This window comes from Pleuronectes platessa, chromosome 1 (genome assembly GCF_947347685.1).
Source record: "Pleuronectes platessa chromosome 1, fPlePla1.1, whole genome shotgun sequence".
Taxonomy (NCBI): domain Eukaryota; kingdom Metazoa; phylum Chordata; class Actinopteri; order Pleuronectiformes; family Pleuronectidae; genus Pleuronectes; species Pleuronectes platessa.
The window spans coordinates 13363562-13434919 of record NC_070626.1 but is presented as its reverse complement, the minus strand read 5'-3'; the positions used below and the strand labels follow the sequence as shown (position 1 = coordinate 13434919).

Genomic DNA, 71358 nt, shown 5'->3' with positions numbered 1-71358 from the left:
TCACCACAAAATTTGGTGGAAGGATGCAGTATAATTCAGGGAAGAACTCATTAAGTTTTGGTGCCGGTCCAGATCAGGGGGAGGATCGAGTATTTTAACTCCTTTTCCACTTTCTCTTAACATTGCAAGATAAGGAGTTTGTTTGACATTTTCGCTGATTTCTCAAATAATAATCAATGGATCTTGATGAATACGATTAAACGAATTTAGGGAACTGATATCTCTGAGTGTGTGAGATGTGGTAGGGCTTGATTGAATTTAAGGGGGCTCTAGGGCCTTGGCCAATGGGCTCTGCCGAGTGTCACTTTTTCATTATCTTCGGGCTCAGGAAGGAGACCTCTTCAGCTGGACGCAAACCAAGGACGGTGTCATTAATCTCTGACACCTTAACCTCTTGGCCCCAGTGTTCATGTTGGATTTCGGTCCAGACTGAATTAATTAGATCATTGTATTTATACCATCACTCTTGAACCGAAGTTTGAATCTTGAATAAAGAGCCTTGTAACAAATCGGGTGGATTCTCAGAATTTGTCATTATTATTATTAGTCTGAGAAAATGAAATGTCTCTATCACCTTGACCATTTCATTATATTGTAATGTCTGAGATACGAGGGAAACAAAGTGCTTGTCTGTTCATACTATCAGGATACTGTACACTGAATGCACTGTATTTGACCGTCATTGCCAGGTACTGGTAAGTGATTGATCTGAAACCATATTTTAACTTTCTCTTTGCTGTGACAGACAGACACAGAGACACGCTTGACACTCTTGAATGAGTGAAGACCTAAGGGTCACAAGGGAGGGGCGAGGGGCCACAGATCAGGGGTCCCGTTCCTTCGCGAGCCTTTTCAATTAAGCACCGGCACACTGGAAACAATTTATGAACATGACCTTCCAACTCTCCAGCTCCCACACTCAGCCCTGGGAGCTACCCTCTCCCACCCCCCAACTACATCAAACCAGCCTCCAGCACCCCTCTGACCCCCTGACCCACAACAAATACCCCATCTTGACAAGACAAAACTAATGTTGCTCATGCAAAAGCGAATGTGTATTAGGTGTGTGTGTCGCCTCCTCATACGGGCACAAATGCAAAAACACACTCGCGCATGAGATCAGGCCCCCTGCGATCACATTGAGGGGTCAGCGGTTATTCTTCAGCACAGGCTCAAAGGTGAGTAATAAAAAAATCCAATACAGCAAATGCACAGGGTCACCAGCATATCAATATATAATACAGAAAGGGGACAAATGACAAGCTATACGCAGATGGAAAGCGATTGAATTCTCTGTTTCTCCCTATCTTGCCGTCTCTGGATGCATCAATCTGCGGCTGTTGATAATTGAATTAAGAGGAAGACATGATTAACAAGTTCTTCAAAAAGGACGGAACTGCCTGCAATCTGACGCCCGGAGCGCCTGATGGGTGTCTTCGGGAGCAAAAACTATTTGTGACATCTCCACAGTTCAGCCGGCTGTCTTCATTTTAATTAAAAATCTTTCACGGCCGCAAGAGTTATGGAAGGTGCAGCGAGGGCTCCTGGCAGCAGCCCGGATGAAATGCCACATAACAAATTGTGCGTGTGGATACAGTAAGCAACAGCTACATCGATCGGATGTGACAGAAGATGCGATTTCCCAAAAAGGGGGCACACCGAGGCGGCCAGCGCACAGTGATTCTGGACAACTTTATTGAAACCGGTGAAACTTTCTACAATATTATGAGCCCTGCTGTTATTAACCTGACCTCATTGCATTACCGATAACTTTACTGCAGAGTTGTTTGACTTTGGAGAGACTATTATAGACGTGCGTTTCATATCCTGACTTTTATTCAACCTGAAACATGAGGTCAAACATCTAATAGCAACAACTAGAAAGTTTTGTTGCTGCCGCTAAAAGCTTGTGAAATGGTTTAATATACAATATACAATTTAAATTAATGATGTGTATTAATGTTACTCATATAAGTACATGTACTTTAAGGTTGTGGCTGCAAAGAGAGTCTGCAGAGAGTATGGCATTTCACTGATGTCATCCATTACTGGACAGGTAGAATCACTATAATTCCTGTGGTTAAGATTGATCCTTGAATCTGTTAGTCGATTCCGCAGAACAAACAGGCGGCAATCTTTTTATTGTCGAACGGTATGAGCTGCCACTGGAGACGATATGGGATTTCAAAAGTCTGCATGGAAACACTGAACATAAACGGTTGTACAAAAAATGAGATCACATATAATAATTTAGATGTTGACTTCCAAATATGCATAACTTAAATATTGCTAGATCTTTGTGATGTTAATTAACAGTTTTTGTACTAGGATATCACTCGGTAAAGTACCTCCGCCAACAGTCCCCTTAAATTCACGCACTCTGCATCAACCTGCACACACTGAAATTAGTCCCCTAAATATATATATTTTTTTTTTAATCCACAAAGCATCCTTCCACAAAGATTTGTTATAATCCGACCAGTAGTTTTTGTGAATTCTTGCTTACAAACCAACCATCAAACAAAGGAACATCCTCCTATAAGGTTTCCAAAGGATTTCTCCGCTTCTTTTAAAGACTTAAGGATTCGTTAAGAACCCTTTTTTATTAAACTAAGCCTTTATGGTTCTCATTAGCTCTTTTATTCTTAAGAGTTCAGGAGTGATCAAAAAATAACCTCCTTGGAGCTTATCAATCAATCAAACGTATATAAATCTAAGTTTAATATACATAAAGAAATATATAATTATTCAATCCAGTCTTCTGGCTGAAAGCATTGGGTTATAGTTCAAATAGCGGATCCCAGAATTTATTTGAATTAGCTCTTGCTGAAGGCGTAATCATATGAATAGAATTAGCACCACAGACACAGTGAGCACAAGACCCATGAGTCCATTTATCACAAAATTAATTGTCAAATTAGTTCTGATCTCATTGGCTATTGTGTCATGTCTGAGCGCAGACATGAATATAAAAAAGACAATATGCTGTATCTACAATATACGGGCCGCCGCAGTAATCTGAGACACCTGCATGCGTTTAATGACTATGTATGTGCAGGGGCCGTATTTGCAAATCATTTTAAATACCAATGAAGGAGACACAACTGACCCCACTATAAGTCTGCTGACAATTACACCTTATCTTCCCTCAGATAACAGCACTTACTTCAACAAGTAAGAGACAGGGTCTGAAAATAAGGCTGTTCCACATGCGAGGATACGCAGATGGAGGTCAGGTTTTTTTATGGCTGGTTATTACCAGCTTTTTATTATGCAAAACAAATTTGACTTTCCACAAGTGAACAGTCCGTCATCTTTATTCAAGTTCACTCTCCCAAGACCTCCATCACACTCCACACTGCTCCTTAATAGAGTGAGGTGCTCTCAGTGACACCATAACTCACACACACGTCTGCACCCAGGCTATTGTTCTGTTTCACCGAATCATGGCACTGAGACTGTTCTGCCGCCTTGACCACTGGGGTTTTAATTACAAGTTTTTAATTTGCCGTCGGTTCGACTCCGTGTCGGCCCAAGCTTCCAGCACTTACGGCAATTTCTCATCACTTCTCTCATGCGAGCAACAAGACATCAGAGGGATGCACAAAAGATCAAACGCATGCAGGCCTCGGTCACAGAGGGGTCCAGTGCAGTGTGTGTTGCTGATGTGACCCCGGCAGGGCAGCCGAGAGGGAAGCAATGAATTAGAGTGGAGCTTGGAAGGCATTAGAGATTAGGCGGCAGCGGGGGCTCCACTGAGGAGCGCCTGCGAGGTCAGGGGTTAGGCATATACCTCCAACAGTTGTCAGACAACCTCAGCATGTTTATTAAGGGCAGATCTGCTTATTATGGGATGAGACAGAATAAAGACTAAAGTTTTCTTTTCTCTGTCCCGACACTAATCTACTTTTTCTCAAAAGATGCCAGAGAAATTATGCAAATATGCTGCGGTACGTTGCCAACTCTGTGGCAGTTTTGGGATGAGTCCTGCCGCCAGACTGGCTGAACACAAAAAAGAAGGATCATCATTTTTCTAAATATCAAAAAGCTAATGTCAAATTGCAGGGGACCATGTTGAGAAAAATGACCAAGGAATCATAAAAGCAGAGTAAGAGTTTTGGGCAGTTTTATCATAGAAGATAGTACTGTACAGTACTGCAGGGGAATAAAATGGTGAATGTGGCAAATAGATAACAATTAAAAAAATGTTTGGTCATAGCGCAAAGTAAAATCTAGTCAAGATTTTATGTAGAATAGGTGTAATAACAAATTTTGTTGCTGGTACATTTGGATCAACCCAACCTTCTGCTTCAGGTAAGTTTGTAGTAGCTGCAGTGGGGAAATCCAGCTGTAACTCTTCCTTTGAAACTAAATAAATGCAAGATTGATTGCTTTGTGGATCTGATCCTTCCCCTCTTGAATGTAAAGAAGCACTCTGCCGATCCTGACGAGGAATAAATTGTCCACTTCTCCATGAGAAAGGCCTTATTCCCCCCCCTCTCTGCCTGCCTGCCCCCATAGGTGCGATAAGTAAAGCATCTCCTATAAATCTGCCGTCATCACAGAAGTTCTGCTTCCAGGCATCGTGACCACAGACTCTGATCTGTGCGACTCCGGGTCAGGAGCACAGAGCGTCTTGACTCACACAAACACCGGCGATAACAAACTTTGTTCCCTGACTGCTCAGCCTCTCGCTGCCGGCTCTTCTGACACACCATGTTGTTATTGTTACAGTGAAACATTGCACAGAGCAAAGAGGCGTCTGACAAAGTCATAAATGACGAGCAGTCCCAGACGTGGGAAACTAAGTAACCTTCAGGGGTCAGTCAGATTTGTTGTGATGTCATTTCCTTCTGCAGTGACGATAACTGATGGCACATGTTTACTGTTAATCATCATATATCTCCTTTTCTGTCAGTTGTTTAGCATTTTTCTTTTAAAGATCACTGCAGTCACACGGTGTATCATCATACCCGGTGACTCTCCATTCATCACTGTTTTTCTGTCAATACACAATCAAGACATTAAAGGGATATTTCGACCGGAAAATAAAAATCCCCTCATTATCTATTCACCACTATGCCGATGAAGAGGTGGCTTAAGTATTTTAGTGGCTGCTGTATTTTGTAGTTTTATTTTGATACCCTTACAATAAGGGTATTTGTTTTTTTATTTTAAAATACATTTGGATGCATCTCTTTCCATCCCTGACAACACAACACTTAAGCTGTAAGTTTCCTCAGAGGCATTTGAAGATTACACTTGTACTATAGACTATAGATAGATATTAACCACAAAATGCCTCCCAAAAGTGAAGCCACTTCATCTTGATCGCCCTCTCGTGGCTGACTGCAGTTTAGGTTATACACCCCTCCTCCTCTATGTTTTTTGGATGGGACAGGGACCAAACTAAAAAGTCCACATTAAATACAATGTTGGAATAATGGTGTCGGTCTTTCTAGCCAGTTCTTATCACAATGATGCAGGTTTAAGTGCTCGTCATTAAATTTGGTAATGCTTTGATAAACGGGTTGAAACGTCACAAATCGACAGCTGAGACTGACTCGCGATTGAGAGGATGTCAATATCGTGGCTCAAATCAACTGTGCTGACTCTGGTTGACATCTAGCCAGATATTGTTTCTTCATCTTTATCCAATGGGAGGAAGTGGAGATACATTGTTTTTACGAAATGAGGCTTCATGTTCAAAATTCAGAGGCAATGTGAGCACAGCCTAAGATCATTAAAGTTAATTTGTACTCCTGTACTCATGATCAGATTTTGCAGGACATTTATTTTCAGAACAATGCTATATTTTGGAAATACATGGTCAGAAATTTTGGCCTGAATCCCTGTGACACCAGCATGAACAGAGCGACTCCTCTCTGAGGCCCCGGCTGTGGAGTCATGGCTAATGTCAATTAAACAGAGTGGCTTAGTGACTGTGACCTAAAGATGATCGCTGGTGTCAGCTGCTGGCCAAGGTCACGCCACAGTGTTAACTAGATTTGATCCTCTGAGCTCTGCGTTGCACTTTCCTCACTCCTCTCTGTTTATCCTTTCTGTGTGTCCCATCTCTCATAACGATATTTCACTGTCAGGTTTTTTGTGGCTGTTGTTTTTTTACTACACACCCTCGCTCTCTCTCCTCCGTCCACTTAATGTCTCCCCGTGTCTCCCCCTCTCCCTCCTCTGTCCGCAGAATCGTTTTAATCAACAAGATGCCAGGTGACATTCATTGTCTCGCCCTTTTCATTTTGTTCCATTGCAGATAAATGTTGTGCATGTTTTGATTTATAACGCCGGAGCATAAACATAAAAACACATTTATCACCCCGGCCACTTCATGTTCAATGAATGTGGTTAAATGCTCATTTAAATATGTTCTCTGGTCTAACAAGAGTACAGGGACCAGCCCCCTTGTCTGTGTAAGTGTCAGGAAACATGTAAATGTAATAACACACAGTGTACGTTTGATAGTGGGTAAGAGCCAAGCCAATGGTTCAAGAAACAAAGGAATGTGACTAAATATGCTGTCTTTGTCTAAACATTTCTGTTGAGAGGAATCAAAAATCATTGAATGCACAACAATTGAAATGCAGCTTTATCCATTTCAGCATAATGACTCTTACCATCTTTGAATTAGAGAGAGAATCTAAATCTATCACAGATAATGATTTTGCGTCTTCTCGCTGACCCTTCGAGCGAACACATGGGCACATTTAAAGGAGGTAGTATAAAAAATGACAAAAATGACAACAACAAAAAAGAGTCAATTCATTTTGATTTATTTATTTCAGGGATTGACTTTGGACTCACCATCATAGGAAAAACATTGATTTTACTATCAGCATATTTACTGAAACATGATGACAAAACAAGATAATTGAATGATAAAAAAAAATGCCTATTGATGTTTCTTGTCCCTAAACAATGAATAAGATCAATTCTTATGATGTCCTCAATATATATCTCTTCATTTCTATGACTATTGACTAATTAACACATTCTAAGTTGACTTCTTCTTTCAGGTTTAAGGATGGGTATTGTCAAGGAAACCATAAAAAGTTAAGCTTGCCATGGTTTGAAAAACACCATCAAACCCATCTCTACACGAACACATAACATAGCAGGAAAAGCACAGGTATCATAATGAATATTAAAGAGCCCCCCACACACCACTGTATGCTAGCTAATTAACAAGGCACACTGATCTACCTGAAATGGAACAGAGCCATTGTTGTCAGTATTAATTACAGCTTTGGCTTCTAGTGTATCACACGATCAAAATACAGAGACAAACGACCATTCACACTCCCATTCACACCCATGGTCATATATAGAGTTTGGACTGTGGCAGGAAGCCAGGGTACTGGGAGAAAACACATCCAAACATGGGGAGAACATACAAACTCAGCACAGAGAGGCCCCAGCTTCATCCCGACAAAGACTGTGCAAACCACTGCATCTGATGTTATCACAGAGTTGAAAGAAAGAAAAAAAAAAATGAATTCAGTTTTCAAAGGAACTTCTCAAGACTTATCTTCCCATAATCTAGGTCTTCTGGCTCAATGATGACTCAGGCTGTGAGCGGTCAACCTTCACAACACTCTCAGCAACGCTCTTTTTTTTCCACTGGCTCACAATAGATAGTACCTGCAGTAACTGATCCACCACCAGGAAACCCATTGATTTTCATCAGACACACACACACAGCTATATATGTCCATCTGTGGTAAGTGATGCTTAGATCATCACTCTGGTTCAGTAAAATGATTACTCAGCTCAGTACAGACATTTTATTATAACAGACCAGAAACACATTTCATTATAAAGCAGTGATCTTTCAAACAGACAGAACTACACATATGGAACCACTAATGCCCACAAACACACAGATGTAGACTTTCATTACAAATACAAACATTCATTGTTACAGCACTTAGTAACATACTACATGTGGTGCATACTCCTACACACACGCTTGGCATTTAACAAACCAGTATTATAATCAGAAATGGGTTTATTGCTAAGTAAGTTTTCACATAAATGGAATTTGCATTCCATTTACATGAGGAAAATATATATATATAAATACATATAAATAAAATATGACAAATAGGGGGGGAAATGAAATAGAAATAGAAAATAGAAAACATTATAGCCTATGGTACAAAAGCACTTCACCAGACAAATATAAATAGCAGTGAAACATATAGTGACTTCACACACACGCACACACACACACACACACACAAACACACACACAGAGTCTTAGGTGGGTCAGAATGGGAAGAAGCATCTGTATTATCGTCGACATCAGCAGTAGCAGTGATGCCTGTGCAGGTCTCTTTCAGATGATGTGATTATCTGCTCCACTGGTCACTGTCTTCTGGCTGGTTGGCTGGAACACATTAGCAACCAAGATGTATCTGCCTGGCAGAGCCGCCACCCCGAGCCTGTGTGTGTGTGTGTGTGTGTGTGTGTGTGTGTGTGTGTGTGTGTGTGTGTGTGTGTGTGTGTGTGTGTGTGTGTGTGTGTGTGTGTGTGTGTGTGTGTGTGTGTGTCTGTCTATAAATGGTTGCACTGGCTGGCTGGAACACATTAACAGTCTGGATATTTCTGCCTGCAGGGCCAGCGCACCACACCGTTCCATTTCTGTTCTGCAAAGAGTTAAATATATATATTCAGAATATCTGTATGCTTTGTTTTTTTAATCTCTGGCTCAACCCATTCAATTAACTTAAAGAGCAAAGTTTTAACCTTAAGATCAGGCGTGTCCTGGTGGATTATTTTATAGTAGTCAAGGTCCTTAAAAGTCCTTTCAGATCCATGCAACAAACACATATGTTTGTTTGCATGCATGCATGCCTGGCCTTATATGAGAAGGCCCCTGTGGACAAAGCAACCACACCAATATTCTCTTAGTTAGTGAGGCAGTGAGATGTGACTGAGATCAATGAGACGTAATGGGCTGAGACCTGCCGGAGCTCCCTGCTGACCCACAAGAACACAAGACACAGCAGCACTGTAACAGCCTTTAAAACACCTGCATGCTTCACTGAAGCCACCACAAGTGTGAATATCTCAGCTCAGACATGAATATTCTACTTAAAATATAATGAAGGCTGCTGTGATGCAACCATCAACGTTGAAATAGGTCTGGTCCTTTTTACTGATGGTTTACTGGTAAAACTATGGAATAACTTTGGTTTCTACATCGTAAAAATGTTTTAGAAATGGCAAAGATTAGCAGTTACAAATAATAACAGTGTTGCTTTTGTTTTCATGCAAGGTTTACTTTGGTAACAAACTCCTCTGATAATGTTTAGTGCTCCTGACTGTTATTGTCAGATTTGTGAACTCATCATGTTTTCAGCTAGATTCATTGCTTATCCTGCTGTCATATCCACTTCAATAAACTGTAACTTAACTTGAAAAATTACCCTGTACTCTGGCAGCAAAAGCTGGGTATTGTTTGCACAATGCCGTGTACGTCTGTGTGTGTGTGTGTGTGTGTGCGTACAAAATACCTAAACAACCCCATGGACAGATTTTTACGAAAACCTGGCGGTAATGTTATTTGGAGCTAATGGGTCAAAGGTCAATGTCAAGGTCAAACGTATGGTCTGAAAAATACATTTTCCAAAATATCTCTGCAAATAATAGAGGGACAGTCTATTGATCAGAAAATGATTCCCCACCTTTGTTTTATTATTATAGGACATCTCTGCACCATAAAGGACTATAGACCTTTATAGGACCTAATGCTTATAAAGATTGAAAGTCTAATTTAGCAGGATCTGAAGTATATTTTAAAAACCAAATGTTTTTCAAAAGTTACAGGACAGCGCTCTTTGTTTTGCTATACCTTATACCTTATACCACACAAACCCAATGACTGTCTGTCACAGTCAAACGGACCATCAGCAGCACAGAGAGAAATCCTACCCCTGTGGGTGGCCATGAAAGCATCCATAAAGATGTTAGGATCCTCAGCAGGCAGGGAGACAGGATTCAGAATCAGCTCGATAGATACTGCTTTCACTACGTGTTCATGCAACGAGCATATAGTAAACTATTCACATACTGGGTATAAATGTTTGTCAATATGAAATCAATGTATCACAATATAAATAAGTTAGTATTACCTGATTTAGGTATATGTGCGTGTATGGTTATGCAACGCCCCCCCCATTACTTTTCATTTTCTCTGATAGTTTTTGCTTTTCTGTGTCACAGTAAAGGACTACTAATCTCCCATGCAAATATTTTACTACCACTAGGACATGCCTGTTTTACTTCCTTCTTTTGGAAAATAAGGGCTCCTGTGATGTTTATCATTTTTAAGACACAACAGTTTAGCACGAGTCATTCGAAGCCTTCTGGCTCCTTTGGCAGGAAGTTTTTTTCCTCAAGGTGTGATTTTATGACAACACTGTCCCTTGTGAATGTGAAACCCTTCAGAGTCTGAGATTTAATGCTGTCATACACAAGAACACTGTAACTTTATTGACTCCTGCATATGGGAAAGGAGCAGGGGAGGGACAGCGAGAAAGAGACGGAGTGAGGGAGAGAGACAAAACAGGGAAAGGAAGAAAGCAGAAGGAAGAAAGGATGACGGACAAGGTGTAATAAAATCAGACGTGTGTCCTCGCCCAGCCGCCACATTATCCAGCTCGCTGTGAATGAGCGCACTGTTCGCCTCTGCAGCCAATTTTCCGCCAGTCAATGGGTTCTGGATGGCCTTCACTTCACCGTTTCCCTGCCTCTTATTGAGGCTGTTGCTCAGCTGCTGCTGCCGATGCAAACACAGTCATCACCCTTCTCTTTCCTCTCATCGACTGCTTCCACTCTATAGACCCCTCCACTGTTACATTCATGGCATGGTCTCTGTCTGAGGTCTCTGCTGCCACAGGTCTGTCAGCAGTTTGCAAAGAAACACACCATGTTTTGTCGATTTAGGTTCCTTCACACCGCTCCTTGGCTTTAGTAAATCGCCTCCAGCCGAAGGTTTGTATCTACATAACCACATGTAAGAGCATGACTGCAGAACCGCATGTAAGAGCATCAGGCAGCATACACAGACGAGCACACACGCTACAATAAAACCCTCTATTCCTATCCTTCCAGTGCCCTTTCTTCAGATACCACATCGCCCTGTGCTCTTCGATCCAGGACATGTTTGACAGCAGATGGTATGAATTATTTGCTCGCATCTCATCCAAGGCTTCTTGACATCTTGTTTTTTTTTTAGGTAAAATATTTATGGGGCCAGTGCTTGCCTGCGCAGACGTGCACCTCGCTGTGCTGCCGTTGTGTGTTTGTGAGGAAATGAAGGCAGACCGCAAACACGAGGGAGCGGATCTCTCTGCCAGATGGGTCCTGACTGCTCTCTCATGTGCCATCAGCGCTGATGTGTCGGCTGCGGTTAAAGTAGACGTCAGATAGGTTCGGATCGGGCCATGACGAGAAGCCCCGCATGCACACAAACAGTAAGAGAGAAGTCGTCTCACTGCCCTGCAGCCTGCCAAGACTCATATCATCTCTGCTGCTGGGTTAAACCTCATATCTCGAAGAAGGAGGTTTCTATTACGAATCTAGTCTTTCTCACAAATTGCTTTGAATTTTAGCAACAAAAAATGTATAAATCTCTAAATTAGCTCTGTAGAAAAAAATGCTGAAAATGGAGGGGTCAATGTCTATTTAATACAGTATATGTTTTTTTTTGGTCTTGTAGTTAGCAAGATAACACAAAAACAACTAAACTAAATTAAGGAGGTAGTACATTTTTTTTTTTCAATTTCAGGCACATTTTGGGAACTGATATCTATGAGTGAATGAAATTTAGTGCACCTTTATTGAATTTACTGACCATTTGGCCTTCGCAGAGGTACGGGCTCCACTGAGTGTCATTCTAGTTCCATGTATTTATCAGTGTCCGGTATCAAGAGGTTTCATGTAACATATAGTTAAAACAATACCATCATGTTACAATACATGTTTTATTAAAGGAATACATTTGACCATGTTTGTGATATATATATATATCTTCATCCAAACCCCCTGAGCTCACTCCTCCACTCAGACACTTGTCTTTCTGGCTGTGGCCACATCAGCCTTCCACTCAGACAATGCACTGCATTTCACCTCAAATTAAAGATGCAGTTAAGAACAATAAATTAGTTTAAAGACTTAACCTCTAAATAACTTGGTTGTTGAAACTTCCTATTTGTTTTTTTATAGTAAAAAACCCTCAGTGCAGACAGGTAAAGCTAGCTGCTGTATTAAGAACAAGCCAATGTTAATCATTTAAAGCCATTTTTTTCCCCCACGTCACACCAAAGACCTTTAAATAACATTTTAAGACAAGAATATTACTGCATGTTAAAGGTGATATGGAGGCTAGTTGTCTGAGCCGCTTGGTTTAGTTTTGAAACACTTATCCTCCTGTTGACAGACGAGACTCGAGTTTTTCCATGACAACCCCAGACTCTGGACACCTAACAATAGTTCCTCCAGTCTCATGTCTGCTAACGGGCAACAACAGGACTTAATGAGGACAAGGAGAGACAGGGCTCATTCAGCACGGCCACGTTGCCAGTATAAACAGAAAATCGATGGAAACTTTTGTTGTTTTTCATGTAGGTCCCTCACAGAACCGGCTTGTATTCTGTAGAATTTTAGTAGAATTACATTTAAATACAAAGGATATATGATATAAATGTGTAATTACTAATTCTGTAACTTTTTTGAAACAGCAAGTGCTGACAAAAGTTTTTTTTCATATGTGTGGACTGATTGATTTCCACCATTAAAAATCTACCCGTACCTTTCAATTCATTTTTTTACTCAAGAAACTCTAAGGGGAGAAATGCAGTCAACACATGTTTCTTTGATAGAATAATTTCCCTACAGGTTAGAATGGGGTGCAATCAGTTGAGCTTATTTCTATCAAAATAACCAGGATATTAACATTGTTAAAACGTTTTCTGTGTTTTCCTGTAAGTCTTCCCGACATCATCTGAAATCACCTCACTAATGAACAAATGAACGGTCAGTAGAAGCGACTTGAGGGAATCAGTTCTGCTGTTTTGATTTACTTGGAGACTCTGACCCACAAGCAGTGCTGTGGCCAACAGAGGAGAAGCTACAGGGTTAAAATAAAACAAGTAACACTTGCGCTGCGTATGACAGGCTGCCATTTGTATTGAGACAAATGGCTTTTTAATGGTCTTCAGGGATTGATCCTAATCTAAGGAGGCTGGTCTGGCTGTTTCTCCCAGTGTGGGCTGAGACTCCAGATTGGGTGGTAACAGGGGACAGGCAGCCCACCACTGTTGGGCCTCAACATGCCACCCTGACAGAGACCACTTACAGCTGGTGCAATGATATCCAGAACAAAGAACGTTTACACACTTCTTTTTTATAGAGTTGTAAAATCATAAAGTGAGTTTCAGCAAGTTTTAAACCAAACTTCACTCACAATAGGAAGATAACTTTAAATAGGGATTTGGTTTTATCTGTATTTCTCTTTATGTCTTTGTAAACAATAATGATATGTATGCTACAAAAACTCATTAATGGTATTTTTACATATTTATAATGATTGTCTCCAGTAAAAATTATTGGTTGTTAAATAAGGTTCGTAAAGAAGTCCTAAACCAAAAAGGGGAATTTCCGATGCTGAGCAACAAAATCTCATCAAAACAAAACTGTGTTATAGATGTTAGACCTTAATACCGGATGTTAAAATCATTTCTGATTGTAAAAATGGCTCATACCCGTGGACAGAAAACACAGCTGTGTGTCATTTCAGAAGACTCAGACAAAATATGTATTTGTCAGACCTCAAGCTTACATGAATGCTATCGACAAGCCCATAATATTGATATTTTAAATGCTTTTCAATTGAGGTTTTTCTAAATTGCTCATTGAGACAGAGTAGGTGACCTCAGTGTCCTGCTGTGGCTGTTCAAGAGGACCTCATTTCACACTGGACTGTGCTGCTGTGAACGAGAGGCTGCACTTTACCTGAGTGAAAAACCCTAAAAGAGGTGGTGCGTCTGTTAATGTGACAAAGAGATAACAATAGCTTGAGTGGCCTTTGTTGTGACTGAGACCAGAAAGAGTGAGAGACAGATGGGGAAAATGACAGATAACAACAGCATGTGAAAAAAAAAAGAGAAAAAAGGATGGAGGCAAAGGGAGGGTGAGAGTGAGAGTTGGAAGGAGCAGGCAGGTTGGAGTGTGCTGGCCGGGCCCCAGCGGAGCCATCGATTCAGGCTGGCCTTACATCAGAGACAGGAAACCTGAGCTGTGTGCTTCATCACCTTCCCCACGGAGTCCTCCCTCTCTCTTCTCCTCTCCTCTAAATCGTTCCCCACCACCATCTTCTGTACTCAGCGCTGTCGTACTGTGTGCTAGTGTCTTCTCCATTTTTTACCGCCTCTCCTCCTCCTCTCCCTTTTCCTCTCCTCTCACACGGCCTGTCAGCTTCTGCTACAAGCTGCTGTCAATTCATCATCTATGGCCAAGGCTGGCTACACCCGGCGCTAAGTGCATACAGCCATCCATTCACAACCACTCATTCATTACACTCCCTGTGCATGTGTGTGTGTGTGTGTGTGCACTTGTGGCTTTCAGTGTGTGAACATGCGTGCACATCAGTGTGTATATTATGCACAACCTGTCTTGCCTGTCTGCTTAAAGCTATTGTTTTGAATGGAGGTGGGGGTGTTATGGAGGCCAGTGCCATGCGACTCGGGGGTAACAAGGTTAGGTTATCGAATTTGTTTAGGCGTCACCGTCTCCTGTGGGAGTCTCCTCAACCCCCCCACACTCCACTCCCTCAGTCCTCATCTCTCACCCTGCCCGGGCTAAAATATCTCCGTTGTGAGGCGTCTGTTGTGCAGCAGCTGGGGTATTTGCTTATACATGTTTCATCACACTGTACGAATGCATTCATTGTATGTTTTAAGAGATGTTATCACTAACACTCTGCAGTTTGCCTGCCTGTGAAGAACTAAAGCAGCATCATTAAAGAGTGTCTTGGGTTTCACTGCTGGGAATGGAAATAGTGACCGTTGAGAAGCCAGTTAAACCATTCAGGTTAAGAAAACTTACATTTAACCTCATGGAAACAAATATGTTTATTTCCTGTGGCATTTGTCCTACAATAAATGTTATCAAGAAAAATGTTAATACTATATTTACAATTGATGCAGAGCCACATAGGAGTAGTTGACTGTTATACCATGATTGTGTTTCTGTATGACACAGTGATTGTATGAAAAGTACAACTATTATGATAAGTTAGGTCAAGGCCAATTAAAATAAATATACCACTCAGTCTCCTCATTAAAACCAGTTATCGTGGTTTAAATAGAAGAGCTGTGCTGACTATTGTGTTTGATAACATTTTTGAAAAGAGTAGTCTTATAGTTTTAATGGAGAAAAACAAAGTACCTCACAACCTGCCTTGTTTTGTCCGGACCCTCTCACTTTTCAGTTTAGTCCTAACAAAAAGGGTTTGAAAGGTGGATAAGGTGCCTCGGACCAAACTTAAGTCCGACCAAAAAATGTAAGTGAATATAATATATAATACATCTTGCCGAGATGCACACATGTCGTCATTTGAGGTCAAGATTCACAAGTAAAAATACACAATTTGTTTTGAGAGTTGCATATTTCATCAAAAAATCTGACTGCAACTCATTGAATCCATTTTCATGAAATTAGGTTTGTTATATTCATGTATTTGTACATATGAGTAGGTACTGAATCACAGCTCTCAAAAAGCAGCATGAAGTGTCAGTTATACAGAATTTCAACCTATGAGAGTCTCCCTTGGTTTGGACCATGGTCAGCACTTTCAATAACTTCAGCACTGATTTAAAAGTTCTGCATTAATCTACAATGGAGCTAAAGATAACTTCTACTGTTAAATGTCCTGGGAAACCCCCCATCAAGATGTGTTCTAAGTCCAGCATCTCTCAGACCACACAATCTGCTCAACACACACTGTGTGATACTCTCAACTTACACATGGAGACATGAGCCTTATTATCAACCCAAACAGACTTTTTCTCCTTTCTCATACTGTATTGATCTTCTGTTGACATCATAGCACCCCCCCCCCCCCCAACCCTCCCTCTCTTTCCCTCTCTCACAAACACACGTTTGTACATCATCTTAGTGAGGACACTCATTGGCATATTGCATTCCCTAGCCCCTTACCCTTATCATCAAAACTAAATGCCTAACCCTAACCCTGATTCTAACCATCACCTTAAAACCAAGTCTTAACCCTGAAACAGCCCATTAAAAGTGAGGACCGGACAGCCCATTTAAAGTGAGGACCGGACAGAATGTCCTCACTCTGTAGGTTGTGGGCTCAAAACCGACCACACAAACATATCTGTACACACACATTTAAATAATTTATTTGAATCCACCAATAATATTCATACAAAAAGGATTCAAACATTTCTCAGAGCTTGAATACAGCTTAGTGACTCATGGGTACAAGAAACATCTCCTACGCCAAACAGCAAGACTACCTATAGCAGCTGATACAGAGCAGAACTTTGCTATTTGTTTAGATCGTGTCTTACTAAGTCCTGCCAGTCGTAGTCCACTGACCGAAAGCTTATGGACATGCCCCAGACTTCCAAATATCAATACTACCAGCTTACATGTATAGCCTAGGTCTCTTATTTTAGCAACAATGGGCTGGTATTTGGTCAACTTGTCAAGGAAGGCTATGTCCATATAGAGGTCATAGACACAGGCTACCTCAAGGACTACTACCTCCCTTTTAACCTTGTCCAAGAAAACAACATCAGGGGTGTTAGGGATGTTACAGAACACATCATCAGAACTGTTAAACCAATCTGGCATTATACAGGAGTGTTTGTACATTGACACATTTGGGGGGAATACTCCCTTAACAGTGCTTGAAATGAGGTCGACAATGCGGTCATGGCGTGCAATATAGAGTCCTTTGTACTTATTACAGCCATTAACAATATGAGCAATGGATTCTAAATGTTGGTTGGGATTAGAATGCATTATACAGTGTAGGTGATGATTATTAGGGTACCACAATGCAAGATTGTATTTAGTTGGCAACACCTGTAGTCTGGCTTTAACAGTAAAGCAGAGGATGTCCTCTCCTACAGAGGCGCTCCTTTACATTGTATGAGAGACAGAGTGGTCAGCAAAGTCAAGGCATGCCACCTTTCCCTGCAGTCTCAGTCCAGTCCAGTGTTGTTTTGTCTCTGCCTGTTAAATGTTCAAACACACACACACACACACACACACACACACACACACACACACACACACACACAACACACACACACAAACAAACACAGAAGCACTCACTCACTCACTCCTATGTCATGTCTTTCCTCACACATCACTCTCCATTGAGTCTACACATTTGAAAGTTAACAGTATTAAATTGAATTCCATTCTTAAACTCTGTGCCTCCTTCTTCATAGTGTTATCCTGTACATCCTGTCTGTCCCGGCATGTACAGATCAATGCTGATGGAATTCCCTGGTGGAAGAAAATAAATATTTCTATATACATTTTCACATGAATAATACATTGACTAATAACTGCAGAATGACATCAGTGCATGTGACTGTGTGTGTAAGTCTTGAGGAAGAGCTGATATACAAAAAAAAATGTAATGGGATTATAACTTGATTATGTGTTGTTTTTCTCTCGGCCTCTATCTCTTGGTCTTATCGCTCTAATTCCCAGAGATGAAGATGCTCAGTGACCATCTTAGGTGCAGTCTAACCAAAATAAGCACCAGCTTGTTGCATTGTTCTATGTTCTTCTTCCTCCTGAAGCAGTGGCAGTATAGGCTACAGAGCCAGATTTAGATAGATTCAGGCAGATGTGCGAGGGCAGTCAAGAGGAGAGCCCTGAATGAAACATAACCCCAAAAAGCCAGTTCGGCTGTTATCGTGGTTAACTGGGCTATTCTGAAAGGGCATTAGCTACTCTTTTTTTACATGCATGACTGGTTGGTGCATTTGGCCCCTCCAATGAATTTTTCAAGATCACAGGTAGTTTCAGGAGCCTTATAAAGGAAAAGAAATGCAGACACTAATGGCAGCTGAAAGCCGGGGCTTTAGTGTCTGGGCAAAGAGATTTCTGGGATGTGAATAATGTAAAAACCAGAAGAGGGGCGATGCAGAAAAGAAGAGGATTTGGCTACATCTCCTTCTCATGGCAAGTGGTAAAAAGTATGTGCTGCCCTGTTATCTCAACATCATAATGTAGAGAATGGTGTAAATACCTATCATTTTCAACAACAAACACTAATGCCTTTGTTACATTGTTTACATTTGATATGGGTAATTTTGGTTTCACTTTGTAATTCACGGACCAAACTATAGGCCTTTGTATGACAAACTATAATCATTAGTTTGGTTGGCTGTGTATACTTGACACCCTAACCCTGGTTTGTAGACGGAATATGGCTAAACTGATAACTCGAAGAAAATCACATCACAGTCGGTCTACAGTACAGAAGACTGCTAGGCCAGCTCTAGTCAATTGTAGGATCTTCTTCGTAGCTCTTCTCTTTGCCCTCCGTCGCAGCGATCATGATCAATATCTATTTCCTGCAGTGTCAGGTTTCAGAATAATGTCCATATTGGGCCAGTGTTTCGGCCGACTCCCCCCACAGTTTTTTTTCTCGCAACCATCCACCGTTTCCGCTACTGAAGGAGAGAAAATCCCTACAAATCAGATTAAACAAATGATTTTCAGACAAACCATTGATCATCCATCTTTCCTCCAAGGGCCTAACTGGCAGATCCTAACAGTGCAGACTGGGCATCTGAGAGGGGAAGGTGCCACTAATCTGGTTTGCAATTCCTGTTTATCCTGCACAGATCAGCTTAACTTAATAGGTGGAATCTCTTGATCTCTCGGAGAAAACCAACCTAAAGCAAAATCCACGTGTTATACAGGGGGAGAGAAAGTTTGGATTTCAGAAACTGTAACCTGTGATCTCAGTAAAACCGACTTTCCTCCCTGACACTTCTGTGGTCACAGATTTTGTCAAATTTACTGTAGTTCAGGTCACATTTTCTGTTTTCCTATAAACCATAAATCCAGTAGGGGCTATATGATAACATTTTTGACGGTGCTGAACAGAGTCAAGATCGTGACTGACACCCCAGTATCATAGAAACAAAAAAATAATATACATATATATACACATACTTAAATTTAAAGCTTATTTTCCTTTTGAATTACAGAGTAGAATTAGCTTTCATCAGTAGAAAGCTTTCCCGAAGCAGCACCAGTTAATGTGATGGTCTCCCTATTGACAATCTGTGTAATCCTACAAACCAGCTCATGTAAAATACATTTTAAATCAGTAAACCAGGTTAAATCCCATATGGGAAACAAAAAGGCAGAACCAATGCAGAGCACTAGTAAAACAATCAATGTAGAGTCTGTGCTAAAAGCTCGATTTGGGGGAGGGGCTGCCTACACTTAAAAGCCTGCACTTTTGTGTCTTAATCAATTTATGAGTGTACTGGTCATTTTGTTTAAGCCAATAAACTGGTGGATTACTATGAAATACTGCTCAGCCCATTGACCAGCCACGTTTATGATGCAAGTTACACAGGTGTGTGTGTTTGTGTGTGTGTGTGTGTGTATGCGTGTGTGTTTGTGTATTTGTGTACTTTTCTGTTAAACTTTAGTAGCCTTACCTGGTCAGACAAAATGTTGACTCATGAGAGAATTGACATGTTTGCAGATGAAGAGTTTAGGGAAGATTTATACCTTGCTGCAGTAACTCTTGGCCAAAGCCTGACATAGGCATTTTGATCGTGCTCAGCATTCCAACTGCACTATGAGAGGAAAATAAATACGTATCCAGTACTTAGGGCGCTTTCACAACTGAACGTCCAGAAACTTGTCCGAAAACAAGGTTCACGTGTTTGTAACATTGTTTACCTTTGATCTGGTTAGTTTTAGTTTCACATTGCAATTCAGAGAGAGATTATTTTATGACAAATGTATGTCCTGGTTTTGTCGACCTATAATCGACATTGATTGGTTTGTAGACAAGCTTCTGTCTGACGTTGATGTATCCACTAACGTTTTTGAATAAAGTACTCTTTATTTGATCAGAATTAACCAATTTAATTCATTCATTTTGTTGCCGCTGTATTATCATGACAGCATTACTACAAGCAAATTGTGCCTCGTTGTTTAGACATTGTGTCAGTGTAGGCAAAGAATACAAAGAATTCTGTAAACTGCTTCCGCTTACTTTTTAATGCTGTCCCAACTTTCTGAAATTGGTCTAAAAGTTAACTCACACACACATGCGCAGTATGCAAATGACAACGTCAGGACATACACATATTTGTCAGATATCTCTCTCTCTCCCCCATTCAGGTTAATTATTCTTTTCTCACACTGTCCCTCTGCCTCCCAGTCCTGCTCTTCTCTCTTTCGCTCCCTGGCAAACAGGAAGTGTCAGGTCAGACCAGGTTATTTCAGGCCTAATTGGGAGATTGATGTTCCTGCAGAAACCTGGCACCGTGACATGCTTTCATCCTCCCTCGTGCACTTCCTCCCAAACGGCAAGAGCCAGACATGTTGACGGCTCGCTGAAAATCAGACAGCTGTCCTTTCTGAGAACTTTTCTCCGCTATTCAAAGACAGGAGTGATGAACAGCATCATCGGGAAGGAAACCACCAGCGGGCCGAAGGTCTCCCAAGAAACAACTGCTTGTTCTGACCAGCTTTATCTCCCGTGATTCCATCACACTGGTATTACCTATTACTTACGCTGAAAGGTATCCTTGAATGGGCTGGAAGAACAGGGGCATCGCTCCCGGCTAATGGGGCTATTTGTGGGGAATGTCTGGGGGGGATAGTGGGGGCAGTAGCTCTATTGTGTCCCCTCTTACCAGGCCACGACGGTGCGGGACGTAACCTGAACCTCACGTCCACCACTTCTACAACACAGACAACGAGCAGCCAGGGCAGACGAGGGCCAGTGGAGCATGTCCTGCCCAGTGCTGTCTGTTTAAATAAGATATGACTCGGAGGGATCCAGAACATTTTAAAAGGGTTAGTTCACCCAATTTACGAAAAACATATTTTCTCACTTAAGGGGTCAGTGGGTTTTAACTGAAGATCCTGTTAAATGATCAAACAGCCTCTGACCATATACACCTCGCCTGAGATTTCTGCTGCCACCACACTTCAATGGAGGTGGGTAAAATATGGTTTGTTTAGCAGAAGCACTGAAGAGTGATATTTCAAGAATTAAGCTTGACTTTGCGGATGCGGTGTTTCTCGTTACCCTTATAATTCACATACATAATGTAACTAGTTTGAACACTTAGCTGTTGTATTGTCCCACCAATATGTCAATAGAACATAAAATCATTAAATCAATTTCTTTCCCCGTAGACATTCGTTTGAAGTAGTCATAGTCCATGATCAGGGTATGAAATCTTAAGTTATGGCCAAAAAAGGTGTTTTATAAGGTTGCAATGACACTTCACCCCTGGAATTTCAATGCTTGATTACCCAACCAATCAGCGATGAAAATACTGCAAGCCCCACCCCAAAGATTGTTGTACTTTCGAAAAGGCACTGCCCCCCTGATCAGGCCACAAATGTTGCTGAGGCATATAAATAGTTTTTCAACAGACCGTTATCCTATTTACACGACACCTTCGCCATCCTCCACTTGCTAAAGCAAAGTCTCTCACTCCAAATGCACAAGAAGGTAACATTCATATCTGGGATATTTGGGATTCTTCTAGATACGAAACACATTCTAACACCAGGTGTAAATGGAGTCTGCTTTAAACGTATATACGAATTCATATTTACTTTATTTTTGTAAAATTTCTAATAATCCGACCGCTATATGGAAAGTCAAAAACAAAACAAAAATAAACAAGTTTGCTTTGGCTTGAAAGGACTGAAGTCATGGTTCACTGGAGTCTTCAGTGATTTCAGTAACACTGTAACTACAGTCGACTATATTTGGGCCCGGCTACAGAAAACAAAAGTCCACCTGAGTGTCCCCCACCTCGAACACCACCACCCCTGGCCACAGCTAGATGCCCATCCATGACTAGATGGGCAGCTGAAATTACCAATTAGTTTACCAATTGGCTGCAGCGGATTCGATTGGTTTGTAATTAATTCTAGTTACTGGCCCGTGGAGCAGGACGGATGGCGCCATGTCTTTGTCCTACTGACACACTATCCCACAGAGCTGGGCCTCAGGGGGGAGGCAGAGGACATCAATACAGGGCCCTTCAGCTACTGAGCCCTCCACCTTCTCCCCAACACACACACACCAAAAAAAAAAACACAGAGACAGCCTGCTCACCCTGCGCACACTTAGACACACAATACCTTACACATACTCACTCTCTGATACGCAAACACACACAGACGTACCTCCTTTGCAGCGCTCGGCTGATTCCGGATAAGGCGAAACCCCAACCGCCTGAGAAGGTGCTGACGACAAACAAAGACGACAGAAATCTTGTGTTTCGAGACCCTGGCCCCCTTCGCCTGTGTGTGTGTGTGGGGTTGTGTTTTCACGTGAAAAGAAGAGAAGAGATTCTCCTCTGTGTGTGCGCCAATTGCGATCCGGACAGTGCGGACTGCTGGTTGAAGAGGGAACTTTACATCTAAATTCCTCTACTTTCATGGACATTTTTGTTATCACTGTTATCCATGACACACTGTCAATGACTTTTGGCATTTGTAAGCAGGTGTATGTGTGTGTGTGTGTGTGTGAGTGTGAGAGAGTGGTGTAGCGGCAGTGGCCCAGAGCGGAGGTCACATGGCTCACTGATACCTCCCACACTGAAGGTCAAGGCTTCTACACCCAGGAGCAGAGGAGGGAAGGTTGAAACAGATCGATGATCCAGATAAAAATACACTGCACCTCAGCGAGGCTCCTTTATATAACGCGCACACACACACACACACACACACACACAACAAATGACTTAAATGCCACTACAAATGATCCTGGCCTGCTTTTAATGAAAGTGATATGAAAGCGAGAGTCCACAGCAGCGACTGCTGGCTTTTAGGATAACGATGCAGTAATGGAAGACCATTAAAATATCATAACAGCTTAAACGATGAGGTCTCTATTGTTGCTCTGGCCTAAACCTCCTGCAATCAACCCACTGCTTGCACTCGATATAAAGGAGGACAGGTTGCGAGGTAAAGTTACTCCTCATAATGGCACGACAGCAGCATCCAGAGAGTGCGCTGGTGACAGAAGTCCCCTGTGGAGCAGAGAAAGAGAGCGTGTGAGTGGGTGAGCGGGCGAGCAGGCAGCGAGCTGGAGAGAGAAAGAGAGAGAGAGAGAGAGAGAGAGAGAGAGAGAGGGGAAATCGTGAGCTCGTGAAAGACGACAATGTGTGATTTATGTGAGCAGCGAGGGGAGTGGTAATTGGGAGTAAAGCTCCACAATGCTTTTAGTTAATGACTAGTCAACTAGTGAAAGATGTCCGTGCCAACACAGCTCCTTATTATGGTACTGGTTAACAGTGGGAAGGGGGCCGTGCCGGTGAGCATTCATCAGGAAATGAATGAGGGGCCCCGCTGATAGGATGGGGGCCGTAACAACTACAGAGGAGGAGACAGGATATGTGTTATATTTTATATAATCTGCCTCTTTAGTGGTCACCTTGCCAGTAAACAATAGTAAAATAATGTTGACAAGTAAACAGGTTTTGAAACATAACAGAGAACACTTGAATGTGTATCTATGATAGTAGCTGTTCTGATGTTTATCAGTTCAAGTTGTTTTTTAGCTCCATATGTTTTCACCTGGGAAAATAATTTACATTGTTATAACAAGGTCCTGTAGAACTAATACAGAGTGACGGAGAGCTATCACGTCCGCTGAGTAAAATAAATAGCTGCTTCGTCCGAGAAAATGAATGAGTAACACATCTGATCTCACCGCACTCATCATCGGCCATCAACAGCAGAGACAGATGAGTGAGGTCACCACAGGAGAACTAAAATCAATTCTCTTACTATGTAGCCTTTTCAGACATGAACTAGATCGATTGGATCCGGATGTTATCTGAAGTTTGCCTTTTCGCATATGGAGAACGCAGCAGGAGATTCTCTGGTCGGATATGTCATAAATATATTCACAATAATCAACTTCATCAATGCAGGTCGCAGTGAAACTCAGGGCTAGTCTCTACCTGTATTCTCACAGGGATCATTCTGACATTATCTAAAGTTTTTACTTGGAGCGCCAACGGGAGAAGCTCCCAAGTATGTCCGCAGCAACTGACTTGGTCGTTTGCATTGTCACGACCCTTTCAGATCATTTCAGGAGAATATTCCGAGTTTAGTGCATGTCTTAGGGCAGCAAATTTTATATCATATTTAACATACACCTATTTGTTAAATCTAAGACCTTTTAATGAATGGGATAGCGAATAAGTCCTATGTCAAGTACTACAGATATGTAGGAAGATCAGAGTCTCTGAATTACTGACACTTAATTGAAGATAAGGTGAAGGTGCCTTAATAGAATAACCCTCGACATGCCACGTTCTCTCGCAACCCACAAGCAAAGACAGTAATCAGTCTTTCCCATTGCCAAGCAGAACGTAGTCTTGTTAGGGGTCTCATTACAGCGTGGTTATATCTACAACATTGAGAAAGAAGTACAATGCACAGATATTACAAACTATACATACTGCCAAAACATTTCTCTGAGAAAACACAATTTGAATAGTGATAGAAGTAGCATTAAATTATCATTAACATAATTAAGACCTACCTAAACATATTTAATACCTATTATGTAATATTTTATCATATTTAAGACTAAGGTGTAAAATCCAGAAAATTCGAATCTGTCAAGACTGACATAATAAACCAATATTCCCACTCAGAGCACAGGAGCAGACATAACTTCTCCCAATCTGAACAGGATTATTGATGCCTGGATGTGTTTGGCAAACAAATTATGCAAATAGGGCTCATTTGAAAGACAGGGAGAAGTGCCTCAGGTCCTGTAATGTATGAAGTGGCATAAATTAAGGTGCTTTAGGAGCGTTTGATAAAAACTGATTCAGTATTCATGCTCTGGGTTAAAGGGGCTCTGGATGTTATTCAAACAAATTCATTCAACATGACGCAAACGTCACTGCAAGAGAAACGGACAGAAGCATGACGAAGTTTATGATGATTTTTTTTACTGATGCGACTAAAACACAGACAACTTGAAACTAAAACGACTTGAGCAGCTCATATTATTTTGTATCATGAAGTTAAATTATGTCAACATCAACCATCTAAAAATCTGTGATCACTCACTCATGGGTCATCCTATCAAATATATATATTTATATGTAAATACATTTTATTTGTTTATTAGAATGTTTTTATAAATGTTTCTATATTCAGATTAATTTCATACCTGTAAATAGGGAACTTTTAAACACAGAGGTGTAGACAGGCATCAGTATTCTATGTTCATCTTTGTGTCGGGGGGGAAAAAAAACTCCAAAAGTGTAATAACAAAAACAAAACCACAATCAATAGCTCCAGTGTGTCATGACAAGAATCAAGCACGGTCGAGGTTAAATACATCACATCAAACAATCGACTAAATGTTGAATAAGATGTCCCCGTTCCACCGTGACCGTATCAGAACTGCTCAAGCTTGCAAAACATACAGAGAGGGGACAGAGGCAGGAGGAGGTTCAGGGTGCTCCGAGCACGCCTGTGGCAAACCTCCGTCAGATATTGTTTGTGTTTAGCGCCGGGTCCCATGAAGAATTGATGAAGCTCTCTGGAACGGGTGCTATCATCAGGACAGGGAAGAATCAGAGCATGGCAAACGTCGCATTTCTGCCTCCCCTGTGCAAAGCTCCATGCCATTTATGAGAGCCATCCATTAGCTCCAGCCACAGGGCCCAACTCCTGCATGCATCTGTGGTCACTGTGGTGTGGGGGGGGGGGGGGGGGGGGGGGGGGGGGGGGGTTGTGAGTCCCTGTACTCATATCTGTGTGAGGACCATTTTAAGCATAGACCCTACAGGGTGAGGACATTTTTGGAAAGTGAAGACATTTTGACTAGTCCTCACTTTTCCAATGGGCTGTTTGAGGGTTAAGACTTGGTTTTAGGGTTAGAATTAGGTTTCTGGTTAGGGTTAGGCATTTCGATTGGATGGTTAAGTTTAGGGTAAGGGGCTAAGGAAGGTATTATGTCAATGAGTGTCCTCACTAAGATAGAAATACAAACTGTGTGTGTGTCTGTAGCAGGGATGGAAAAGAAAATGGCAAAAAAAACAATACTTAAAGAAGAAGGAAGAGTCTGATGGGTTAGGGTATTATATATTAAATTTCATGTCTGTGAAGTATGCATATTGAAGTGTGTGCCAGGACGAGTATGGAACCACAGTGCAGGTGCATTATCAATTGTTTGAAGGCGCTTCCACATGACTCAATGGTAAAAGCGCATGTGTGTGTTCTACCAGTGTGTTTGTAAATGGCACGGCATGGGGAGACGGGCAACTGAATGAGAACAAAGAATAATAAAGACAGAAGTTACAAAAGTAATAAGAAAGAAAATGATCTAAAGGACAGAGACACAAAGCATGAAGACAACAGAGAAAGGGCACAAAGTAGATGACACACACACACACAGACACACACACACACACACACACACACACACACACACACACACACACACACACACTGATCTTCTTACACAGCCTTGGCTGTCTGTAGGCTAACCACAATCCTGCTCCCTGCAGTGCTGACCGCAAAGCAGTCAACAGAGGCACACTGGGCCTTATCCTGCATGACACGCTGGTCGATAATCATGCACACCACCGCATAGCACAACACCACTGTAACTGCGATACCTGGGTCTGCCTCCCTGCATAAGCACTCGCGCCTGGATGGAGCCACACTCACCCCAACACTCATGTATCGTGTGGAATCAAGTTTTTTTTTTTTAAATGTGTTTTATATTTAATTATTTATTATTAATCTGGGGGGTATGTATATATGTGTGCAGGTTATATTAAGATGGTTTGAGGGCAGAAATTTGCGTTTGGGGGGAAATAAACGATAAAAACTGACTATAACCAGTCTGATAATATGCTATAGGAAGAATCACAAAAAATGACACCACTGCTCCTCACTGTGGTGAAGATGCAGTTGAGGTCAGTGGAGTAAAATGTTATTTATGACCATAATATACAAAATGATGCATCGTCCAATAAAGCAATTTGTTCTTTTTTAAATTCAATATTAAATGATTGCATTAAGGTGCAGTCATACATCCTCGACATAATCAGTCTCTAGTTGATTGCGACTCTGGCTGACTATGCAGAATCAGTACAAAACATACATTAGTGTGTATACAACCCACATCGCTGTAGTCATACATGCTGCATTCATTATGCATTAGCCGTCCTGTCATATATTTTGCGGGCTTAAGAAATCAGATAAACAAAAGCAGTAGACCCGGATGGAGGTAAAGAAAAAGGGAAGTTAAATAAACGAGAGCCTCAGTTAATCCAGGTCTGCCTTTATCCATCCCTTCTGTAATACTGTTAAATGTAACCTGCGCTGTCCTCGGCATTAACGTGGCAATAAACTGTCTGATGGATTGCCAACAACCAACCTTGCTCTGCTCACAGCCACACAGCATCAAAGGCAAACTGTCACATAAAGGTGCTGATGCTGCTCTTGTGGAAATCCTACGTCGGTATGCACCACCTAAGCACCAGTGCACCATCAGACCATTAGCCGCAGAATGTCTCTGATCTGAGCTTCAGTCTGGTTCTCTTTTGTTCAGAAATTGAGAAATAATCAGGAAAACTTTAAACTCTTTGGGGAAACATTGGCCTTTGTTTCCATGCAGAAAACAAGATATAACTGTTATACAAAAGATCCAAAAACAGTAATATACAATGTATGAAGTAGATGTATTTTATTAAATCCTAGACAAGCCTGTTATCAGCAGAAGGCCTCGTCGTCCTCTTAGAGACTGAAGAGAAAACACAAGGAATGTGGAGATCTGCTGAAGATGCATGTAACCACGAAACAACAAATTTAGAAACTCAACAGCCCCACCTGCTGTTTGATATGTGCATCGTCCTGGAGGTGCTGGGAGATACTTTGCAGCTTGAATAAGTGACAATAAATATTTGTTGGCAAGGAATGATACAATGTGTTGAAATAAAACAGGTCTTTACAGATTTCATACATGAAGTGCAGTTAACTGTGACATAAGGAGTGCTGCTGCTGCTGCACGACAGATGTATAGTTCTTGTCTTCTGTGGCTCTGCAGCAAACTTTATAAAGACTGCAAAAGTAACCTTGATTTGACCCTCTCTCAACAATCCCAGTGAAATGTTACAGCTCCAGTCTCAAACAAGGCAGAACTCCAGCATTCTTGCTCCATTACAATTTGGGGAAAAGAGACTTGACTTTTGAATGTAGAATCACAGTATAGCATCAAAATGATCGTGTGGAAATAATATTTAAGACAAATCTGTATTTTTCTAACCTATGTATAAAAGTTGAGGTGGTTTCATTCAGAAAATGGTGTGGACAGCTTAGTTTACTTTATTTAAACTATTCCACATTATCTTGTAGAGCAAGTTCAACTGTGTGTATATGAATGAGATAGAGGCTTTGAGGTGGAACCTGATACCTTTAATCAGTTTGTCAAACACCAGGGCACTTTTCACTTTATAGCCTTTTAAGCCTACACACACACACACACACAAAAACTAAACCTGCACATTCCTGCATGCACGCCCACGGCCCGTCTGTACTGTTAGTGTTGAACAAAAACAACAAAGCAGAGACAGGAGCTGGAGTGTCGGCCTGCATGTGGCCACACTCTGACTCCCCCTGTGGCCTGGATCAGAGGAGTGAACCCAAGCAGAATCTCCATCTTCTGCCAGATGGATGAAACCACTTAGCAAATTAGCAGTCTTCCCTTTCTGGCTTTAAAGCACACACACCCACACACGTGGACACACAGTGCAAACACATACTGTAAAAGCACAGGTACGTGCACAAGTGCACACACCAGCACAGACAAACAAGAGGCATGGGGTGGTAAAAGCCTGGGTCACGAGAGACTGGCTGGACTAGAAACATGCACTGGCTGGAGAGAGAGAGTGAGAGAAAGAGGAGGAGTGAGAAAGAAAGGGAGAGCAGGAGGAAGGTGAGAGAAGAGGGAAGGGGGACAACATGGTGCGACAGGAAGAAGAGAGGTGGAAAAAATTGAAGTCAGAGGTGTGAAGAAGAGAGGAGAAAGGAAGAGAGGAAAGAAGTTGGTCAGAAGATGTAAGAAAATATATAAAGAAAAGAAGGGAGGACATGGGGGCAGGTGAGGAGGACAAGTTTGCAGAGAGAATGGCCGCCGAGCTAATTAGTGTAACACCAAAATCCAGTAGAAGAGAGCATGTGAGGGACGGAGAGAGGAGAAGGGCAGACGGGGAATTGCCTGTGGCACGCATCCCTGTCACAGAGGTCACCACCAGTACACATCAAATCTACAGACACACACACACACACACAATCCTCTCCTCACATATTCTCACCAGCCTATGAACTCATACAAGCACACACATGCGAGTAGGCGTGGCCATTTTAAAATCATCAGATAAAAACTAAACTTGGCCAAGATCGCATAATGCAACATCCCGGGCTCATCAATGATTTATACAGAATAAGAAAAACACACACACAAGTCGTGTGTGTCCACACATGCTTTCATCCCAGTGTCCAGAGAATCCCATCAGGGCCTCAACGGACACACAGGGATCAGATTGATTGAGGCAGGAGTTCTTAGCAGCAATAAGGAGGATTAGGGCAGCTAATAAATATTTCATTTGAAGCCAGATGTAGATCAAACGTGAGAAAGGCCCCCAGCTCCTTCTCTGGGCTTGGTTAGATTCTGCTCTTCCTCCTCCTTCTCCTCCTCCTCCTCCTCCTCCTCCTCCTCCTCCTCCTCCTCCTCCTCCACCACCTCCTCCTCCTACTCCTCCTCCACCACCGTCGCTGCCCTCAGCTGTTGGTTTTTCAGCTGTATTATGACAGCCACTACAGATTGTCTCACTAGCAACTATAGTCCCTGCCCCTTGTGCCTACACATCATTAGCTGCCCATCTGTCAGCTTCCCAACAGGTTCCCACTGATGTAGCCAAAGACTCACTTCATTGCATTCCTATCCAGAAAGCAGCAGCAGCCACCCGAGCTCTGTACTCACTGCTTTTCTCTGACTTTTACTCCTCTCTCCTTAACTTCCCCTTGAGTTCCCTTCTCCACTCATGTCAGCTCCATCCCTCTCTTCTTGCATCCTTTCAACCAATCCTCTTCCTTCTCGCTCTCCACATCCACTTTTAACCTTTGCAGTCCACTGCCTCCCACCCCACTGCCTCTGCTCTCCTCCACAGACTCGTCCCCCCAAGTATCTGTGAAGATGCAGGTCTGGTACCAATGGTCAACAGGGGATTGGCAAGAGTGGAGGATGGAGAATGTGTTAAATCACACACTCAGCAGGCCAGAGGCACTCACACGCACGCACACACGCACACATACATACACACATGTACAAACATACACAAAGCGCAGATGACCCACACATGCACACAACCCAAGCAACCAGGCACAAGCTGTTTCTGGCATCACATGTTTATCACTCAGCGTGCACATGGGGCAGACTCTACTGCTGAGTGTGAATATAGGCAAACAAAATCAATAAGCCTATAGCATGTGTCACTGCTGCCTTAATGATCTGCTGCCTTAAAATAAAATTAGATAAAATTAGATAAAATAGAAGGTTTGTGTGAGAAAGATGCCGTGGCTAATGGCAGCGACAGTGACACCGGTCTTGGCAAATGGGCTGTGTGGCAGTGTGTGTAACTCTATCTGTGGAGGGGGAATACAGCAGTGGTTGGGTAATGGAAAGGTCATTTAGCCAATCCCCCAGGTAGGGGGGCTGGTCTGACACGGCTCGTTTGTCACAGTTCAATAACTGCCACTCCAGGGGAGTGCATGTGAGGGAGGGAGAGAAAAGGAGTGAGAGAAGGGTTTAGGAAGTGTGTGTGCGTGTCTGTGTGTGTGTGTGTGTGTGCGCGCTGCAACCCTGTGTGTGATGTGTGCTCAGACCCGGGCAGCACAGCTGATTCCCAGAGCTTGTCCCTCCATTAGAGGCCTCAAACGGGGTCACAGCGAAGGCCGAGCACTGTGAAAACTTGTCAGTCCCGGTCTGGGAGGGTTATCTCTGCTCTACTGGTTAATGTCAGGCTTTTCCAAGTGGGAAACGTGAATTCTTGAACTCAAAGATGGCCACTCCATAAGGATGTCTAGCTGTGATCCATGGCTGTAGATCAAGCAGAATGAAAATGTGTAGTTGCTGAGGTATGAAGGTAGAGAGTGGACAACACACAGGTGGAAATAACAGGCTATAAACATCTTATTTGGTAGACTACTTATTAAATTGGATTTGAAATATTTAGGGAGGTTAGTTTTTAGTTAGTTAGCATTATCATTCATAAACTACTGGACAATTGACTGGAATTAGGATGCTGGAGTGTGGGTCAGGGAGGGACCCATTTAAATTTTGACCAGATTCTATCAGATGCCACATATGCAGGATTGGAGCTCAAAGTTCCCACCAGATGAAAAGCATTATTCTCAGTTGGCTGTATCGATCTGCACTGTCCCTTTAGCATGTCGTTAGGTGTGTGACAGAATGATCCCCCGGCTTTTTGAGGGAGCCAGCGATTTTCACACATCTCACTGAGCGCCTGGTGAGAGACACCACAGTCTGTCCATCTCCACACTTTGAAAATCCATAAGAAGCTTCGATGTGTTCATTCACGTGTCTCTGTCGTCCCTGAGAGACGCCTCAGGCACACATTTGTGTTCAACTCAGCAGGATTGAGAGATTCTGGATTTCATGTCTGATCCCCCCCCCCTATGGACATTTAAGACCTACTAACCCTTTGTGATGAGGTGGTTTGATCCCACTTAATACTCTACTACCGGGTGTGTTTGAGATGTTTTAGAAAGGTCTATGTCTCCCTCTTCTGGTCAACAAGGGAACATACAAAAAAACTTGAATCAAATACAAATATTTCCATGTAACTTTTTGCACAAAAATAAAGACATTCACATTATAAATCACATGTAGGGTCATATTCAGATCAACCAAACATTCTCTATACTATCCTTTAAGGTTGCAGGGGGCTGGAGCCAATCCCAGCTGACATTAAGCGAGAGGGGGTGTTAACCATGGACAGGTCGAAAGTTTCACAAAACGATTTACAATGAATAAACCTGAATTAATTCTTTAACTGTCTTTGACTTTGTGGATTCTGACATTTCGCACTGGGGGGATTGGGCTTTGGAAAAAGTCACAAACAACATTTGAACATCGTGGGGTCAGGTCTCAAATGGCAGGTGAATCTGCAGTATCCCTAGGTTTATATTTATTACAATATAGATGGAAGTACAACATGTATCACATGTTGTACTTCCATGTTTTTATAGTAATAATTAAGTTTGTCTTATGTAACTTATGTTGAGGTCAATTCAAAATAAAAAGATGCATGAAAGAAAGGATCAAGAGAAAAATATCAAACAAATAGCAACATCATAATTCAAATAGATTTGATAGTTAGATTTGTATAGTTTTACTTTAATTCAATTTGTCATATGTTAACATACTGCTGATAACACAAGATGGTGCAACTGTACTTAACAGTAACTACCTCAAACTGTAAGTCTGTCATAGACTAAACCATCAATTTCTTTGCCAATACAAAGTTGACCTGCAGCTGCCAGAGACACACAGAGAGACACAGAGACACACAGAGACACACAGAGAGACACAGAGACACAGAGACACACAGAGACACACAGAGAGACACAGAGACACACAGAGACACACAGAGACACACAGAGACACACAGAGAGACACAGAGACACACACAGACACACAGAGACACACAGAGACACACAGAGCGCTGCACAGTCATTTATCTAAGCAGACACCTATGAACTATACGTGAATGATAAAGCCTAAAGACACAGCCTGGTCTATGGAACCACAGTGAAAGAGTGAGAGACGGCCTCAAACAGGGGCTGAGCTGACTGTGGTCAGTGACATCATGGGACACAAGCTCTTCCTCATTCAATATGACTAACTGACATTTGGGCTGCTCACGGTTTTAAACACAGCTCACTTGGCTCAGTGTCAGCTGACCTTACAAAACGTTATTTAAAATCCTGGAGGAGTCGTTCATCCAGAGGAAAACAAGCAGCAGCTGAGATGACACCTCTGATGTTTAAAGATGCTTTTTGGGTGAGTTCACTTTTTAGTGAAGTTGTTCTTGTGAAAAAGTGGAGGATTGTTGGGATCTTCACAAACGTGCTGTACTTTAGTTTATTTTAGCTTTGAATTCACAACAAGTAAACTCTAATGGACATATGTAACTGAAAGTTTGTGGGAAAACAAAACTTTGATTTTGGAGTTCTGTGACAGCACTGACATTACATCTTAACTTAAACATAAAAATGTCGGTTGACAATTCCACATTACTCAACAGAGCACTGGTGAACATACAGACCACAAACTGCCTACACAATGTGTAATTCCTCGATGTGTTGAAGTGCCACTGACACTGCATTATTATAATCTAATCTGATAATCTATCTACACATAAGTGCCAGTTTGATGATGTACATGGTTACGTATGTTACCAAGTCTTTTTTAAAGGACTATCTTTGTGAGTAGTTAGTTCTGCATTTTTACCACAAAGTGAGTCCAGGATTGGCACAAGAACATGTTGCAAGTGTTGTTAAGCAACGGCGTTCATTGCAGAGTTTAATTTTTTGTAATGTCTTCCACATACAGGGGTCGGATCTGACCTGTCACGCTGGGTATGACGCTGTGATCCAGAGGTTACGAGATGGAAGGCAAATGTGCAAAGATGTGGAGGAGCTTTTAAAGATGAGGTAGCATCAGTTCGTACAGTATTAGGGTTGGTTGTGGCTCAGGAGATAAAGTGGGTCGTCCACTAACCAGAGGGTCGATCAATCAATCCCCATTTTTGACTTTGGACACAATGAAGAGTCCCTAATCCCAAAATTGCCCTGGGAAGCTGTGCCAGCATGAGAGATGTTTGATAGAGAACGTGCTGCACAAAGATGGTTGAATGATAAAACTACTGTGTTGTCAGATTACTTTTCCAAAAATGTTTCTCATGCAAGTTTTGGGTTTAATCATAAGAGCCATTTAAGTTGCACCCTCAACAATATGAGTCTTGGAAGGACTTCCTGGAAAAAATAAATACATATGTATATATACATAATGATTCAGTAATACAAAGCAGATGTTTCACCAATTCCTGAAAATGCAAAGAATGAGTGTGTCTGTGAGTTACAAATATTCTATATCAATGATTCAGCAGATTCATGTGAGGTCAACCTCAAGATGTAACTGAATCCAACAAAAGGTGGTTTCAGGCCAATGAAGCACATTGTGTGAGCAAGCAGAACAGCTTAATACAGTATTAATCCTAAACTGGGAATCGTTTGTAGTTGTAAGTTGATGATGTTCTGGTGCAAACACATAGAACAGTGCTTCTTTTAACCTCCAGAGCATGTGTGGTAACAGGTTGAGTGATATGTCTGCATGTTCACACTGCACAGGGCACTGGCAGAGGAGAGGTACGGGAAGGAGCTGGTGACCATTGCTCGAAAAGCTGGAGGACACACGGAGATTAGGTAAATGCATAGTTTCACATTAGGTATCTGTGCTACGTTGTCAGCAATGCATTGTCTATATCCACTGTTGATTAGTCATTTGGTTAAATATTGAGCTAAGACATACATAAGACACGTTTTAATGCTGACTCAAACATCCGCCATATGTTCTTTTTAGAGGAAACACATGTCTGTGAGAGAAAATGAGTGGTGAGTGTGTGGTGGGTGTACCACCTAGCAGTGTGTAAAGGGGTCAATAACTGTTTCCTGTTACTCCTTTTCTGTTCTTTCAAATTTCTCTTGTGTCACCTGCCACTGACGACACTGTAAGAGTGAAAGCGACAGAAACAGATGACTTTTACAATAAGCTAATTGAATTAAATGAAAATTAGAATTCAAAACACTTTTTCCATTTTTACAGAAGCGACAGTAAGGTCACTTTAATGCTCTGTTATTGTTGTGTGTTTGACTCTAACGACTCATGATCCACAATTTAATCTCTATCTCCAAATGATGAGATGCTTTCTGTTAAGTCTGATATGATAGTGTGCAACTGTTACTGCAGCCAAAAATAACTGATGACTTTTTGGTTTGCAAAGATAATCAGCCTCATTGTTTCCTATAAGAATCTGCAGACAGTCACTGAATCACGGCTGATCTGACATGTGTGTTGTTTTTCCAGCACCTTGAGAGCGTCATTCGACCAATTAAGAACACGTAAGTTAATTCGGTCGTTTACTCCCCGGACAATAAACTCACCACTGAGCCCTGCTTGCTTCCTTCTAATCATTGAGTTTGCTTGTGTTATTTTTGGCTGCAGAAATGGAGACCATCGGGCACTTCCGCATGCAACTTTCTGATATATTGAAAGAGGAGGTGAAAAAGGTCGAGACATTCAGAGAACGTCAAAAAGAGCAGCGGAAGAAGGTTATGGAAAATTCATGCTCCTTAACAACTGACTCATTGTTTACTGAGTCTAAGGTTTGATTTCCCTGATGAATATTGTGTAAAGTCTAATATTTTAGACTGGCCTCATGCAAACGAGGAACTTAGAACCTACATAAAAAAACATAATATGCAAGACTGAAATCCTTCACTTTGCCCTCATAGTTTGAAAGCATCATGGACAAGGTTCATAAGAAAAAGATTTCCTTCTTCAAGAAGACCATGGAGGTAGGAAAACGTTTCTATTTAATTGACAAAACAGTTTCTTATAGTGAAACTGATGAACATCACTGGCATAAACCACAATCACTACACATGTTTCAGAGTCCTTGGCAAAACCCTGCAGTTCTTGCTTTCTGTTTCTCTTTCTGCCAGTCGAAGAGGAACTATGAGCTGAGAAGCAAGGAGGCCGACGAGGCCGAACAGGGCGCTGAAAAAACTGCCGTCACATCCAAAAACTCAGAAAAGGTACAATCGGTATATGAACGACCTTATTTCATGTTGTATGGTTGATCCAGGACGGAGGGAATAAGGTCCAATCCGAGCAGGCTGGATGGGTTTTTAAAATCCACTTCAGGCTCCAGGGATCAGCTTCTCTGCCTCCACTGTCAAGAAACTAGTTCATCTTTTGTATTCCTCCTTCCTTCACTTCCTCTCACTTCACTTCCCCTCCATGTTGGATTTTCCCTCTCTTTTTTGGCTCACAGGTGTGTCAAATTTATCATTTCCCTCGCCGCTCCTTCTTTTTCTGTTGAGGTGTAAAAGGCCATTCTGTTCATTTCATGTTCTCCTTAATGCTACAGTTCAATATCAGGCAATTCCCCAAATCAACCTTATTATATTCAAGAAAGTTGCAGGAGTAACATTTACTTCTGATGTTCAAGTTCCTGGTCTCTCTGGTTTGTGATCAGACCGTCACATGAATCATGCACGTCACTTCCTGTGCAATCTTTGCTTCACAGATACGTCACAGGGCCAAGCAATGCAGACAGACAGCCAACGAATCAGGTGGGACTCAGAGCCACTGTGTGTTCGATGAGCTGTTTCAGTACTAACCATAACCGTCTATAATTAGACTTTGAACTCTCACAGAGAAGCTGTACTTCAAAAACGTCATGCAGCTGGAAAGTGTTCGCCAGGACTGGGAGGAAACACACCAAAGCACATGTGAGGTACTGTGGATGGTATTCCCTGAAATGCTCTGGAACATGGTGTCACAGCCCAGATTAAAGCTCCACACACACTCAGCCTCACAACACATCCCACTGACTCCCAGAACATCTTCCTATTGCTGCCCAGTGAGGAGGTGCAGCAGTGAGCATGCAGTCACCTACTCCACCCTACAATTATAATGCAGCCATGTGCAGTGCCAGTGGTCTCTATTTATATATTCAGTGTGCACAGATGCAGCATGAATGTTAGAGAGAGGGATAAAAGGAGGAAACACTTGCTGTTTTTTACATGCAATCTATTGCAACATATTGCTTAACGTCCCACTCACACACATCATGTCACTGCAGAAATGAATCAGTTGCTGACACTCACTTGGGAAAGTTACATTAGGAACTAGTGGTGTCCACTTGTCCTGCCAGGTGTTCCAGCAGATGGAGGGAGATCGGATCGGCATGCTCAGGTGTGCTCTGTGGGACCACTGCAACCACTTCTCCCTGCAGTGTGTCAAAGATGATGAGGTAAGCTCACTGCACATTTCCTCCTGATACTAATCTACAGCTTCACGAGGTACCATGGTCACATTGTTTTTGTAAACATGGTAATGTGGTCACAATGGTATAGCCCAGCGAACAAAATACTACCTAACTGTACTACTATAGTACAAAAATAACAAGATACAGGACAATACTACTAAATTCCTGAATCTGCACAACTACACAATTATCAAATTTAAGCAAAATGACTTTATCAGAAGAGTACAGTCAATATAAATGATGTATTGGTTTTTAAAACCTCAGCACTCCCAGATTTTGAGTTTTTAATATATTTTGTTTAAATCTAGGTACATCTTCAAAATAAAAAATAAAAAGTATCATCAGAAATATAGGAATGTTGCCATTCCTGATTGCTGCACTATTTGGGTACTGAGTTTAAGCCACACCACAAAGGGCTTCCATTTCCAAACCTAAATTAATGTATTTATTTAAGAATATCAATGAAAGTAGCACGGCTCAATGCACGACATTTCACACATACATTCATGATCCCCAGAGGATCTGCCATTTAGCTAATGCTAGCAGGGTAAAATGTTGAATGTGATGCAGAACACCAATGCTGATGTTAGTTATTTTGCGCTGGGGAATAGTTACCAATTGGTAGATGATTTAGCGAAAACAAAAGCTTCTCATAAGCGGTCAATGATATTTTTAGCATGGATAACTGAAAAGCCTCTAACCACTGAGTGAACCAGAAAACATCAGCATCTCTGACCTCACACAGATTGTCTCCCGTTTACAAATCAGTTCTACGAGGAAGTGAGGAAGCTTCTGGAGCAGTGTGACATCACGACGGACAACAACTGCTTCATAGAGACGAAAGGAACGAGGTCGCAGCGTCCAGGTGAGTCATCTCACCGTCCTCTCCCCTTTAAAGAAAACGACTAACTCGAAAAGAGAAGCGAGAAGCAACGTTTTATCTACAGTGCTTATCAACTATCAACTTTTTCTCTTGCGGCTGAGTGACAGTGCAACACTTCTCACTTCTCTTTTTTCTCTCCCAGAACCCATCGTGTTTGAGAGATACTTTCCGACTGAGTCGCCCACACACAACAATGGCCAATCACTGATCGCACGAGGAGGAGAGGACGTGATGAGGAGGTGTGACACACACAGGCTTGTAGCTTGTAGGAGGAATCAGCATTGTTACTGAAAGCTGACAGGGTTATATAGGATTGTTGTTGTAGTCACACAATGCCGTCTGCTACCGGTTTCATCTTTTCTATGGTACCCTCCTTTATTTAGACCATTATTCAATAAATACATGTTAGTGTCAAACATACTCATATCTCGTTGAACCTGTGTGACACAGAAACTCTTCACATCGCGGGAGTTTTCCGAACATCAACATGGACAGTGCTCGATCATCACTGACATCTGTTGGTGAGTGTTAGTACTAAAGTTACTCACTCCACCATCGCACAGGTAGTTATGTTTATGTATTTTTGGATTCGAAGTACAACAAACCGGTTTAGTATATTTTGTATTTATTCCAAGTGGATTTGTATACAGTTTCCTGTTATGGATTTACATGTTCATATGTGTTGTTAAGCAAATACAGTGTAAGGCCTTGAGATTTAAAACTGAAATGATCTTGATTGTGTTGAAATAGAATCATGACAGGGCTACTAGTGAATTATTTTTATAAATATAGGATTAATCAGATATACAGATGAAAAAAAGAATAAAAATATCGTAAAATGTTTCTTTCAACTTTCTATGCTTGCAGGAACACATCACCCTCTATGGGATTCAGGGTTGGGGCTTTGTAACAATAGATAAACAAGTAGATCAGGACAAATCATTTTTTAGATTTGAACTGCATTAATTATTAATATAATGTAAAGAAGGTTTTATGCTTTAAACTATAAAGAGAAGCTCACGTGTAGCCTTTACAAATGTCTCCCATGACTCAGTTGAGATTTCAGATGGAGGATATGCGCCTCTAACAGGCCTCCAGCAAGACACATCACTGGCCACATTTACAGCGGATGAAGAGAGCTACTATGTGCTTTATGCATACACTGCACAGGTGATCACTTTGTATCATTTTATTTATATTAGTTATTTATTAAGATCATGTTGTTATTTATGAAAGAAAACAGAAACAGGCTGGTTTGTGTTTGTGGGACTCTCCTCTAATCTTCTTTGTTCACATGAACTGGTCAGGAGGAGGATGAGCTGTCTGTGGGCAGAGGGGACGTGGTCCGAGTGTTGGAGCGAGGAGGAGATGGTTGGTGGACAGTGGACAGGGACGGGCTGACTGGACTGGTGCCAGGGAACTACCTGGGCAAAATCTGAACACACACACACACACACACACACACACACACACACACACACACACACACACACTAACACACACGCATAATGCCAAATCACATATTGCCACACACCAACATATGCATGTGCTTAAAAAAAGTCATTGCTTCCTGTGTCACATTTGCATAACTACATAGATGAACATGAACACATATTGTGCATCACTATAGATTCACTCACATACACAGTCCTTTGTCCAACGTCCTTGTTAAGTGTTGTTTACAAACGCATCTGAAGTCTGAACTGATTTAAAGTATTATGAAACTGTACTGAAAGCATAATTTAGCATTCATTACTGGTTGTTTAAACTTGAAAGAGGGACTTTTTTATTTGTTATTAACAGTGAATCAATCATACCGCTGTAGCAACATTTTTACAATCCTAGCTCCTGTGTTATAAATGTAAACAGTCTGAGTCGCCTCCTTCCTAAAACTCCCTGTCGCTTGTGACTACAGCTGACATGCACTGAACACTGACATATCGGGAGGGGCTTTATATGTGAAACTAAATGTCAGAGTGAGAGCATTTCTCCGGCCAGCTCCTTTGTAAAAACTCAGACTTAGGAAACAGTAGGATTCACCGGCAGTTGGTGTGTTAGATGTTTCAAATTCAGATGCAAAAAATTAAAAAATCAAAAGGAATATTAAAAATGATGGACAACGTTGATTATATCTGTGTGTTACTTTAAGCCTGAAGTGATTGTTTTTGTCAAACCAAGAGTTTAAAATCCTACTGTGACTGAGAAAAGTGTCAAATCAGCACCTTTGAGAAAATGGGTGCAGCAAACATTTGGAATTGTTGATTTAAAAGTAGAAGGAAATGTTCATAGAATATCTAAATAGTTGACGGGTAATTTTCTGTTGGTCGACTTAACAATTAATTTATTAAAAGCCCATTTACCCCTGCTACCTAGTCTATAGGGTTTTTATATTGTGTTTTATTTACATTGTATACATTGGTTCATTTTTTGTCGTGCACTGATTGCTGGTTGTACATCAAATTGCCCTTGAAGGATAATAAAGATTTTCTTTAATGGACAACTTTAGTTACAGTTTTTTTCCATCGCCAACGAGCGCTTACCTATACTTAAAATACTTTTTCTAAACTCTTAACACAGACTTACACCTACAAAACACAATTGGCCAAATAGATCATTTTCTTCTCAAAAGCACATTTTGTTAACTATATACTAACTCTTCATTTCAAAATAGAAGACATCTTTCTCTGCACACACTAACTTTACCAAAACACTGGACATCTGACTCAAAATGAAATTATTCTTTCAAAGAATAACTCTTGTTTTCACTTCACAAGGAACATGCAGCCAATCAAAGTACACCAGGTTTCAAAATACTGGCTATTGTGGACATTACAAAAACTGCATAGACTTTTATGTTTCAGTTTTACAGGTATTTGCATGCAAAACATGCAATCTACTGTTTTTTACGCCAAATTTTTTGGTTGGGAACTGTACTGTATATCCACATGTAATGTTCACATTCAAAAGCATTCCAGTAAAAAGCGAATCAGTTTTTTTTTCTTTACTGTTTACTACAGGAGGTATAGTAGAAATACTGTTTACAGTATGATACAACAGAAAACGTTTTACAGTATTGTTTACTGTAAAGTTAACAAAATATCCATGAACAAAAAAGCAACAGCAAAAAGCCCAGTAAAAAGGGAGAACTAAAAAAAAGCACAAAATTCCTTTATCTAATCCCTGCGATCTTCAGGGTTAGGCCACAAGTTTTCATCCACACCGCATCTGATGTTATCCAAGGCGATACACCTTGGATAAAACCGCTTGGAATGCCTGATCCACCCTTGACAATCATCAACTGTGATGTCCCTGCAGCCAGCATCCATGGCTTCAAGGAGGGACAACTGGTCATGTGGCTGATGGTCATAGACTTTCCACCTCCATGTAGAAAAGAACTCCTCTATGGGGTTGAGGAAAGGTGAATAGGGTGGAAGAAATAGACGAATCAGTCTTGGGTGGACCTCAAACCATGCTGTAACTGCTTGTGAGTGATGGAAGGCCACGTTGTCCCAGGTGATAACGAAGGTCCTCCTGTTTTCACCCTCCTGATCCTGCTCTGGAACCAGGCGCTGGTGGAGATCATCGAGAAAAGCAAGGAGGCGCTCGGTGTTGTAAGGTCCAACCTGACATTTGTGGAGGAGTGATCCTGCATTTGAAATTGCCGCACACATAGTGATATTTGCCCCTCTCTGTCCAGGAACATCAACTGTGGCCCTTTTTCCAATGACATTTCTTCCACGTCGACGCCTTTTGGCCAGATTAAATCCTGCCTCATCCACGTATACGAATTCATGAGGGGCCTGGTTGGCCTCCAATTCCATAACTCTCTGAAACAAAATGTATGTAAATCATGCCATTATAGTACTATATACCATACAGTACTGTAACCTATTACTGAGTAGGTTACCTACTTGAAAAGTGCAAAGCTTATAGAACTGTACATTGAATTGAATATACACACTATACCTGGACATATTGTTGTCGTAGCACCTTGACTCGCTCACTGTTCCTCTCAAAGGGAACAGTGTAGAGCTGTTTCATCCGCACTCTGTGTTTGGACAATGTCCGCGTAATGGTTGCGAGGCTGATGCTATTGATATTGTGAAATATCTCTTGGTCCTCCAAAATTCTGCTTTGAATCTCATGCAGTTTAATTGCGTTATTTGCAACAACCATATCTACTATGGCAAGCTCTTGTTGATGATTAAGGAGCTTACCTCTTCCCCCAGAGGGAGGAAGACGTTGCATTCTTTTGAGGGACAAAAGAAAAATCAACATATGCATTACTGTATGGCCTCATTGACATGTCAAGTGAGAATAGAAACAATCCATGTAAAATGCAAACTTACCTGTTGGTTTGTTGAAAGATGCGTATAATTGACGCAACCGTTGACCGCCCCAAATTGGGCTGTACTCTTTCACCAGCCTCCCTTAGTGAAAGACCGTGGTTTATCACATGGTCAATGATAGTGGCACGAATTCCATCACTCACCACTGCCCTTGTAGCCCTTAGAATGCCACCACCACACATTCTTATACCTCTACCTTGCCCTCTCCTTAGGCCTGCTCTTCTCCCTGGACCTGCTCCTCTCACTACTCCTGCTCCTCTCACTACTCCTGCTCCTCTCACTTCTCCTGCTCCTCTCACTACTCCTGCTCCTCTCACTACTCCTGCTCCTCTCACTACTCCTGCTCCTCTCACTACTCCTGCTCCTCTCACTTCTCCTGCTCCTCTCACTACTCCTGCTCCTCTCACTACTCCTGCTCCTCTCACTACTACACCTCTCACTGCTCCTCTCACTGGGCCTGCTCTTCTCCCTGGGCCCCTTGCTCTAACTCTTCCTCGTCCAGACATCTTTTTCGGTTTCTGTTTCCAAAAACATCACTCCTCAAAGTCCTCCTTTTAGTAATGCCATTGATTCTAAGCCAGAGTGGAATCAGCTGTGGTTGACCCAATATACCCAACATACATCAGCTGTGTGTCAATTATTCAATTGTTTGTTTATTATCAGCTGAGATATATTGTTTTAGAACTGATATTACTGTATTACAGAAGCAGAGGTTTTTATACTGTATCTAAGGTTTGGAATATTGTGTTTGCAATTGTGGGATGTTGTGTGTTAACATTTGTAAATAATACAAAAACAATCCATAATTTTGTTTGGAGGTATAGCTTGTCTGTTAAGAAAATGTAAGCATTGTATAAATGTGTTCACTGACTGCATATTGTGTGAAAACAACATGAAATGTGTGAATGGTATGGCCACAAAGGACCGATGTTGTGCTCGTGTTTAGAGTTTTGAAAATGTGACTACTGTTTAGAAAAACGCTTGTTAGCGACTGAAAAAAACTGTAATCACAAGCTGCACAAACCAAGCAAGAGCAGCAGAGGAACCCAGCAGCCAGCAGGGGGCAGCCTCAGGACATCACATGGAAACAAGCAGCTGCAGACTGCTTGGAAATTAAGCAGCAAAGATCCAGGGATTTGTTTTTGTGGTAGATTCGTGCAGTAGTGAGGCCTCACCTTGTCTGTGCATGAAGTGGAAGTCAACCTGAGAAGCTAAACTTGAACGAGGACATCCAGAGGGGGACAGAGACAGCTCACCTTCAAAGTAAAAGTTTAAGAGGCCGGAGGTTTGATTTGATTTATAGCTAATGAGTGACCCTTTTGCTAGTTGATGGAACAATATGTAATTTATTTGATCACCGAATATAAACTAGAAGGTTTTGAATGAATTTTCAGAATTATTTTAAATTAAATGTGTCCCACACTGTGATTCTTGTAAGGCGTCAGAAGCCAAGGTTGGAAACTACTGGGTTATTCTCTAAAAATAGTTTTTTAAAGCATGTTAAATCATCCAGTATCTAAAATCCAAAAATATAAAAGTAACTTTGTTATTTGTGTGCAGTCCACTTCTGCAGGATGTGCGCAGTTCACTACTGCGCAGGATTTCTAATTTTCTGCAAATTTTGGTAAAAATTTGATCATGTTAAAGACCTCAAAAAGCCAATTCATTTGCCTGAAAAATCAAATAACAACAAGGGGCCATTGGTTTGCAAACAGTAGTCACACACAACCCATACACATCATAACAATACATAAAAAGAGCGTTAAACATCCATTAGTCCTTTGTTAAATATAAAATATATAACAATGTGTGTGTGCCATACACTAGAAGCACAGCTGGATTGAAAAGTCCGACTGCTGAGGGGACAGTGATCCTAAAGATGACAGAAATTGAAGCATGAAAACACATTACAATAATAAACAAGAAAAATTGATCCACGATCTCTGATTCGCAATCCACCGTCATATAGAATCATTAGTGTAATAATTGGTGCATCTGTCTCCCCACATGTGAACTACTTTGTTGTCAGTGATAAGTAAATAATTTCTCCTTCAAATGTCTTGGTTTATTGGATCAACCATCCACAACCCAGATATTCAGGTAATTATAGTTTACTATACTTTTTTTGGCACGTTTTCCAGATTTGATCGATCAGTTGTTCATCAAAAATGTTCTGTCAACCAAGTTATTGACTACTGTTGTAGCTCTTAGATATTACCTATATGAAATAAAATATATACTAAAACCAGGATTGCTCAACCCTGGAAAGTACCAACTATAAAATACAGTTTCTAAGCACTGAGCAGGCCCGAGCACATACATCTTGAAGCGTTGCGTGCGGTTTGCCTTTTGGCTGATAGGACAATGCACAGTGGAGTTAATTAAAGTTGCAATGAAACCATCACATTAAAATGTACGACTTTATTTGTCCCCTCTTCTCCCATCGATACACAATTTTTGTTTGCGTTTTTTTTTTCAGCACTCGCTAAACATTTGGGGGGTAAACTTAAACAGCTCAAAAATATTAAAACAGGGTACAAGTTCACAAAGATGTATAAAACGTAATTTTTCATTATAGCTAACAAACTTAACAGAAGGAATTTTCCAGCTGTGTTAAACTGAATCTGTACGTACACAAATGTTCAAGTAACACTGATAATAACTAAAATCACTGGAGGTTAAAAGTTGATTCACAATGTAAATATTAGGAATGTCTCACTAGTGAAGCTAGCTTCGGAGAATATCCACACCAAAACAGAATCATGTGCATCATTCACAGCCTGGATATTTGAGTATATGAAGAAGTCATTTTTACCAAACGTGGCTTTGAACGCAGACAAAATCTAATAAATCTAAAGAAAGATCAAAAAAAAAAAATCTACGGTAAAACATGTTCACAAAAGTCTGGTCAAGCCAAGGTATCAGGAATACACGACATGATCTTTTAAACACAAAACCTTGCATTTGAATAACTGTGGAATCTCTCCAGAGCTCCAGCCATAGTGCAAACAAGTACATTCCACGCTCCCAGTCGTAAATCACACTCATCATCCTCAGTGGGTAAGTGCCAAATTTCACGAAGCCATAATTAAAGGAATAGAAACAATTCAACATCAACATCACAAATGTAAATTAGCCATTCACAACTTTGGCTTTTGTAAGTGTTTCAGTATTTGTAAGGAGAAAAAAATAACATTTAAAGTAACAGTAACTTACAATGCATGTCAATAAATAACAGCTTTTTTCGCCTCGAGGCTCCCGCCCACCCAAACCACGTCCACCGTGTTCGCTACTTTATCATGAATTGTGCAAGGTGTGCTTGAGCTTATATAACTACAGCTGAAATCTACTGTGGACATGTCCGGTGACGCTCCTTTTTAGATTTTCTTGAGTGCTTCTCTGACTGGCCGCGACCTTCACGCGTAGTTGTTGGTTGTAACCAGCAGCTCATACGCCGGGTCGTGACTCCTCCTGCACAGCACCACGCAGGCACAGAGCATCCCCAGCATCTGCATTGACACGATACAGGAACGAAAGAGAAGCTGTTATTCAAGTCATTATTCCCTGAGGCAGCAGATAACATGAGTGTAATCACAGAAGAAGAACTTTTGTAACTACTGTGGTTTCCTGATCATCAGCGACCACAGCTGGGTCAAAGTTGCTGTCAGCTCAGTTTCCTGCTCACTGAGACGTCTGCAGCTTTAATTATGTTCCCAAAAGACGTTGTTTTGACTTGATTTTGTTGTCACAGTTCCACGTCACCATCGCTTCAAGAAAACGAATCCCTCATCGTACTTCCATCCATTGTCGTTTCTCGTGTGTAGTATTTTTTGTAGGTAAGAAACTAGCTGCACAGCAAACAATCTACTTCCTGTTTACACCAGCATGCACATATGCAGGGAAAATGAAGGGTCATGTGATATGCATTTCTGGTGAGTTAATTTGGATGGGTCTATTACTGATATGGAAATAAAATGCTTATGTGGAAGGAGATCGTTTTAGTATGGATGAAGCCTTAGGGTTAAGATAACTGTCAGATATTGTCATATTTAGTTAAAATCTTACCTGTATAGATGCAAAAGTTAATGCAGCCCATATGACGTACATCATGATCTCCTTCAACTTCTTCACGACAAGAGCTTCACAACCCTAAGACAGAAAATAAATGACCTTAAAAGAGCTTTCAGAAAACTGTACATCAGAGAATAATATCACCAGAGAATTTAAGTCTTTCTGAGCCACTGGTAAATATACTACAATTCTGTGGTTATAGCTGATTGACCCCTACATTGAGGAATTGTGTACCTCTTGGTAGAGATCTGATGGTCGCGTGAGAATACCAGTACAGTTGCTGATGCCGGGCTGACAGCAGCTGACTGGGACGCTGTTGTTCTTAGATTCTTTAAACCAGCGAGTGTTCCTCCAGTCAGAGTAGTTGTGGATGCCGCAGCAGTGAAGCTAACAGGAGAACAGAGAAGAAGGATGAGTGACAATCTTTATCAAGAATACAATCTGAAATGTGTCTCTCAGTCTTAAACATCCATCAAAACAATCAACAGGCATGAAAATAAGAAGACTTTTTTTGGACTCACCTGCTTCTGCACATAGTCAATAGCGCGGCTGGGAGCGTCGGTGCTGGTGCCGTTGTACTGGTTGTAAACCTTCTGGATGGAGTGATTCACCTGGTCTTCAACCTGGAACGAGCACACAGGTGCTGTTACTGTCCCGGCTCAGGGATTTGGACTGGGTACCAAACATCAGTCATTTAAAGTTGGCCACCAAAATGTTGGAGTACTATTGAGCATCTAAAACATACCTTGTAATTCAGTATAGCATGCAGCATGCCTGCACCAAGATCTCATAATGCTTGGGATTGGCTGTCTAATGAAATTTAACCCAGAAATCTTGTAGAGGCATGCAAGAGGGGCTAAGTTACACACTGAGATGAGGCTCATGTGATGTATTTTAAAGGCTGGACTAAAGTGTGAATCGCACAGAGATCAAACGTGTGGCTCTATTGGGCCAGTGAGGCAGTGTTTACCTTTGCCCTGTAGGTGTAGCCGAGCACCACCACCACACACTCTGTTACAAACACCAGCAGGAGAATTGCAGCGAACTGAAAAGACAACAAAGACACATTGTTCAGGGACCCAGGAGTCAGGTAAGTTAGAGGCAGTGCAAGTACAAGTGACAACAATCCACACTCACAGTGGCCAGACCACAGGAGCTCTCACGTATTGTTGCACAGCAGCCAATCAAGCCGATGATGAAGAGAAGAGTCCCCACGGCTATTATTATGATGGCCGGGATCAAAGTGTACACGTCTTCAAAGAAGTGGTCATAGTCGTCGTATGTGATAAACACATAGGCTCCGATGTAGCATAAGATTCCAGCTGCAGCCTGCACATTCAAAAACAGAGAAAAAAGTTAGAGGGTGACAGAGAGAAGGGCCTCCTCTTTTATTTATTTAGGTTTCATTTGATAAGGACTTGCTCTTTGCTCTATGAGTCACACATGACAATTACACTCAATTGTAAGTCTGTAATTATCAGTAGATTTCAATAATTACCTACATATATGTCACATTAATATTTCCTTTCAGTTTTAAGACTATAGGGTTAGGGGTTACAAACATGGATTATTATCATCAAGAAGAAGAAGAAGAAGAAGAAAAAGAAGAAGAAGAAGAAGAAGATATTTAGCATCATGTGAACAATAGCCATTTAGCCACAGTTAGGTGCATTGTGACCTGGGCCACTTGTTATCTCCACATACAGATAGATGGTGGTGAATTAGTTTAGATCAGTTTATCGTTGTTACAGATATGAATGTAGCTCAGCTGATACCATGTACTGACACATGTATATGTGCGGGTTGACTCAGCTGCAGCAGCTGCCGCATAACGTCATAGCTACAGGTAGTGGGCGGCAGACACACACTGCAGCCAGCTACACATATTAGTGTTCGAGTCCCTGATACTGATACAACGTTATAAACCCGGTGTCCGTGGATGTCCCACAGCAGCTGGTGTGTCCTACAATCCCCACACAGCGCAGCTCTGGCGCAGTTAGCTATCTAGCATTAGCATAGCTCTCCATCCCTGGCCCCAGTGCTGCTGCTGTTGCACATTGTTCCCACGTCTGTCGCTTTCTTACCCAGAATATGAGGTTGAGAAACACCAGGACGGTTTTCGACGACGTTATCCCACACTGTCCCATCGTGCCTGCAGCCTAACACTGGAAACCGAGACTGGGAATGTGACTATGTACAGAAACTGTTTTTACTGGTGCACCTGCTCTTCTGCTGCTGGGATAATAAAATGGCTTCGGCTGGTCCTGCCCCACTGTGCACGATCTCCTGGGCTCCACCAATCACATGGCCGCGATGGCAGGGTACATGCACGGATGACATCATCAAAACAAACAGGCTTATGGAGGATGATCCACTGATTAATTTACAATCATTTATTGTTGTGTTAATAAAAATAACGATTATTATCGTTATATTACTATTCAATTTATTAGATAGATAGATAGATAGATAGATAGATAGATAGATAGATAGATAGATAGACAGATAGATAGATAGATAGATAGATAGATAGATAGATAGATAGATAGATAGATAGATAGATAGATAGATAGATAAAGGGGCGGCTCCTGGTACAGGTGACATAGGGCGCAAAATGCCGAGAGGGCGGCACAAGAGACTGATTTATCATGACGTGACACATGCAATGGAAAACAATACATTAAGTCACACCAGGGGCGTCGTCAGCATCCTTAGGGGCTAAGCCCCCCCTTTCTTTCAATCCTAGAAACGCCCCTACACATGTGTATCATTACCAGAAAAAAACGAAAAAGTCTTTAGGTGCAATTGGAAAAACGACTTAATCGTTAAATCAACAATTTGAAAATAAAATCATTAAATACATCAAATATATATGATTGAATGAAAATCAAATGTATTTATAGTTAGACCACCACATCCATACTGTAATATAATTTATATAATTAATTTACAAATTGATTATATAAATTAAATCATTTTACATTGACTTCAGTGCCATGAACATGTCTTCTTATCTGATATTGACCTCAACCATAAATAAATTGAAATAGATGTGTATATATACAGCAAATATATAAATTATAATGACTTGTGTGTGTGTATGCGTCGGTGTGTGTATGCGTGTGTGTTTACGTGTATGTGTGTTTACGTGTATGTGTGTGTGCATGTGTGTGTGTGCGTGAGTGTGTGTGCGTGTCAGATGGGCGTGGTCAGTGTGATGGGTGGGCCCTCAGATGAGATGATAGTATCATTATTGTATTGTTGTCATAATTAATATATAGATTTGACCAAATGTAAAAAAGTTAAGAAACATTGTTTGTCTATGCTCTGCTGTGTTCGTATGAATACTAGCAAACTAAATGAATCACACTGATTTGTTTCACTTAATTGATCAATGAATCCTGTATCTATATTCAGAAAGACAGAGGGAGATGTTACTGTACTACTTATTTTTATTCAAAAAGTTTAACATATTTACAACACATCATTAGATCATTTCAAATATGTACAAAGGGGGACAGGGGAGGGGTTTGTTTTGAGGAGTAGAAAAAGGGTGAGGGCGGGGGCTTCTCCACCTCTTCTCTCTCCTCCAGCTCATCTCGGCCTCCTCCTTTCTGTAGCTCAGTCCCATAGTTGGAGTTTTCTCCTGCTGCAGTTTCGTCTCCTTTCGTCCCTGAAGCAAGCACCTTCTCGTTCTCCTTCTCCTTGTTGACCGCCACCTCACTGCTCCTTCTTGTCTCAGGTTCATGGTGCAGGCTCCTGGTGCAGACTTGCTTCCATAATTTTAGCTTTGGCCTGACAGTCAATGAGCTCAGCCAAGCAGTCAAGATAGGCCCTGAGGCGAGCGCGCCGTTTCTTGACCTCCTTCGTTATGACATCATCTTTGTCCTTCAGCTTGTTTTCCAGCTGCTCCACCTTCTCCTTCAGAGCCTGGATCTCATTCTCCTTCTCTGTCTCCGTCTCCATCTCCCTCTCGGTCTCAGTTTCAGTCTTAATCTCCTTCTCCTTCTCCTTCTCCTTCTCCTTCTCCTTCTCTTTCTCCTCCTCCTTCTCCTTCTCCACCGCCATCTTTATGACATCATCTCTGTCTTTAAGCTGGTTTTCCAGCCGCCACACCTCCTCCTTAAGAACCAAAATGTTCCTGTTGGCTCGGAGGATTTCGACATTGTAGATCGTCACAAGTTTCTCCTTCTCCTTCTCCTTCTCTTTCTCCTGCTCCTTCTCCTTCTCTTTCTCCTTCTCTTTCTCCTTCTCTTTCTCCTTCTCCTTCTCCTTCTCCTTCTCCTTCTCCTTTTCTTTCTCCTTCTCCTTCTCCTTCTCCTTCTCCTTCTCCTTCTCCTTTTCCTTTTCCTTCTCTTTCTCCTTCTCCTTCTCCTTCTCCTTCTCCTTCTCCTTCTCCTTCTCCTTCTCCTTCTCCACCTCTACCTCCATCTCACTGCTACAGCTTTTATCAGGCTGGGGTGGCTCCTGGTGCAGACTTGCTTCCATAAGCTTAACCTTGGCCTGACAGTCAGTGAGCTCAGCCAAGCAGTCAAGATAGGCCCTGAGGCGAGCGCGCCGTTTCTTGACCTCCTTCGCTATGATATCATCTTTGTCTTTCAGCTGGTTTTCCAGCTGCTCCATCTTCTCCTTCAGAGCCTGGATCTCCTTCTCCTTCTCCTTCTCCGTCTCCATCTCCGTCTCAGTCTCAATCTCCTTCTCCTTCTCCTTCTCTTTCTCCTTCTCCTTCTCAGTCTCCTTCTCCACCGCCATCTTTATGACATCATCTCTGTCTTGAAGCTGGTTTTCCAGCTGCCACACCTCATCCTTAAGAGCATTAATCTTCCTGTAGGCTGTGAGGAGTTCATCATTGAAGATCTTCAGAATATCTGGTTTCTCCATGGTTTACAGCAGAGAGCTGTTGGAACAGTTGATGCACTATTTTCAGAAGAAGTTTCCGTTCTTGTCTGGATCTTGAAGTCAAATGGCTTTTGTCTGCAGGTGACAGGATGAAATAGTGTGTAAGATTTAGGTGAATTTGATCTATCAAACATTCAATATAAAACAATTGACACAGATAGACACACACAGAGAGAAGGAGAGAGAGGGAGAGGGACAGACTGGCTGGTTTAAGCGAGAGATTGAGAGAGAGAGAGAGAGAGAGAGAGAGAGAGAGAGAGAGAGAGAGAGAGAGAGAGAGACTCCACCTCTGCTATGTGTGTGTATCTGGTTGCCATGGAAACTCAACTGAATGCACCTGTTCTCTCCTCATTGGGAAGAAAGAAAACTAAACTCTGAGTGCAGCACTCAAACAACTATAATTCAGAAACTATAAGTCCTATCTGTGAAATAAAGACATTGTGCTAATTCCAAGACTTTGCCGGACACACAGATATATTTGAAATTTGTGAGAGTAAAAAAATGGGACCGTGTGAGCAAGTTATGCAAGTTGATGCTCCTTCCAGAAAAGTTTTCTCTGAAATAACATTAGACCCAATGGAGAGAGATTGTTTTTTTCCTTAAAGGAGCTACACACCTCATGTGATGTGCTCCTAGCATTAACTTAAGCTTCCGTCAACTTGTCCTTCAACACATTCAAACTCAACATTAACCAAAAAATCACCAGTACATTTTTTTTTTTAAATAAAACTTCCCTCATCAATCACCATGGCACCATGCCCCTTTGATTTGAATTTGAATCTGAATTTGATTGGCAGTGATGGAAGCTGTTGTTTTTTTACCTTGTCTTAAATACTAAAGTTAAACACCAAGGTTAATCTTCCCAATGTTACAAAACACATCGTTTGGTAGAACAAGCTGTGAAATGGGAAAATGTCCTGGTGCTACAGGTGTTTTGTCCACAATGCCTCACTCTGCCTGGCCTCGGCGAATTAAAGCTACTTAGCATTACGTTAACACATATCATTCATTAAGATAAGCAGCAGAAAACACAAAAGAAGCCAGCAACAATATTTTCACATTTGTCATAAAAGCAACAGAAAACAGCACATTATCAACATGTAACAGCAGAAGCTTCATATTATACAGTGGTTTAATTTCAAACTTGAATAATGAGCCTGAATTGTATTGGCATCAGAGGAGGTATTGAGAGAGTGTCCCTGTCAATCAAAAATAATCTTCTATTTCAAATCTTAGCATCTGGTTGCTATGGTGATAGAACCACCTACTGATGAGGAAGTTTTGCCATCATTTATTTCGGTAAATAAAAACAGGACGTTTCATTTTGGTGGACTTTTAATTGCGTCATTCTTGCAGCATCTGATCTTTAATTTTTGAATGGCTCCTGTCTTATCACCTTCTTGTCTTTGTATTAATATATATATATATATATATATATATATATATTATATATATTATATATTTATATATATATACAATATATACTTACATATATGTTTATATACATACACATATGCATGTATACATACATACACATACACATTGTGTGATGGTAGAAAATGTATTTTGTTTCATTTCATTCTCTATTGTTAATTTCGTCGTGTAACTCTTAGCCGCAGTATTTCATCACAAACGAACATGTGAACATTATACAACCCAGGATATTTCCAAACAAAATTAGGACTTAAATAGTTTAAATTTATTTTACCAAGAGGTTCATGTCCCACTGTATGGAGAACATTTAAGAAAAGACGATTTTCTACAACCACAAATTCCATTGCACATGGGTTTTGCAGCAGAAAATACCTTCATAGGTGTCTATGGATGAGAGTAATACAGCTCAGAGCTCAAACAAAACCTAAAGAATCACGGAGACGGATGACCAATTACAATACATATCACTAACTGGATATGAAATGACTTCTACAAGAGGATATGAGATTTTGATCATTTTGCGCAGCCCTAGTTTTCATTGAAATGCTTGTTCTCTCACATGAAAATACTTTGTTCTTTAAAATGCACAACAATGTTTGTCAGTAGGACTTCCTGATATCTTCCTCAACGATGAATGGACACACATTCTGTTCATCCACCGACTGACCTACCTTACACATGGCATGAGAGTATAATTTTGAAGGTCAGAAGCGAGGGAGGGGGCAACTCTAGGAGAGAGGTTGATAGAGAGAAAAAGAAAAGGGGAGAGAAGATGAGAGAAGCAACAGAAACAGTCTGAGATTGAGGGTTTTCAGACGTATCCTGGTTTGACGATTGGTCAATCTGTAATGGACATAACTTAAATAGCCACATATCTTGACAAAATGTCAGAAACAACACAAAAACAGTGATGTGTTTGGCATAGTCAGAAAGTTTGGACAACCAATCAGGGATGAGTAAAGTCATTTGAAAGCAATCCATCGATGTGTCTGCCATTGTTACCTCTGCCGAGGTCAGAGGTCATGTTTTCCCCCCTGTCTGTTAGTTTGTAAGGAAAATAACACAAGAACAACCCAACAGATTTGCAGGGAACTTGGTGTAACAATTTGGTTTTAGTCAGAGAAGAAGCCATTATATTTGGATCTGTAACATTTTGAGATTCTACGTTTTTCAACACTTTCACCATTTTCCAAGGGAGCAATCTTGAAGAAAAAAGATCTGGCACATTTATGGAACTAATATCTATGAGTGAGTGTAGCAGCTTGATTGAATTTAAGGGGACTGATGGGCCTTGGCGGAGGTGCGCTCCACCGAATGCCCTTCTAGTTTCAACTGTAAATCTCCGCTCTTTGAAACTTGTGCTCTCACTTAATGTGATTTGCCTTCAGCTGTACTCTAATCTCCATACTTGCTCGACTGTAGTCTCTAAAATCACCTGTGCCTACACTTCACTAACAATTATACATTTAGGAAACACCCTTCTCATGTGATAATCTGTCAAACCCAGTCAACATGAATTTCTCCAGTAGGGGTCAGATTGCCTATTTAACTTCTACATGAACAACATAAAACCAACAATGTATCTAATATTAGCATGCTTTTGTTTGCTGCTCGGCAACAGCTGTGTCCTGCTCACTGTTGTTAAAGCAGGACAATGGCTTCACCTCTCACAGTGATGACATAGGATTTATAATATTAGCATTGAGTAATAAAAGGGTGTAAAATATGATGACTTGCTCTTATAATAACCTTGCTGGTGCAAGGACACTAATACTTTTAAAGGTAATGGTAGATGACTCTCTGATTGGTTTATTGCATGTTATGCCTAAAACACACCTCTGAATAGTGAAGAGACAACACGAATCTTGCGTCGAGTGCAGCAACATTTTGTAATAAATCAAGTACTACAGTGAGAGTTGTGTCTGTTTTTGGATTCAATGTTTGGCAAAAAAATGTATGACTGATGAAGATATTCTATTGATAATTAATATACATTCTTTTTGACAGTTTTACATTTTGAGATTGACCTGTCCGGGGTGTACCCTCTCACCTAATGTCAGCTAGGGTTCGCTCCAGGGAGCCTCAAAGGGGTTTTCAACATTTTATTGTTGCTAAACACAGTCAGTCATGAAGCCAAAATAAGCTTAAATGAATAAACACATAAAAAAAAAATCTTCTGACAGTTTTCTGATCAATTAGAAATAGTATAAAACATGTTTTTACCCATGATAGGGAGGAGTGACAGAGGCTGTTTTGAGGAAAATAAGAGCCTCTATGTGTCTCTGCATTAGTCAGTTTGAGAATACACAACCTCTGTACTCATCTGATTCGTCCTGTGCAAAGCAGAAACCTGATGCCGGGCTGCAGTGGCTGCAGTTGTAGCGGCTGCTCACCTGACACTCCAAGCGAGACCAGCCGGGCATTTAGCAAAACCTCAGTCCGGTTCTCCCGACACTCGGCTTGGCACCAGTACCTGTCGGCCTCCTCCCGTGTTACCGCGGTGATGAAGTAGCTGTCACCAGAGACCAGATGTCTCGGGGGGAGCCCTGTGTGGTTTGGACCTGAACCACCGGTAGCTCTTCACAAAAGCAGAGAGGGACTCCACTGTGCACTGCAGGAGCACGCTCTCACCCAGGTAGATGTTTGGCCCCGGAGGCTTGACAGAGACACTGGCCTCCAGAGATCCTGCAGGAATAGGGGAGGCTACATTATGGACTTTGTCATGCCGGTGTCAACTACTAGTACTGTATCTGTGTGTCAGACAGGTGGACCCTGATTCATCATCTCTGCCAGTACCTTTAAATGCAGCAACATGGAGAACTACACCTGAAACACAGTGAAATTATTTTACACAAACACAACTCATATCATCACTATTGGTGTTTTTATATTGTTGTTTGTACAGTGCACCAACAACACCAAGTCAATTTCCTGTATGTGGAAATATACATGGCAATAAAAATAATTCTGATTCTGATTCTGATTTTGATAGGAATTATATTTATTCATGTCTTTGTACAAGAAACTGTTGGGATCGAGTTCTACTGATAAGGAAGAAGAAACCTGATAATCTTTGTCTGGAATATATTGCATTCAGAAGTGTAGAGGAATAAAATCAATAAATATATCTGTATTAATTTTATTTATATATAAATATTTATAACTATATGTTATTGAGTATGTGAAGCAATGCAGCCACAAATTTCTCTTCACTTACTTCTGCTTTTTCTTATTATTTTTTCTGGCTTACTGATCATCCTCGGGCTCTGCAGCGGTCGACTGTCTCCAGGTAATTAAAAAGGTATTTAGGCATATTTCACTGCCAGTCTGCCATGATTGTTCACCAGCAACAGCAATGCACTAAAATGTCTCTAATGCCCATAGAGGTCTAACTTCTTTTACTATTTTGTAAGTTTGTTCAAATTCATAAACTGTGAGCAGGTTTATGCTCAAGCATACAGTGTATCAACTACAGAGGAAGACAACAATCTGCAGAGAACGACATGCTTTCAAAAGTCCTTTGAAAAACCATTGGTTTCTATGAGGTATTATTGTTAAAATCCCATCACGCACCCAGAACCGGTCGGCAGTGTGTCACAGGGCCGACATACAGAGACAAACAACACTCTTCACACTTAAATCTTTACAAACAATTTAAATTGGAGGATTTTTCAATTTTCATGTTTAGCTGAAAATACTCACTCAAGCACACTAATGCAGATCAATTATTTATTAATCAAATTTGTTTCCTCAAACATCTTAACGTTGACATCTACCGACAGTGAAGATGATGCAGATGAGTCCAAAGGGCTCACTCACTCTTCAAAACAAGATCCTGCGAAAAAAGACTATTATCTGAAATCAATACATTTTCTCTGAAGACTAAATGGGCAGTTTTCCTGTCAGTAATAATAAAAACTCGCTGTTGGTTCAACTACATTTTGAATTAAAAGTCTTTAAATTAATATTGTTTAAAACAGTTTGATGAGTTAGACATCATTTGTTATCACACATCACATCACCAATAAAGGTGTGAATATTTGAAATCAGATGGATGCTTCTTTCCTCCTCATTATCCCAAAATATTGCAACGAACGTTACATAGTGTGAATGCTATGAAGTGCAACATTTAAACTGGCATATAAATATGGATATTTAGGGCCCGAGCACTGACAGTGAGAGGGCCTATTGAAATTGTAATGATTATTATTATTATTTTTATTATTATTATTCAGGCAAATTAATTGGCTTTTTGAGGGCTTTAACACGCTCAAATTCTTACCAAAATTTGCAGAAAGTTAGAAAGTGGTGAAAAGTTACGTATTCTGGAGGAATTGTCAATGGGCGTCGCAAAATGGCTCAATGGTGCCCCCCGAGACCCCCGGAACGTGTTCACATTGACCGATCTTCATAAAAATCAACACACAGGTGCAGGGGCGTCGTTAGGCGTCCCTGCTGAAGCCCCCCTAAAATGTTCTTCAGCCCCCCCAAATAATTATTGTGATTTTATTTTTTTTTAATTTATTTTTTTAATTAAACTATTGTTTTACACATGGACAAGTTATTGGAGGCTAAGCCCCCCCTTTCTTTCAATCCTAGAAACGCCCCTGAGTCACACCATCGTCCTCTAACCCCGTGGACGCACCCGGAGGTAGAAGAGCCACGACAAGCGGTCCTCCTCCTTTCCTCGCTCATGCTGAATTCTTGGGCTGTTCGCACCGGCAGCGTAGTCACACACACAAGCACATCATCTCCTGTGGGGGGGTGGCGGCTACAGGCTTGCGTAGGTCAGTCACCTGTGAAGACAAGCATCATTTACCCCTGAAACAGCATGGAGAAATGATGATGATGATGAAAAATTAAATATAAAAAAAATTAATATAAAATGTAATATCATTGTTTTTTATTTTTATTTTTAATTAAATTTAATAAAAAATCAATTAAATTAAATAAAAAAATAAATAAAAAACTGCGCGCGCACATCCTGCGCAGAAGCCCATTGCACACATCCTGCGCAGAAGCCCATTGTGCAGGAATTGCGCGCGCAGTTTTTTTTTTTTTCTTTTTTTTTATAATTTCTTTTCTGTTTTTAATTATTATTATTTAATTCATTTAAATTTACATAGTACAAGTTATTTTGCAATTAATAGGAGAAATCCTGCCAATTTTAAGAGTTCGGTATATTGACAACTTTAAGATGGGAAAGAGTGAGATTCAAACCCGGGTCCTTCTTGTTGGCGAACCAAAGCTTTACCGACTAGGCCACACCGCCTGCTTATTGCCATGAAGAGCTAAGCACAGTAATAACATGACCAAATTATCGCGTTAGTGTTCGTGTCATTCTCTGCTGCTTTTGATACACACTTCAGAGAAAATATTTTCTACTTTGACAGCCTTATTTAAAAGTTACTTTTATATTTTTGGATTTTAGATACTGGATGATTTAACATGCTTTAAAAACCTATTGTTAGAGAATAACCCAGTACCTTGTCTTCGGAAGCCTTACAAGAATCTCAGACTGCTGCTGCTGTTCCATGTGATGTCCTGAGGCTGTCCCCTGCTGGCTGCTGGGTTCCTCTGCTGCTCCTGCTTGGTTTGTGCAGCTTGTGATTTACAAAAGTTGTCCATAAAAGAAAATCTTTAATATCCTTCAAGGATAATTTGATGTACAACCAGCAATCAGTGCATGACAAAAATAAACCAATGTATACAATGTAAATAAAAACCCTATAGACTAAGTAACAGGGGGAAATTAGCTTTTAATAAATGAATTGATAAGTCAACCAACAGAAAATTACCCGTCAACTATTTAGATATTCTCGAAAACTTCTTCTACTTTTAATTTCCTGTTGTGATTCTAATAATTTCTAATATTCGTGACATTTCCTTGATAAATGTGTGGAGGTTTTATTACCTCTGCTAAGGAGGTCACCTCTGATTTGTCAGTCAACAGGTTTATGTTATAAACTACTGGACCAATAACCACACAACTTGGTAGAAGGAAGCTGCATGGATCAGAGATTAACCTATACAGCTCTGTTGAGCTCTCAAAAAACATCCCCCCCCCCCCTTATAGGGTTTGTAGTGCGGAGCTAATGAGGTGTTTTATAAAGATGTGATCGAAAATGTCAGACCAAGTGAATCCACTTTATTTCAGCATTAACAGAAAAAAAAGAAGGGAGTTTCATTTCACTTCACAACAGTTCCTCATAGCAGCATGAGAAGTACAAAAACCTACTCATTTTGGCAGCATTATAGGGACATTTGCTGATGTCACCAGCCGTGGCTCCGTGGACAGGCAAGCCAGCATCTAAAACATCCTCCTCGATGGCTCCCTGTGTGAACAGTCAGGCGGCGGCTTGCACAGAATTTGCGCTTCCGCCTCAGGTGTGTCCCTGACGTGCACGCTGCGGTGATAGACTGCGGTTAGAGTCAAAGATGAATCAAAAAAAGATTAAATTGTCAGGTGCACAATTCAGAAAGCACCATAAAGTAGAGGAGGAGAAGAAAGAACAACATAGAGGTAAGAATCAACCCGATTGTGGACGTCATTAATGTTTATTTGTGTGGACATGACATGATATGCTATCAGTATAAGACTCTTTTTATATTTTTTATTATATATTTGTATTATTTTTTATAGCCTACAAATTTGTCTGCCTGTGTGTGCATCTGTATGCAGTCCAAAAGTTATTGGGGATGCATGACAGTTTGCGTGTGTATGTTGGGGGGCGCCAATTTGAAATCTTGCCTAGGGCACCAACATTGCCAGGGCCGGCCCTGGATAGATAGATAGATAGATAGATAGATAGATAGATAGATAGATAGATAGATAGATAGATAGATAGATAGATAGATAGATAGATAGATAGATTGATAGATGGATAGATAGACAGCTGAGAATTATAACATTGAGTTCATTATTAACCAAATGATTCTGTTCAGTAAATGCAGAATAGCAAACAATGCCCCTAATTTTACAGAATTTTGATATGAATTTAAAGAATGTATCATATATATAAATAATTTTTTTTTTCAAGTCTTTATTTATCTGCATGTCTGTTTATTGTTCTGTATTGTATTTTTGTCTATCAAGTGCATATCTGCAATATTAATACAGATACAATAGTGTAAACGCTGTTGTAAAAGGAGGGATGTTTGAGCACTGATCCCTTAAACTGGGTTAATATTTACACAATGCATTCAATGTTCATTTGAATCTTCTCATTTCAGCCCCACTACTTTACTCTTTTTTTCTCTTCGTATATCCCTCTACACAACAAGGAGGATATTCAGCTTCATACCACGACGGCCACACATTTGGATGTACGCGTGCAGTTAGAAGAGTTTGATAAAAAGCAAAAAGGACAGTATTTTAAGTATATTTGTATTTGTACAATAGTCAAGCTTATCCAGGCATTAGTAATTATTTCTCATGAATTAATGTATCCAGACCTACAGCAGCTCAGGTGTGATGGAGGCTGACGCTTCTCTTTTCAACACTTTGTATTTCTCATGGGCCTGTTCAGCCTGTTAGTGTAGTAAGGGTCTCACTGCCAGAGGGTGGCAGTGTATGATTGTTAGTTTAAAACTGGGGTGTGTGGGAGGAGAGTGCATCAAGCGCAAGTAGTTGGTTAGAACACACAACTATATGACACCAGCCATGCTGACGATGTACACTTTTCAGATGTTCAGTCCCACAAGGCTTTTTTAAATACAATATTGTCCCGGGCCTGAATTATTAATAATAATAAACACACTGCACCCACACAGTGCCTGATCAAAAATGAAAGAATGTAAGAGACACATATTATATTCCCGAGTCTGTTTCTACTCAAAACCTATTAGACCCATGCACCTCGTATGAGGGCAAGATAGATTATTCAATAGAAAGTTAGCCCCTTTGAAGCACTCAATCAATAATGACTAGGAGCTGTGCCCAAAGCCTTGCTCGGTTTTATTGAGTTACAGCATGCCACATTTGTCTCTGTCAGCTTTGTAGTGTTCAAACTGAACAAAAGCGCAACTTTCACACTCAAGCAGAAGCTGAGGCTGCTTCTGTTGACACAACATACATCCACTATGTGAATTATGCATCAAGCGGCCCTCAGGGCTTCAATTTGAGTCATTTTTAAACCAGGACAAGAATCAAACTGATAGGTGGGAAGGCAAAGAAAAATACCAAAGGTTACATGTTGCATGTGAGTTCTGACCAGGACAAATTGCCTTGTAATGAATACGTCTGTTGCTGTGTTCAAGTTTTTGCATAAGCTCAGGCAATCACACATATACTTACTGATGAAGCAAAATAAAAAGCAGTTCATTTATTTTCAGGCTGGTGAGATTTTCCCTGAGATTTGGGCAATGCGGTACATGTTTTATGTAGTTACAACAATGTTGATATGGTAAGAAAAGAGGAAAACAGTAGAAGACGTCACATTCAACCTCTTAACGATGAGGACATCTTTAATTACTGATAACTGTTTAGATTATTTCTTTGATTGGCTTAGCAATTCGATGTAAAAGATTCCATAAATTGAATAAACCGTATAAAATATTAAGTTTTACTGTCTTTCGTTTGTAAAAGCCATATAATATGACCCTACTAAACATAACATAGCAGTGTTAACGCCACATTAGCTTTTAATTTGAATTATTTTGATCATATCACCAGAGAGAGAGTTTAGTGTCCCCTTGACACGCTGTACATTAAATATGAAAATTCTGGGTTGTCCCATACTTGGTGATTGTAATATATAATTCAATGTAAAATTAATACTCAGAATATTAGAGGCTCCTTTCTGATATTAATATACACAACCCAGTTGCTTCCGAGTCTTCTCTTAATCATGTTTAGCTCCATACCCTCCCATCTCAGTGATAGAGATTTATTCAGGGTGAGTTAATAAATTATGATAAAGGATTTTAATGAAATCATATCTGTGCAGGAAGAAGAATTTCTCCTCCTGGAATTTCGATTTTAAGACGTTTCTTTCTTTTACTAAGCCTCTGCTCCTGTGAATTTAGAGTTGCTCATTTGTGTATAGGTTGACATAAAGGGAGATTATTAGAACAAATCTGAGAAAGAACATAAAGGAATAAAGCACTAATATGAGCAATAGAGCAAATGCAGAGAAAACAGCCCAGAGATGTCAGATTGGATCTCCCAGGAGGGAGGAAGCAAACATGGGAGATGCGTGCCTGCTCAAATTGTGTGGAGACGTCGCCTTCCTAAGGCATGTTGGGATCTGCACTTTGAAATCATGAGGGGGCAGTTAAATCCACTCAGTCACACACGCACATATATACATGCACGTTAATTGATTATTAATGTTTCAACACGCTGAACTGCACTGTGCAACAGATGAACATGTTAATTATGGAGATGTTTAATTTACATTTTTAAAAGACAGTGTTTGTGGCTGATGATGAAAATTCACTCCGCGTTCAACTGGCACGTCTCATGTATCTGACTGTGTGACAGAAGAAATAAAATACTGTGGCTGATCCCAGACTTTACAATACAATGTCAATCTAATAGCTCTAACAAAGTGTTTACTAACAAATAATTGTTTGTACTCTTTTCCAAAAAGATGTTTTTTAACTTTCCCATCAGAGGTCGGGATGCAAGTTTCCAGTGCTTTTCTATAGCGACTTATTTTTCCTTTATCCTATTGAGGAGGCTTGTTTGTGAAACTGCACCAGCCTACTCTCTTACTTATTTACAATGTTGTGCACCTGAAAGTTTCTTTCTCTCCAGGCTGTTGTTTGTCAAAAATGACATTTGGTTAAAATGTTATGGAGGAGTCAAAATCAACTTCTTGTGTGAAAAACTCACAGAAAAGACAAACGATTATTGGTTCATTGGAAATATTCGCGTCTTTTAGCTTCAAATTTTTACGTTTATTTGGAGAGCCTTCACCAGAAATTCCTCCATCCTTATACAGTGGTGTGGAGTTATCTTCTCAGATGGATTCAATGACCACAATCGTTACATTAGGAGTGGAAACAATATTACAAACATCCTATTGTAACACAAAAGTACATCCTCCAAAATGACCACACAATTCAATATTTTTCCAAAGCAGTTTCAACATAAGTTGAACATAACCTTCATGGATTTATGACAGGACTATTGTGTCAGGCTGCTTTAAAGTGACAACTGATACAACTGTCTTCTTTGTTTTATTATTCTTGTCACTGGGCCAAAATTATGAAGTTAGGCAAATGTTAACACTACACCACACGCACCTCTCACCTGAATAGATGAAGTACTGCCTTGGCACACACCACTCACCGCTCCCACCTTCTCCAACTTAAAAATGACACGACGCAGCAGACAAGGTTCTGTGGGAGCAGAAGTGAAAATAGCTGTGTAGCCTACCGACTCAATAGATTGGCCCGGGGCGATGTAACTGCATGAGGCTTCTCACTTCACCACTATATCGATCGAGAGAACAGGTCATCCCTTCATGTGAAGGACAAGCACAGTAGAAAAGATAATATCGATTTCATGTCCAAATGTTCAGACAGTGTGATTTATATAAGCTGCCCATGTGTGTGTTTATATAAGTGTTACTTTGGAAATGTTTTTTTTTTATCAGCCAAACAATCAGGCTGAGTTATCAGTTGATTGTCAGTGGGAGACCTATAACTAATGGCTGTAAAACTCGTGTGGAGAAAACAGAGGGGGTGACTCAATGTTAAGCTTAACGGTGAACTAGTTGACATATCTTTGAGGGGCCAGAATTAAATTCAAGGAGCCATCTATCTTATTTAAAGGGCGGCTGGGCAGTGGCATTTTCTAGTATTTGTCTTCTGCATTCTCCATTGTCCTGCATGAATATTTTCTAGATCATTAGAATAATCCAGGAGTCAATGAAATTATGAATGTTTCCTTGACGCAAGCAAGTTAACAGTTATCTATAATGCATCACAGATCAAAGTCACAGCAGTTCAAATAATACGTTTATTCAATATAAATATTCTTAAACGATGAAACAATGTGAAATTTCATCTTCAAAATCAAGTGAAAATAAATGACATTTACTTGTATTGCAAATGAGAATGAGCTGCAGAAGTAGAAGTGATATAGATACAGTGAGTTACAATCATGATGAGCAGGAGACTGTATATTCTGTTGTCTGATGGATTTATTTTAACAGTGGAGCTCAGGGTATTCATGCGTGCCACACTTTTCTTCTCCTGTATCACTTTCTGCTTTGGATGTAGCTTTCTAAAATCTTCATCAACAAGTCCGCCTCCTGAAAAGGAAACATCAAGTTACACAGGATCGTCACTTCAGTCAGTTTTACCGTGATGGTTTGTCTTTAAAAGTTTAGACATCAGTGACACACTCGCCTGGTTTTTCGAGCGGCTCTCCTGCGTGTCCACCTGCGTTTGTAACGCCACCCGCAGAAACTGTTGGAAAAGCTCCTCGATCGCGCTCTGCTCCCCCGGGAAGGAGACTTCCAGCGCATCCTGCCCCTGCCCCTCCGCTGAAGGCATCAGGGGGGCATCCATCACACTCTTCTTCCCCATGAAGTGTCCTGCCAAGTCAGAGAAAACGCTCATTAGAAGTGGCTTTGAATTCTGTGAGGAGTGAGGGAGGAAGGAAAACACCTTTTAGTGACCTGGCACATGCATCAACACATTAAGGTCACATTACAATGAATGTAGCATGACACTGTAAACATGAATTCCCTGTAGCCTATATGCAGAGAACATATAAGATGCATCCAAGACAAATAAAACAGTGTTGTCCACAGTGAGTTAGATTGTGGGATGGATCTTACCTGTAGCCCAAAGATTGCCTCTTGGATTCACTTTAATTTTTGCAACTTTATTCCTGAGCTCAGTCAGGTCGAAACTGACTGCATCCGTAAAAGACATGAAGGAAAATAAGACAAGATACGTAAACAAGCCACACTGGCAAACGTTATTCAGAGTGAAGCCCCTCATCTCAGCGCGTAAAGTGGCAAACTGATCCTTCTCCGAGAGTCTCCTCCTGTCGGTTGTGGATTGCTCAGTCGCATCATGCTTTTATACGTGGTATCCTGGCCGGGGTGGGCTCTCGTTACGTTGCGTGTCAATTTTATTCAGCCTGCAGCAAAAAAAAAGAAGAAGAAATGCTGTCAGTCGACGCGTTGTCAAGTTTCGTGAGAGCGTGTCTCTGACCGTGCGTCTTTTACGCACCGCACAATTCAGCTCCAGCTTCTAAGAAGATGGACAGATGGGGAAGTTTGCTCAAAAGACTCCACACTACGATTATAATCATCAATACACTTCAGCAATTGTTTTATTTAGTTTGTGGTTAATTCATTGAGGTTTAATTATTTACCTCTCTCTGTCTTATAGTGGATATATTTGTAGGTGATGGATATGAAAGTGACGGATAGAGGTACCCTGCACAAACTGCATATTCGTATTTCTTTGACAGAATTTCCCTCAGATACATTCATTACATCATTGTGGCTCATAATAAATCTATGGAATATTGGACAACACATCCTTATACCTCCATAAATTAGAACAGAATAACATTTTCTCACAGCCTGGGCTTTGTTGGTGTAAATTGTTGTGTCAGATGATGGCACAGGGGATTGCTCATGCTCCCCTCCACAGCCACACATATATTAATTACCAGCCCATGCCCTCCCATCCTCCCTCTCTCAGGGCTTTCCCCTCACAATGAGCAACATGATATTTGGCCAGTTGCAACACGCCGCTGTGATCACCATCAGTCCTCTGAGGACAAGAACCTGCTGATTCTCAGTGCTAATTTAGAGCTGATAAGACCGACGGCCTCTGTGTCACTTCTGGGTGCTAAAGTTGCAAATTTATAGGAAGAGCTGCAGCTTGCGTCTTGCCCTTTTCGTAACCTTTGGCATTCGCACACACACACCATACCTGACCATTCATACATTCTGCATGTTTGAGTGTCGGCCTAATTAGAAAAGTGTCTGACCATCGCGGCTTCCTTCTCACTAAATCTCACAGATTACATGAAATGAGACAGCCGCGCTTCTATGAAACACTGCACTGTTCCTAAAAGCTGTGATGGAGATTTGCATCTCAGGCTCAGTCCAGCTCATTCACAGCTCCAAGGGGGAAATTAATTCCAGGCAGAAATGGCTTGAGACTGTGGCCTATACTTTCTCTGTTGTCCCATGGCCTCAAATTAAAGGTTGAGTGTGTAAAACTAATTCCACAAGTAACACCGTGTAAGTAACAAATATGGATGTCAAACCTGTAGTTTGTATTTTGGAGGTTTAATTTTGGTGGCTCTTGGAGATGAGGTTCAACCATGCAGCGTAACTTGCTGCTGAAAATAACAGTAATAAGCCCCACTTAAGTAACATAACAGGGAAGGTCTTTGAGGTCCAATAAAACTGCACCCCGACACAATCAATCTTAGTCAAAGATCAACAACCTCGATAGTTTCAGGTGGATCCAACTAAGAGTTCTGTATCAACAGTGACTGTGCGATACATGCTCATGTTGAATGGCCCAGGTAGACTTCACCTTGATTATAGGAACAAATAAGTCCAATTCAATTTAATTTTATTCGTATAGCGCCAAATCATAATATACATCATGTCAAGGCACTTTACATAGGTCAAGACCTTAAAATAAGTGTGCTCACAGGATGTAAAACAAAGAGGAAAAAGGGTTAATGCTCACAGCCTGAGTCCCTCTTCATTGACTGTGTATGAACATCATCAAACTATTACACCATTTAAATTACAAGAAAATGAGTGAGCAACAAATTATGTCTGTCCGTTCTGTGAACTGACCCTAATCTGACTGAGGTCGATGTGTATGGTTCCATGGAATATTTAAATAGCCACTTATGAAATGCTACAAAATTCATTATGAAACAATATATTGTCGCTTTAAAGATACATTTTTGTGTAACTTTCTCTTTAAAGAGCAACAGGAAAATAAAACAAATATTCAGATGGTAACCAGATCTCATATTTAATATCATTCAAATTCAGTTCTCACAAAATACTTCACACATTTCCCCCCCAAACGATTCAACAGGAAACAAACAAGACTTATTTCACCTTTAAGAATGCCGTTTCCCATTCTGAGGGACTAAAGATAAACTTCGAACTAAATTTATCCTTGTTCCCTCACAAAAATATTTTTAAAGCTTGGCTTCTTTTTTTTTTTCAATGTAAACACCCTATCCACAGTTCTACAAAATGTTCAAACAAATGGTACAAAAAAGCCAGTTGGGTTTGACAAAGTTGTAACTAAATTCTGTTTTGAAAGGCATGACTGAGGTTTCCTGGACGTAGTTTATCCTTTTTGAGTCCTGAAGTCTGGGTACCTCACTCCCGATGGACCAGCACGAAGAGACCCAGCAAAAAGAGGACAGCGTACTGCAAGATCAAAACACAGAGCAGTTAGAATCACACAGGAAACATCAACACTACACAGAGCCAAGCACATCCTCTTGATGAGGAGCTGGTCGACAGACTTACTTTGAACTTGGGGTAGTCGTTCATGAGGATGGTAACAATTCCAATGTATGGCACAAACCTGGAGATGACAAAGATTCACAGTCAATAAATTGAATTGGAACATAAAATGTCAGTTTGATCAAATTCCATGGCAACTCAAGCAATGATAAATCTGTTCCATATGTATCTGGATCACTTTTCTTCATATGTGATCTATAATATTGTAAATTGTAAAATGCTTTTTTATTCCTCCTTTCAGTCTTCTCTTCCAAAATGAAGGTGGAGTGAGTAGACTGTAGCCTTGAGGCAATGTTGTGATTTGAGATACTGGGTAATACACATACATTTTTTATTTAAAAAGGTTAAAGATTTGTACTATTTCTACTGAAAAATCTTCGGAAATGTAGACAATTTGCATAATGGTACATTTGCGTAACATACATATTTGCGTATGTTGCTTAACACATACATTTATGAAAACATAACCACCTTAGCGGAGTTAATTATTTTGATAAGTAGATGTTTTTTTCAAGCTTCTCACATATAAAGAGGACATGATGATGTTACGTTATTTTTTACCTGTAGTCAAATAAAACATGAAAAGATAGAGAATTAACAATCATGACTTGCAGCCCTACCCACACAACCCTGCTGTAATGAAATGAAAATATGAGGTTCCCAATTATAAACCTAAGTACTCAGTGTCCTTTCTGTCCTTCTCACACATATGGACAAGTAAAGATCAAGAGGATGAACTACTCCAGTCACATCTTGTTCAGTGTAAATTAACTAGCAAGACATAAGAGACCAACCGTAATCCCCAAATCTGAAACAGCGGAGAAGTGAAATTACTTGTTTTTCCAGGTGACCTTGACAGATTGTCTTCCAAGAGAAGAACCTCTGTGACCATCAGGTAATTACCGCCATTAGAAAATACAAATATTGCTGTTATTGTGTAAACACATACTGTTGTAAATAAAGATTTTGTCTCTGAACTCCCTAGATTGTCATTTCCCAGTTTTGTTATCTGTATTGAATATGTGATTAAGATATCTGCACTGTTGTGCTTCTACCTGACCAAAGAACTTACCCCCTAGCTCGTCCAACCACATCTTTTTTCTCCAGCCAGTGTTGGCCCTGCTTGTACAGGCCTCTGTCATCCACTGCATTGTTGTCGCCTTTGGTCAAGAACTTTATGTCTCCGTTTTCCCTGTGAACAAAGTATTAGCATCATTTTAGACCACAACCTTCACTGTGTCCTCTATGTGTAGATTAGGAAATATAACAACTGTGATATATCTTACGGGTGTCCCTGTGCATTTTATTTAAATACTATTAATAGTAATCTCTGGTTTGATACACACATATTGGACTGATAATCATGGACAAGAATAACAGGTGCAGTCATACTTTTCATGGATCTTTAGTACTCTGTGTACTATTGGGATCTCTCGGCCTTCTATCCTGAAGACTACGATCTCTCCAACTCTGATGGGATCCTCTACTCGGTTGGTCAGGAACAAAAGGTCTCCTCTGTGGAAAGCTGGCTCCATACTCCCACTGAAATGAATGGTAAATACACATTAGAAAAAAATTGTTCAGCGCCATTTAGATCAATTTAATATTTTGTCCACATTGATTAACAAAATGATGAAACATCACTAGAATTATTTTATATTCAGTTTCTGCCAATTGATCCCTTTCACCTAAATCTTTAACAACTACTTTGGACATAACTAATAAGGACCACCTAAATATAGGGAATGCAAATGCAGACTACCATAGTTTAGACTGGGATAATGTTGGTAATATTATTTAAAAGCTAAATGAATAAAATGTGACCAAATTAAATAGATAAATAAAAAAATATGACTGAGTTTTACGGATCGACATTAGCGTTTCTAAGAAGAGTGACAGTGACAGGATGTTACAAACCATAACATCCTGTGAACAGCCCAGTTTCATCTTCCTCATTCTAACAGTATCATAAATAGATCAACTCTTGTTGTGGTGAGTATATTGTCCCCAGTCTAAATGTAAGTAAGAGAAATGCATGAGAGGATCAATTATCATCACACAGTTAAGCAAAACAATATGTATGTAGGTAGTCATGTACAATCAGAAGGTGGTTCTGTAAAGAGGTTGTAGAGAAGTCCCATTTAAAGATGTGCACCAGAGTGGCTGAATCTGGGTCAAAGATCTGGAAGTATTGACTTATATTGGATTTGGCATAATTTGGGGTTCCTGTGGTTGAAAGTTTAAAGCTATTTTCTGTTCAATATGTCTAAGACGATACTCTAAATCTGACATGGTTTGCGTTCAGATATATAAACTAAATTGCACGTTGAGGTAAAGGTACTTATAAAAAGAACTAATTGATTTTGGGCAGTTAAAATATTGTTAGTTAACATTGTTTATTGGTTTATATTGTTGATTCCAGCAAAACGAATGTGTCCAAGCAGAACCCGCCACCCTGTGAGGTTTGCTCGGGCTACACACGTCAAAATAAGCAGCACAAGAACTGAAAGCTCAACATGTCCAGTGAACTCACCTGAGAACGACCACAATGGGGCTCTCGCTGCCTGTGACCACCATCAGTCCCTTCCAGATCATCAGCGCAGAGGAAACTATCATCCCAAAGTTCAGCACCTGGTAATAGAGCTGCAAACACGATGCAGAGAACAACACTTCCGTTAGCAGCAGCCCTGCAGAACATACACCCGCCTATAAAGCTAGAATCATGAGCAGTCAGGTATAACGTGGCCCCAATTTAAAAAACACATGGGGTTTATTTTGGATAACACGAATGCACATATGGCGTTAGACCTCAGCTCCCACTGCCATGGCAGTAGTGTGCTGAGGAGAGGAAACTAGCTAGCTACCCTGAGGTTACTCATATAAAACCCTTTATATACAGTATATGTTTAAAACCGAGGTCTCCATGCGCTTCAAAAGCTGAAGCGCGATATGTTAAACAGTGGGACAGAGCACTTGACTTGGATATGCGGCTAACACGAGTCCCGTTGAGGCTGCAGTGATACAAAGCGCTCGGCGGCTAGTTCCCATTAGCTCCGACAACACAACATGGCTCTAGCAGAATGAAGCGAGGCTGCTGGTCCTACCTGCCGCTTATTCATGCGACGAACATCGTCCAGGAAGTCTAAAGACATCATGGCTACACGGGAGAGGCACAAGGCGTTTGAATTACACGGAACCCGCCGATCTAACGAGCATATGGATGATGCACGGTCACACACAGACCGCTAACGCCGCATCCCTGACTTCCGGGTGCGCTCAACCGGAAGTCCCGCCCTCCCGGCGAGCGCTATGTTGAGGTGTCAGTTTAGGATACGAGAGAGAGGGGGGGAGGGAGAGAGAGAGACAGAGAGAGAGACGTGGCCTTACTGAAATATATAAATAGATAATAAATAACCAATGCGTCTTTACACATTGGTCACTTCTATGTATTTAAACATGAACAACTTCTACATCTTTAATAAAAAATCAATTATTTGTCTTTATACATAAATCCTTTCAACATCTATGTACATAAATCCCTTCTATATCTGTAAACCATGTCTACATCTTTATAAGTATATATGTGTTTGTGCATAAATCACATCTGTATGCGTTAACAACCTCTATATGTCTTTATGCATATCAATACATACAATCACTTCTACTTCTTCAAACGTAAACCATTTCTACATCTCTGTATGTAAATGCACCTCTACCTCTTGAAAGGATAAAGCTTTTGTATGTGTCTACCTGATTTT

At 40.8% G+C, this 71358-nt stretch overlaps 5 protein-coding genes and 1 long non-coding RNA gene across 9 annotated transcripts; 2 read left to right on the top strand and 4 right to left on the bottom strand.

Moving 5' to 3' along the window:
* Positions 1-33227: 33227 nt before the first annotated feature.
* LOC128440597 (proline-serine-threonine phosphatase-interacting protein 1) lies at positions 33228-40858 on the top strand. 4 transcript variants are annotated; one of them, XM_053423350.1, is made up of 15 exons: positions 33228-33421; positions 33974-34074; positions 34771-34845; positions 35507-35541; positions 35645-35805; positions 35935-35997; positions 36094-36237; positions 36732-36777; positions 36862-36941; positions 37362-37460; positions 38244-38340; positions 38501-38597; positions 38809-38879; positions 39413-39528; positions 39666-40858. In XM_053423350.1, exons 1-15 carry the CDS (start codon positions 33389-33391, stop codon positions 39795-39797), a joined length of 1350 nt encoding a protein of 449 aa, XP_053279325.1. In that variant the 5' UTR covers positions 33228-33388; the 3' UTR covers positions 39798-40858. The 4 variants fall into 4 exon arrangements, with proteins under 4 accessions (XP_053279325.1, XP_053279344.1, XP_053279334.1 ...); XM_053423369.1 differs by having other exon boundaries at positions 33229-33421; positions 35645-35751; XM_053423359.1 differs by having other exon boundaries at positions 33230-33421; positions 36145-36237.
* Positions 40859-41531: 673 nt separating this feature from the next.
* Positions 41532-42988, bottom strand: LOC128439704 (uncharacterized). Its single transcript, XM_053422097.1, has 3 exons — positions 42708-42988; positions 42325-42607; positions 41532-42185 (listed from the first exon to the last, which is right to left on the bottom strand). The coding sequence occupies exons 1-3, from the start codon at positions 42887-42889 to the stop codon at positions 41532-41534; spliced, it is 1119 nt and encodes a 372-aa protein (XP_053278072.1). The 5' UTR covers positions 42890-42988.
* Positions 42989-45113: 2125 nt separating this feature from the next.
* LOC128433382 (tetraspanin-3) lies at positions 45114-49053 on the bottom strand. The gene is made up of 7 exons (XM_053417781.1): positions 48863-49053; positions 47916-48107; positions 47749-47823; positions 47300-47401; positions 47013-47165; positions 46773-46856; positions 45114-46216 (listed from the first exon to the last, which is right to left on the bottom strand). The coding sequence occupies exons 1-7, from the start codon at positions 48923-48925 to the stop codon at positions 46124-46126; spliced, it is 762 nt and encodes a 253-aa protein (XP_053273756.1). The 5' UTR covers positions 48926-49053; the 3' UTR covers positions 45114-46123.
* Positions 49054-64321: 15268 nt separating this feature from the next.
* nmbb (neuromedin Bb) lies at positions 64322-65209 on the bottom strand. Its single transcript, XM_053426003.1, has 3 exons — positions 64907-65209; positions 64473-64660; positions 64322-64375 (listed from the first exon to the last, which is right to left on the bottom strand). The coding sequence occupies exons 1-3, from the start codon at positions 65070-65072 to the stop codon at positions 64322-64324; spliced, it is 408 nt and encodes a 135-aa protein (XP_053281978.1). The 5' UTR covers positions 65073-65209.
* A 1857-nt stretch (positions 65210-67066) lies between these two features.
* Positions 67067-70888, bottom strand: sec11a (SEC11 homolog A, signal peptidase complex subunit). The gene is made up of 6 exons (XM_053423789.1): positions 70705-70888; positions 70134-70243; positions 68993-69142; positions 68673-68792; positions 67604-67661; positions 67067-67501 (listed from the first exon to the last, which is right to left on the bottom strand). The coding sequence occupies exons 1-6, from the start codon at positions 70753-70755 to the stop codon at positions 67451-67453; spliced, it is 540 nt and encodes a 179-aa protein (XP_053279764.1). The 5' UTR covers positions 70756-70888; the 3' UTR covers positions 67067-67450.
* On the top strand, positions 69551-70851 carry LOC128441728 (uncharacterized). The gene is made up of 2 exons (XR_008338753.1): positions 69551-69592; positions 70023-70851. It is a non-coding gene; the product is annotated as an uncharacterized LOC128441728 (long non-coding RNA).
* Positions 70889-71358: the final 470 nt, after the last annotated feature.

Bases quoted from the DNA above. Each gene is read 5' to 3' on its own strand.
- LOC128440597 (XM_053423350.1), top strand. From the start codon at position 33,389: ATGACACCTCTGATGTTTAAAGATGCTTTTTGG. The intron at 36,778-36,861 runs GTGGGACTCAGA...GAACTCTCACAG, and splicing joins ACAGACAGCCAACGAATCAG to AGAAGCTGTACTTCAAAAAC. The intron at 38,341-38,500 runs GTGAGTCATCTC...TTTCTCTCCCAG, and splicing joins AACGAGGTCGCAGCGTCCAG to AACCCATCGTGTTTGAGAGA.
- LOC128439704 (XM_053422097.1), bottom strand. From the start codon at position 42,889: ATGTGTGGTGGTGGCATTCTAAGGGCTACAAGGGCAGTGGTGAGTGAT. The intron at 42,608-42,707 runs GTAAGTTTGCAT...GTCCCTCAAAAG, and splicing joins ATCTTTCAACAAACCAACAG to AATGCAACGTCTTCCTCCCT. The intron at 42,186-42,324 runs GTATAGTGTGTA...ATTTTGTTTCAG, and splicing joins TACGACAACAATATGTCCAG to AGAGTTATGGAATTGGAGGC.
- LOC128433382 (XM_053417781.1), bottom strand. From the start codon at position 48,925: ATGGGACAGTGTGGGATAACGTCGTCGAAAACCGTCCTGGTGTTTCTC. The intron at 48,108-48,862 runs GTAAGAAAGCGA...TTGAATGTGCAG, and splicing joins TTCTCAACCTCATATTCTGG to GCTGCAGCTGGAATCTTATG. The intron at 47,166-47,299 runs GTGAGTCCAAAA...TTCTCCTGTTAG, and splicing joins TTGACTATGTGCAGAAGCAG to CTTCACTGCTGCGGCATCCA.
- nmbb (XM_053426003.1), bottom strand. From the start codon at position 65,072: ATGAGGGGCTTCACTCTGAATAACGTTTGCCAGTGTGGCTTGTTTACG. The intron at 64,661-64,906 runs GTAAGATCCATC...CTGACTTGGCAG, and splicing joins AGGCAATCTTTGGGCTACAG to GACACTTCATGGGGAAGAAG. The intron at 64,376-64,472 runs GCGAGTGTGTCA...TTTCCTTTTCAG, and splicing joins AGAGCCGCTCGAAAAACCAG to GAGGCGGACTTGTTGATGAA.
- sec11a (XM_053423789.1), bottom strand. From the start codon at position 70,755: ATGATGTCTTTAGACTTCCTGGACGATGTTCGTCGCATGAATAAGCGG. The intron at 70,244-70,704 runs GTAGGACCAGCA...TCGTGTTTGCAG, and splicing joins GTCGCATGAATAAGCGGCAG to CTCTATTACCAGGTGCTGAA. The intron at 67,502-67,603 runs GTAAGTCTGTCG...TTGATCTTGCAG, and splicing joins ACGACTACCCCAAGTTCAAA to TACGCTGTCCTCTTTTTGCT.